Here is a 68,619-nt window from a genome sequence, read left to right as displayed (position 1 = left end):
GTTTCAGAGGAAAAGGACACAAACTGAGCAGCCTGAAAAAGGACGTGCCATGTTGTGGTTAACTGGGACATTTGATTATTAACACCTAAATCTTACGCCAAAGACTGCTATGACGACAGATTGTTATTTTTCCGCACCTCATCATACCAAGACCAACACTCATCCTCCTTTTGGCTCTGTTTCGGACTCCACCATCTCCCAAAAATAAGATGTGGCTCAATTTGCTTAGAAAAAAAACAGGAATAGAAAAACTGTGTCCTGTTAATGATGCAGTCAGTAATCGATGGTGGTGGTGATGTCTATAAAGTGTGTTCCTGTCATCCTGCATCATTCACTTGGAGGGAAGTGGGGGGAAGTTACAGCAAAACCAAAACAGCTCTTTTGGTTTATTTGGTTGTTGTGGTTGTGGTTGTGTTCTACCTCAGTCTGAATCGCCCTGTGAGGAAGCCCATCACCATCTCACCGCCCCCCCGCCCCCACCCTCCTTCCCAAAAGAGGACCCCTGAATGCTTATATGCCTTATTTGAAAGTAAGGAAGAAAAAAAAAAACAGCCAACCTATTTTATCAGCTCAGCCGCATTCTGCTTTTTATTGGCGGCTCTGCGGTCTCTGATGTGTCAGTCTTTGGCAGATCCTCATTCTGGAAGAAGGCACTTTGACGTCTGGCTGAGTGACGCGTCTTTAACTTGTTTTCTCATCATTGAACTGAATATTGAATTTCTTGGTGCATCAAATCTTTGGTGTGGATTGTGATATGAGCCAAAGACGGCGTCAGGTGAGCGTGGCTATTACCACAGCTGAGTGTTGGCTTTGAAAAAAGGAGCCAGGAGCTGCCAGTCTGTGTTGTTCCATGTATTTGACAGTCCTCCCCCATATCTCCCCCTCCCTCCCCCGCAGCCCCTTCTTTGTTATTTATAGCTTGCTCTAATGGTGACGCAACACGGTACAACTGCAAGGGAGCAAAGAACCATGTGATGGTTTTAATGCAACAATCCAGTGGATTAAGAGCGGCCTAAGAGGCTGCTGCTGCAGGCTGTAACATCAAGGCTCCAACGGCCAGCCAACCAGCCAGGGGGGCAGGCAGGAAGGGCTGAAGCCCCCCCGGCTCCCTCCTTCCTCCTTCAGTGGAGAGAGAAGACAGCTGGAGGAAGGCATGGCAAAGGACCAGGTGGCTGAGACGAGGTCGGAGAAGGAGGACTGAAGCCAGGAGATTACGCTACAGTAGCTGTTTGTTATGGGAGTCTTAAACTCCACACAGCTGCCAGTAACCGGCGTCCTCCTCCCGCTGATCCAGAAAATTAAGGTTTATCCTTTAAACTGAACAACCGTCAGACCAAGTTTTTTGTTGGCCACAATGCCACAATTTTAGGTAGCCGATCCACAAAGTGATGCAACGTAGTCAAACACGGAATCAATGTGTGAATTCAAATGTCCAATTCTGTATTTGAAGCAAAGTAAATCCACTTTCTGCCTTAAAGGTTACTGAGGCCATGATCGTGGTTTAGAGTCTCGGTTATTGCACAAAAAACAAAAGTATTTTAGACCCACTATGATAAAACTGAACAAATGAGTTGAGATGCAGCATTTCAGTCCAAAACTATATTAGTTTCAATCGGCTTTACACTTTTATTCGCCCTCCAATCCATTTTATTTTGTTTATATAAGCTCTTTTTTCTTGTGCGGTCTTTCGGATTAGGCAACAACCAGGAACTATCATGTCCCCAATTTTGGACCTTCTCTCGCTCTCTCTCCTCTTTACAAAAGGAGATTTGGAGATTAAATCAATTTCATCTTGCACTTTAAATAGATATTATCTGATCTTTCTACCTGTATATTTTTTATGTTTCTGATATTGAATGGCCTCTGAGTACAATAATGCTTCTGTACAAATAAACTTGCCTTTCCTCTCCTGTTGTTGATTTCTAGAAAAGGAATAAATGACACCAAAAAAAAAAAAAAAAAGCCTTAAATATAAAAAATGGTTTATGGGCTTAATTTTCTGCGAGTGGTTGGGAATTCGTCACAGGGTTCTCATGGTCTCAGTATTTCCAAAGCTCTGGCTATAACTTGTAGCAGAGCTATTCCTTTTATACTCTGTTCTTCTCCAGGAGCTCACTGCACCAACTGGAGGCTCCACCAAGTCAATGTGACATCAGTTTCATTTGTTTCTTATTCAGCTTACTCATAAATGCGCACTTCACTCTTAACATGCAGCTCAAAGTGCAAATGTGGAGAGTGAAGTGAGGAAGAGCACAGAAAGCTCCTCTGGGGCTTCTCTCAGCGTGACAGAAATCAAATTCTCACTAAAATAAAAGCTGCTGTGGAGACGTGGAAACGGCGTCAGTTGTTCAGCTGTAATATGAAGACAGACAGTGATGTTAATGTGTGATGTAAGAGAGCTGCCCGTGGCTTCAACTGTCAACAACGCAAACACACCGAAACACGAGATCACCAGCCTCATCTCTGCGTCCTCTGCTGCTCCTCTCCCCTCTCTGCTCTCTATACAGGAAGGACATCTAGTGGCTGAAGCTGGGAACTCCAGGTGTTGAAGGACAGGTACGGACGTCGGGGAAAATGTCTTCATCTACAGCATCTCATCTTGCAGGGGTCAGTCAACGGGCAGGTTAATGCATGAACAGGGTCCCTCTGTGTTGTCAGAAAGGATATTATTTGAAATGAAGACCGGAGGAGGAGGATGGAGGGGTCCTACCAGGAAAAAAGAAGAAAAAGGTTACAAGTCATTGTGAAACTTCCACACGTATGTAAAATGAGCAATTGTGAGACTGAGCCACCGTGCACAAAATCCATTCATGGCATAGCAGAGCCTTGATCTAGGTCTAATTAAAACACACACACACATACACACACACGTTAAACAGATGTGTATTGAGTGCAAGATTAGCGATCTGAAGTACTTAAGTGTTTAGGTGGAGGTGAAAATTGATGGAGGGGGTTTCTGATGAATTCTATCGCCCAAAACAGATGCAAATGTATGCAGGGATACGCTGTGATCCCCCTCCCGTCTTTGTGGCACATCATTGTGCAGCAGGTCCATGGGGCAGGTTCATAAATGTTTGTCCCACTGTAACACGCCGACTCTCTCTGCAGCTGTTAGCAGCTTATGCCAGTACATTGTTTTGTCTGCGAGGCCTGATGAATATGCATTTTTTCCCTCCCCGACATTTTTGCCTGACTGCTTCCTTTCATTCACACACACACATACACACACAAAATGCTGTTTACATACAGATAATTAGCTAAAAATTGATTGTAGCTACATGTCAGACTTACTTTTAATGATCCACCTTACATTTTTAATGCCTTATTGCAGTGACATCATTATGACTGACACACTAATTAGTTTCTTCATTAAAGTTTACTATCATTACGTAAGATTTTTACTGCTGATGAAACACTGTATTTATAACTGAAATACTGAATATTCTGCTGAAAAATCATACGCTCATATCTATATACAGATATATAAATAAAACAATGAACACTAACTAAGTTATCAAATTGTGGTTTGTTTTTGTTCTTTTTTGGCAATGTTTGTTTTATTTTAGTCAATTGGTAGAATTAAAACATGTAAAATTTGTTATTTTTAGTTCCTGTTGGGATCCACTGATGTCCAGACATCTAATGCTATAGTTCTGGATTTATAAAAAGTCCTTTTATTTAATTTCTAAACAGATTAATGGAGTTTTGTTTGTACTGAAAGTTACCCTAAATCTAACTGATTTGGTCATGTGTGGGTCAAATCATAAGCCACAAACAACTTAGTCTCAAAGGAGCTGGATCAGGTCTCTTAGCGGGCTGACACATGGAACCCAGGCTTGAACCCAGGACCTTCTTGCTGTGCTGTGAGGCTGCAGCATTAACCTCTGCACCACTACGCCACCCCAGACAACATTGTGAAACAAATAATACGGTGTTACAGATGGAAGACTGTGGCAGCAGCTTTGGGATCAGAGTTCTGTACATTCCAGCCTCCTGTAGTAACTGCAGCAGTCAATGCTTTTTCTTTTTATTTACTTTCTCCAGATTTTGATTATGTAATTTTGCAGAAATCACTGTAGGTCTGCCCACAGAAAGCTTGTTCTACTAAATTAAGTAGGAAGTTACAAGATGAACATTATGCCTCATAGCAAGTGGATTGCTGTGTGTCTGTGTGCTGCTTTTCTTTATACTGTTTGCCTAATTCCTCTTCACTCCCCGCGCCACCAACTCCTTTTTTAACAAGGTCCTGGGAAACAGATCTCACTGTTCCTTTTATCAGATCTGACTTTGTGTGTGGAGGAAGTTAAAATCCTGAACACTCCTTTCCAAGGTGAGGGGATGAGAGGGAAGGTGAGTGTGGGACCTTTGGGAATACTAAAGGAACTTGTGGCAGAGCTACAACTTTAAGACACTGCTAATTACAACGATGATGTACAACGTGCTTCACCTGCTGATGAACGCTGTGTGTCTGCGTCAGACAGGAGGTGGAGGAGCGAAGAGGGTATCTGATCTCATCCTCTATCTTTTAGAGGAGAAAAAGTATTGTGAATGCACAAACAGGCCCAGTGATTAGAGCCAATAAACAATAAGCACATCCATGTTGAAGTTGCCCAGAGGCTGAAAACCGAAGCCAACACCAGGTGCCAGGACTGAGCTGGTCTCTGTGGACTCCCACGTCACAACAAAATAAATATGTTAAATAACTTATCCTTTAAAGTTTTTACTAAGCTTAAGGTTTTGTGTAACTGAGGCCGTGGCTGCTTTGACTGAAAGGCGAGTGAACATAACGCTTGCCACCAACTGTCATGGACCAAAGTCCTGGCTCCACTTTGGCAACCTCCCACACTCTGGATTTAAAACGGCCCCCTCCTATTTCAACGTCTGCTTTGGCATTAGCTGGGAGTTTGGTGGAATCACTAACTGGCAACGATGGAGCAGCAGAAACCTGTGGCTGGCGTCACAGACACAAGGTCCGTCTTTATTTACAGTCTATGGTCGGAGAGCCTCGCTCCTGTTCCCTAGCAACCATGGCAAGATGCAAGTGAAACGAACTGAAACTCAGTGCTTACATTAAAAGTCTGACTGGCTGTCTGTAAAAGACGACAAAGACAAACCAGACACTGTTAATAAAAATGGTGATTAAGTGAGTCTGCAGAGTTAAGTCGATGTCGAAGAGGGGCTGTATCTGTCTTCGTCCCTCCACCAGAAGGGGGAGACTGCAGGTCTCACACACATTTATTTCAATCAAAGTCTTCAAGAGTGCCACTTTGACTTACTCCTAATAGTATAAATCTGAGAGCTGATATAAAAGAATTTGGGGATTGCAAATGTGCATATTCCAGCCATAAAAATTGTATATTACCTGGCAGGAAATGTGGATTAACCTGCTCCACTCATCACTTAGAGAAACAGTGGACTCCTTGAGCCATATACTCTCACAGGAGGATGCCGGCTAATAAACAACCCTCTCAATGCATCACACAGGAGACAACACTTCCAAAAGGACAGACAAATGTCCAGCTCTGGTTCTACTCTGTAACAACACTGTCCGGCCCAAACAGGTTAGCCAGCCAGAGACACAGCTGCAGAGTTTTATGTCCAAATACCTGTAAGACTAAGGACTTTCCATCAGCCCCAGTTGTATTTTGTGCCACTGACAGGCTGCTGAACTAATGCAGTAAACACTGTTAGTGTCACTGTGGCTTAAGAAAGTCATCATAAGCCTGATAACTGATATTGTGTTGCACATTTTATTTTACCTGCTTAAAAGTCCCATTTTACAAGAGCATACTAATAATGTGCAGTGGAAAAACTGCAAATTCAATATGAGGTGGGTTTACAGTGAGAGGGGATGTAAAATATACTTCAAAATAAATTACAGGGAGACGCTGACTGTGCAGTCGATCAAAAGATTGAAAAGAAGTCACTGACTCTTCAAGCCTTAAAGAAGATCTCCCACATACTGTGTTAAGAAAAGAAGCATCAGGTTTTCATCTTAAAAAAAATAAAAATAAAAATAAAAAAATGAGTATACAAAGACGAGCAGTCGTACAATAAGATGCCTTGAGATTCTGGCGTCAGGCTCATTCCTGCCAAGTGCTGCTCACTGTAAATGGTTCAGTTGTTCCCGGCAGCAAATAGCTGCGCCGTATTTCCACATTAGAAGCTAATCCGTATGAAGACGGACTATCTGAATGTATCTCTCAGATGGTTACTGTACAATGCCAACAAGGATCAAATACACTGCCTTGTTCTCAAGTAATAAGTCACTGTGGAAAAATACCAGAATATATATGATCACATTAATGCCTGGCTGCTAGAGTAAAATGATTCCCCCCCACCATTATCTCAAGATGCCAGAACACTGCGCAGTCAACAAATAATGGTGGTGGCGGCTGGAGAGGCCTCTCTATCAGGACTCAGCAGCCACCTCCAGGCTCTGCTGGCACCCAGACAGGTTTCCATCATCACTACATCATCTTGTGACACATCATGAGATGGCATTCAAATGGAGTGGGCAGCGAGTGAGTACAAATACCACTGAAGTGTGAGCCGGTCTGCGAGTGCTTGATTGCATTTGTAATAAGAAAGCAGGAAGCAGATCGCATTCCTCCAGGTGAAATGATGCTCACCCTGCAGGTTAGAACTTCTCCAAGCGCCTCAGAATATACATACATCTCATCTCTGTCACCTGCATTTCTCTTATAGCTGCAGGATTTTGGATGGTTTTATTCTCCATGCCTCCGAGCACAGAGTTCATACTCTGAACTACAGCGGAGGACGAGCTGCAGGCAGGCGTTGGTCATACGCCAAATAAATGGGAACACTTCTCTGGGGAGTCTCCATCTTTCTACCAGTCTGGTAACATAAATTAAATGAAAGTTTGGTCTCTCCCAGGCCAGCTGGTTTCTCAATGTGATGGACTTTGCCTCCAAAAGTAGGTCACCAGATATCAGAAGGGAAAAGGCTAAAGTTAATCAACAGGAAATTTAACCAGTCACACACAAAAACACACCATGACAATGAGAGGAAATCAGGAAACAATTTATCTGGATTACAAAATAAATTTCATTACCTTTAATTATATGTAGCCAAACTGAATCACACAATCAGATTCTATTAGTGGCTGATTATATATATATATATTATATGACCACCACATAAGTCACAACATTAGAGATATTACATGTAAATACATTGTCTCTTTATGAAATTATAGTTTTCCAGGGAATGAATGGAAAAGCCAATTAGCTTGTTTTGAGGAGCCAAGCATATTTAAATGGTCTGAGAAAATCTCAATTTAAAAACAGGACTGAGAAAGTTATTCTAATCAATAAAAGCACCGCCAATGAAAGAAGACAAGGAAAAACAGCTCTGTAGACAATCTGTAGTTAGACACACAACTTTTAACACCTTATGTTAAATTTAGAATCACCTCTCGGATTAAAAATAATTACTTTTGGTTTTTGTTTAACTTTTGAAGCTATGCTAGCCATAGGCGATCTCACACTTTTATGATTCAATACCGATTACTTTTTACCGATACTTTGTGTGATTTACATTTTTTCCAGTCAAAATATTACACTGAAAGACATCACACCAAGCAGACATACCTTGCTGTAGTTTTATCTCAGAATTACTCCACTTTCTCCGCTCATCTCCGCCTCTAAGACGCTTGCTAAATTGTTGCTAGCATGCTACAATACAGTCGCAACTAACTAGTCGGCGCTCTTCTGGTCACGTGACATAGATGGACTAGTTCAAATTTATGCTAGCGGGGGGGGGGGGGGGGTGTTTCGGCACAAAATCCTGAAGTAAGTTACAATGAAAGAATCGGAGGTGACACACGCCTTTTTTTTGTCCTCTCTCGTCAAAAAAAAAATCGGCATCGATACTTTACTCGAGTAATCGATACTCAAATGAGTAGCGTCTGAGTATCGATATATTGATCCCCCGCCATTCACTGGGCTATGCTAGTCAAGTGAGGACCTTAGAAGGTTAGCATGTAGCTTCAGCGAACTGTGCTAGCGATGGTAGCTGCTACAAAAACTAGCTTTAGCATTTGCTAACATGCTAACATAGCTACATTAATCTTTGCCGTGCAGATAGATTCTCTGCGGAAAACTGCAGCTCACACTCATCTCTGTGTGAAAGTGTAGTAGTGTAGTAGTCATGACAGCGCCCCCCTCCATCCCCATCCCCTCCTCCCCATGCACGCTGTGGACGCTTCGTTCCGGCGCATTGCCCCCCCACCACCTCCGTTTCGCAGTGACCATCGACGGCGGTGGAGCCCCGTTGCAGCCGGCAGAGCCCCCCTCCCCACCCCTTCTCTCCATCTCTCTAACACACACACCTCCTCCTCCTCCTCCTCCCCTCCACCGATATGCCATCCGTCTCTGATGTCGGGGCCGAAAATCGCTTCACCACTTCGGGGAATCAAAGTTGCTGCAATGGAGACTCCGGAAGGGGACGCTGGACTCAGTCCGCCCGGGAAACCCGAAGACAGAGACGGATACGATGATGTGGAGCACCTGCCCCCGCTGCTGGAGGACGAGGTGGGACAGTATTTATCATTTTATTGATTATTAAAATAATAATTATTATTCTATAATAATGACACTCATACGGAGTTGTCCTGAATGGAGGACTGATGGGGAACTTGCTCCTGAGGTAAACTTTACATGAGGAGAGACTAAAACAGAGTCCAGATCCAGTCCAGCTGCCTGACTGAGCTCAAACTGGGCTGTTGATTTTCATAAATGGGCCATTTTCTTTGGGGCTGACGTTTATTAAACCTGCTGAAGATTTCAGATTATTGGAGCTTTTTCACCTGTATGATGAATTAATTCGCGCTTTATCTGCAAACCTCAGTGAATTCTCAACGGGTAGAAAGTGTTACTGAAGTGAAAGCTGTCTTATCAGGAGAAAAGTTGGCAAGATGCGAATATGTTTCCAACCTTTTGGATCAAAGATTTTAGAGATTATTGAGGTAAGAAAAATGGAAATAAAAGCCTCATACGTTCATTACAGCTTAAATAGAAGATTTATTAAGTTGAAGAGCCCAACTTCAAACTAATTGACCTTTTTTGTGTAATGCCACTTTTTTGTTAGCACATTTATATTCAGTATTTCACAGTTCAGTTTGTATATACCAATACTGAAGTTTTGTACTGGAACAAAACTGTAAAAAAAGAAAAAAGATCTTCTCAAGCTTATCTGATGTGAAATTGAAGCCACAGCCATCTGAGCCGCAGTAACTGTTTTTAATTTTCTGCACAGTTTTCTTGTTGTGCTGCTTTTAGTGACAAAATGTGGAAATTTTGCACCACTTGACCAAGCCTCAGCCCAGCTACGTTTTCCAGAGACTGAATTCTGGAAGTGTAAAAATCTGTTTTGATGATCTCTGATGGTCCTTTGAATGTTCTGTGCAGTTACTGGCGGGCTGTCTCTCTTACCTCAGTCACAGGACCAACACCACCAGGCTCTACTGAGCTGTGGAGCTCAGAGGCAAACTTATGTAGGACAGCGGGTTTACGTTGCAGGGGGGTTGAGAGAGATTTCCAGCTCTCCCCTGCAAAGTCCTCAAGGGAAACTGTCTATTTCTGGGGCTGCTGCTGCTGCCTGAAATGGCACTTTGCTGCCCCGTAGTCGTACTTCTACCCAACTAGCACATTAATGTGCTTTTGCTCACAATCTGCTGCAACTTTGCTGCACCTACGAGGGAGTCATAAAGCCGAGCAGATGGACACTTCCCTTGGCAGTCAGACATAACGCGGGCTTGTGAATTTCAAAGCGTTGTGACTTTGTTACTTTCACAGTAAGAATAAAAATAGGTTTCCACTGAGAGATGCTCTGCTGTCTTAAAAATGTCACGGATGAAGAAATATGTCATGATAATTGCAGTAGTGGAAATAGTGTTGGACAGTCGCTGCTTTGTGAAGACCCCACGCTGCCCACTTCCTCTCATATGTCTGAGCTGAGGCCAGCCTTTGTGCTTGAACAGAAGATCCTGTAAGGATCGGACTCCGGCGTTAAGCAGGACGCCGCACGGACATCTCGGCATCTGCCTGCCAGAAAAATTGGGCCGTTTGGTGATGGTGGATTACAGATGATATATTGTGTTGATGTGGGCTGGAAGGCAGATGTTGTCATATGCTTGGTGTCCTTAATATATCTCAGGATTAGGGCCTGTTCAGGGGTAGTCTGTTTTTCAAAATTAAACGCCCCAAATTTTTGTTTACCAGTCTTTTATGGAAACATCCATGAAAACCAGAAACCATGTTGATGCAGTTTTACTCCTCCTCTGTCTGGCTCATCTCCGGAGCTCTAGTAGTAACAGCTCAGCCTATCAGATTGGACGCTCACTTATCCTGACCTTGGTTAGTCAGCGCTGAAATCATCAGAGGAGGCAAAAAGCATTCAGATTAAAATGCCAAAGTTGGGTTTTGTGTGGCGTTTCTACACCAGAGCTGTAAGGTTGATCTGGTTTCACGGATCATTTTTGTAAATTAATTAAGCTGTTGGATTCTTCCACAACATTTATGATTTAAGTTGAGTGTCATAATTTAATTAAAGGAACTGTGAATCTTTGACTTTTGATAATGAGAAAAATTTTCACTGAAGTTTATTACTAAATGAAGTTTTGTACCATCATTGTCTTGCTAGTGAAAATTTGTCCAAAATCCTCAAAAAACGTCTAAAGTTTCAAGCCTGTGTCACAAATGTAAACATCCTGTTTTTATTTTCTTTATGTTAGGCAACATTAATATATACTGTACACTGGATTACTAACGCTGTTCTACAAAACATTTATACTGTGAGATGATGCAAAATTTTGGAAAATATTTTGTTTATTGTACCTTTTTATGGATGTTTTGGCTTCATTTCACAGAATGATGCTTGCTCAGAGTTTGACGCTAAAGGCTGTTTATACATTCATCTACTGAAGAGCGGAGGTTTCTCTGCACTCCGTTTCTCAGTTTTAAACGCTGAATCCGTCGATAGTTTCCTTTCTCTGATTATATTTTTTTTCCTGCACTTTCATGATAATATTTTCATTTTCCAGATGCCTTTTTCCATCAAACAGGTTGTTTACTTCCTGATGGTGCAGCTTTGACTTTCCTCTGCTTGGCTTACACCTCCCGTCTTTGTGTAAAGCTGAAATAAACATTGATTTATGGAAGAGAGGCAGTTTCAAGGGAAGACAATTCATCATTTTTCTGGGACCTTTGAGGACAAATGCAGCTTCTTCTTTTCTCAGCCACAAGGAGACTGAAGGAAGAAAAATTGCAAACAACATTATGAAACATGCAGAGAAGAAAGGAGGGAAAGTTTCAATATACTGTGGTTCAGATTTATTACATTTTTGGCAGAGATTTATTATAGTATTGTATTTTATGATTCACCTGAGATTTAATTCTGTGGATTAGCCCCAAAGCTATTGACTTGAATGTCTCGTAAGTGCAGTAAGCTGTGAAGTAAAACAAAATTGGATGAATAAACTGGATGTAAGCTGTCCAAATCATTAAAACTTTTTCAGTGAGTTGTTCCCTTTAAGCTGATTTGCTGCTGCTGCTGCTGCTGCTGTTATGTTAACGCCCTTGCCTCCATCACAGCATCCACCTTTAGTGAATAGTTTTTGCACAATTTGATGTAGAACTTCAGTCCCCATCGTTCTGCTGTACTGTGGAGACTGAGAAGGTCAGAGCCTTGTTGCCCAATTTGAACTCTGCGCTGTATTTACATTTTAATAAAGCAGTTCCACATGAGTTGGCTACCTGAAATGAAACTGAGCCCAGGGAGTGTTTCGGAAAGTATGGTGGTGCATTCAGGTGCTCCTGGTGATGTGGGAGAAACTGCAGAGAGTCATCGCTAAACTAAAAGTCCTTCAAAGTCGCTGACTTACTATTTTTGAAGTTTCTGGTTTGTCAGCTACAGGCTACATTAGTTAGGACCTCAGCTCCAGTCTCTCTGAGTTTTAATATGACTGGATGACAAAGCTAAGTTGCTTAATAAAGGAAAGCTTTGACCAAAGGCCAGACGGTAATCATTGCGAAGCAAAGAGTTCCTTCACATCGAGTTTAAGCTAACTTCAAACACCCCGCGCTCTTTTAATCTCCAATTTTTTTGCGTGTCTGTGTGTGTCCAGGAGAACGTGTCCCTGGCAGACATCCTGTCTTTGCGGGACAGCTGTTTGTCTGAGGACGAGGTGTGGGCGGTGTGTGCAGAGTGTGCTCTGGCCCTGCAGAGCATCAGGCCCTCCCACCTCTTCCATACGCTGTGCATCACGCCGGACACGCTGGCTTTCAACGCCCATGGGAATGTTTGCTTCATGGAGCAGCTCAGTGGTGAGTCCACAGCACAGACACGCTCTTTATTTATAGATCTATTCTACTTGTAACATTTAAGCCCATTGAGTTATACTTTACATCTTTTTTTTCTACTGTGTGCATTACATTTTGTACATTGCTGTATTTCTGATATTTGATTTGACTTCCACCTCTGATGTAGCCTGACCTGTTACATCCTACATGCTACTTATCAGGCTGACTGTTGCAGTTTATTTCACCACCAATAGATTTACATAAGGGATTGGATAAAGTTGGACAAAGTTTAAATGTGAGGTTGCACTTTATTTGAATCTCGCTTTTCTCTGCAGAGATTTGTTGTTCTGATCACGTTCATTTGGCTCAGTTGTGCCCTCTCATCGTCGCACTGGAACTGTGAGAGTTATCTGAGTTCCGCTCTGATTTGAGCAAAACATGAAGACAGACATGAGACAGAATTATCCTCTCAGGAGTTATTATCCCTGTTTGTGGTATCCAGTCATTTTGTTATTCTTTCCTCTTCTCAATTTGCGATGTCACGATGCCAAATGTCAGAAATTTATAAGCATTGATTGGACAAGCAGAGTTAGCGTTGCCAGGGGGATTGTTGTTGTAGTAACAGCTTGGTTAGCCTATCAGCCATCAACCTGCGCTGCACGCACACACGCACAGAGAGAAACATACACAATGCACAGTCTGGCACCCTTTTAAGTGTTATATCCATTTTGTATCTGGATACAGATCTTTAGTAACAGAGACACGATGAAGTGATGTTTTGATAACTCTGTCATCTGAAATTCTCCACAGGCTCATTTGTTGCTGAGCTTTATTGGATTGTGTTCAGTCCTCTGGCTATAATTCATGATGTGGATGGAAGAAGGAGCTGTGCTGCTGCCCACACCACCCGTCGTGTGTTGCAGAAACTCATCCTGAACGCAGCTCATCTTTATCATTAATCATACACTATGCTTGCCGCTTTTCTCCCCACACGCTTTCCTGTTAATTCCTTTTAATTGAACTCCTTGTGCGATAGCAGTGAAATTTCAAGCTGACGCACAATTTGACGGCGAATCACATGGCACACCCCCCTGCCACAGACACACACTGATACACTCTGTCCCTGTAAGGCTGCTTAATAGAGTGACCTTGAGGTTCTGCAGTTATGAATCTCTGTGAGAATAGCTGTTTCCACAGTGACTCATCAATAGGTTTCATTTCAGCTAATTAATTGCTGCAGTAATAGCAGGAAGGCAGCTGAATGTGACTGAGAAACAAAATGCCCTGTAATGGTCTTTGTGCGGCGCTGCTGACCAAAAAGACCTGATCAGTTTCCCCGGGGGCTTTGTGGTGCAAACTGTTTCCTTTATGATGAAGTGGGACCGACTGCGCTGCGTAATCAGCCCGAGTGTTGAAACTGTGACATTGCTCGGCTCGTACTACCTGTTGTGCTATGATGCTGTAGGCACACATGACTCACCGAGCTCTCACCATCACCCTGGAGGCAAATGCGTCACTGACAACTGCTGTCTTCTCTTTCTTTCTGTCTTATTCACTGCCTATTTCGCCAGATTACAATTCATCCCGACCTCTAAGAGCTCGAGTGCCTCATCCTCCTTTTCTTCTCCTTTCTGTCCCCTCGCTCCTCCATGTTTGTTTGAACTGTCAACATGTTCGAGAGGACGAAAGAGGAGACGAGATCTAAGGAATATATGAGGAAAGGAGGGAAAATGGGTGAGGAGATGAAAGAATAGAGGAGTAGATAGGAAAGAGAAAAGAAATGGAGGAAAGGAGAAATTACCTCAGGAGAAGTCAATTGAGAGGAGGAAAGATTGGGGCAGTTAAGGGGGAGAAAAAGTCAAGGGAAGGAGAGACAAGGAAGGAAAGGTGAGGAAAAGATGAAAAAAAAAAACCGAAATAAAGAAGATATAATGGAAGAGAGGGAGTTAAACTGTAGGGGAAAGGAAAGGAGATGAACAGAAATGGATGCAAGCCCAAAGCTCTAAACCTGAGATCATGTGATCATGACACCAGCAGGCAAACCCAGATCTGTCATGAACCACTTTGGTTGTTTCGGGGACAACCTCTCTCCCCCCCGTGAGTCCAGCTGAGGGAGCATCCTCTGAGTTTACATGTTTTCATGTGTCTGCGCGTCTCTCCTTTAACCGGTTTGAGTGCTGGCTTCACTTCAGGAAGAGGAGGACGTTTTGCTGCTCCTGTGCGGCCTGTCCTGTTTGTCAGGGATTATCTCTGACACATGAATTATGCAAATAATAGGAAATGGCTGCACTGACGGGACAGTTGTGTTTCTGGGGGGGGGGGGGTGGCTTCATATTCCTCTGATTTGCATCTCATTATGGTGGATGTTCAGCACGTTGGTTACAGTGCGATACATCAGACTGCTAATGCTCTGCCTGTCCCCCCCCCCCTTTTTTTTTTTGATGCCATTATGATGAATGGAGGCTCTTCAGACAAGTTTAATGGCGTAGTTAATTGGTATGAAGTGTCACCCTGCTGTCGCTTTAAAGCCTCTGCTTTGTAATTTGGCTGACAGCCATTTTGTTTGTCTGAAACCAGCAGTTATGCCAGAGGTGGGAAACCCCTGAGAGTCTGATCTGCCTCTCCCTCTCATCTGCAATGTCCTTTCAATGTTTGTCCTATTTGTTTGGTTTATTTTTCCACTCAACACTTTCACTGAATTGTGCGTAATCACACACCTCTGATTTAACATGTCTTTTTGCTTTTACAACTTTCCTTGTCTAAACGCTGTAACAAACGTTTTTGTCCCACAGATGATCCAGAAGGCTCCTTCGTGCCCCCCGAGTTTGACAAGACTGGCAGCACGTTTGAGGTGAGACTCTTTGAATCTTTCTGGAGACATTAATCTCCATCTCCTGTAGGAATCCACAGCATCATCGTGGACACTGTGTCCTTTTCCTGAGAGTTACAAGGTCAACTCTGTGATCACCATGTGACAAAATGACGCAGTTTAATTACACCTGTACACCCTCCATTTTTGATGACATTGTCAAATGTGTAAAAAAAAAAAAAAAGTGTTAATTATATTAAATGCCCTGTTTTTGTTTGGGCGGCATTAAATGGAGAGGTCTCTATTAACATGCAGGGCGAGAGAATGTATTAGAAACACCTCTCAGGATTATACAGTCCAGTCAACAGCGCTTCTAAATGCTAAAACGTGTTTGAATTAACACCTCATAAAGCATCATAAAAGTAGATTTTCTGGCTGAACAGTGTTGGATTGCATTCATTTTTATAAATCTAACCAATGAGCAGACACTGATGGTCCTGAGGCTTAAACTCCTTTTAACAGAAACATAGATCCAAAAAATACACCTCCAGCTGCTGTAGAAGTCTGTTTACTGTCAGTTTAATGACTCTAAAGCTACATTTTTTCAGGCTTAATAAGTGAAACTGAAGCTTTTCTCTCTCTTCTCTGCATTAACGATTGACTGCACTACATTCCTGACAAGAAGAGGAGAAAAAAAAAAAACCTTCTTCACTTTGGGACTCATGGTTTTCTTGTCTGTGGAGATTTAATTTACAGACACAGTTGAAGCTTAAGCCAAACAGGAGTTATAGCCAGATGAGTGTCGACGCTTCTATTTTGGTGACCCACACTGGGATCCGCCTTGCACAAGTGCAACCCACTTCAGTGGCAGGGAGTGAACGTTTGAACCGTACAGCTCCTGGGTTAAATCTGCTGTTGACCATAATGTCTACTGTCGATGCAGTAAAGGAAAACAAAGCTCCATTATAAGTACATGCAACACATGACAATTACTGGCCAGAGTGGTGAGAGGAACCTGTATTTTTTAAGCCTTTTTCTGGACTTCCTGATGATGATGATGATGAGTGTTTTCATCGGCTTCATCCCTCACTGCAGGGCCATGTTTACTCTCTGGGCTCTACGCTCTCTGCCGCACTTAACTTTGTCATTGAGCCGGAGCTGGAGGTGGAGCTGGGAGAGGAAATCCAGAAGCTGTTGGACCAGATGCAGGAGCAGAAGCCTGAGGACCGGCCGCTGCTGCAGGTACAAAACCCCCAATGACTCTTCTTTACTGTTAGATTTATCCAAACCGCTGTGGGACAAGTGAGGAATAATTAGAGATTCCACCCGAGCAACTCCGTTGTTGCGATTTCCAAAGTAAAAGTGAAAAGTCTGAAGCTGCTGTGACTGAAGGAGATGATCGTGTGCTCATAAAACATCTTACAGTCACAAGTCCAATCACATTGGTCCATTAAGTGGCGTGATTAAGTTCCTAACATTTATGACAAACATTAATTAAAGTCCTGTTTCTGTTATGATTCATTGGCAGAGCATTTCCTGTAGGTAGTCTGCTCAAGAGCAGCATCAAGTGGAAATTGTGTGTCAGTGCAAATCACATTCAGCCAGTCATAAGTGTGTCACAATTTAAGCCTCATCAACAGGACAAAACAAAAGTTGTGTATGTAAATAATAAAGTTGTGAGTTAACCATGTTGAAGGATTTTCTGGAGTGTAACTTCAAAAGTAGGTTTCACAAAGTCTTCAATCAATGATCATCGGGGCGAATTGGACAGCTGAACGGTGACGTCATGCACTGAATGACTGCTGCTCTACCATCTCCTGTATCATTTAGCATTTAGCATCTGTTTCAGCTGTCTTTGTTGCATGTTATCCAACTTTATTTTTTTGCTCTCTCCTACAGGACATCGTGTCTCTGTCTGAAGCACGGCTGTCTCATACCTCCTCTGCAGCTGTGTGCCGGAAGCTGTCTTCTGTTGGGCGACGAGTGCTTTCCATTGAGTCAGTCTCAACATTTCAAGGTCAGATTTATCATATCCATTTAGACATGCCGTTCGTTTGTGTCTGCCGGTACTAACTGCGGCCTTCATACGCCCACAGAGGGACAAGAAGGGTCCTGGGAGGCAAGATGGCAGCATCCGAAGCCCAGATGTCTGCTCAGAAGACTGAGCTCAGATGATAATACCAAAGACCTGTGCAGTGATGGCTCTGGGAAGGCAAACAGTCTTTCCAGGCTGCAGGTATGTGACAGACCTGAGCTGCTGCTGTGGAGGAAGGAATGACTGAGGATCTCTGATGCTGTTAGCTTGGCCCCAACTTCAATCCTAAAACATCATAACAGCATACACATGGATATTTTAGTATTAAGAATTAAACCAACTTCATAGAAACAAGGAAAAGTATTTTAAGTAAAAGATAATAAATGTACAACTAGCCTGAAGTTTTTACCACCAAGTTTTTCAAATTTGTGCTTCAGTTTTGTCATCATCTGAAATATAATCTGTTTTATAGATGTGTTATTAAAATGGTTTCTGCCTCCAGAGCAGCTGACTCAAATGAGTAAATGCTAAAGTTGTGATTTTCAGGTGTGCGGCGGCTGGGATTCCTCTCTCTGGGCTGAGGACATGGACGACAGTGAAGGAGGCGGCCTGATCTTGGCAGACGAGATGGACTGCAGGTCCCACAACAGCTCCCCAGTGAGGAGGAGAGCCCAGCAGAGACTGAACAGGGTGAGGGGCGCACTTAACCGCTCCTGCTCTGTCCCGGATTCCAACAACCCCCCCTGTCTTTCCCCTCCACCACACAGCGATATCAGTATACCGGTATCTGACCTCACTGAAATCGGGGCAGATGAACACCTGAGCTGCAAGTCAGAGTGGACTAGCAGGCTTCAAAGACTCAACCGGGGCAGGTCCTGTGACGCTTATCCCCATAGCAGCTCTGAGGACTATCTGACCTCAGCTGCGGACAAGCCACCGTCACAAGGAAGCAAAGATGCTGCAGAGACTTCATGCGGTGGAGAAACAAAAAGTCAGGAATGCTGTGAAAGTGAATCGAACGACTGCATCCAGGATTCAGCCTCTCCCTCTACTCCATCCTGGGACCTGGAACTGGACCAGGACTCTTCTGGGGTTCAGAGCTCATTGAACAACAGCCTGTACATCTCTAATAACCACATGACCAAAAGCATGCTGTGCCTGAATGAAGAATCTCAGGATGAGGTGAGCCAGTCCAGTTGCATTTCAGATTTGATCCCTTATAACTGCGGCAAATAATTGAATGACGAATCGTTATCGTGGGTTGGAACATTTAAAAGTAGAAGTAGTAGTAGAAGAAGAAGTAGTAGAAGACCGATTTAGTTCGAGTTCATTAAGCCTCAGTTGTCTGTTTTTTGTTTTCAATCCAGTGGATCTCTCTGAGGGAGTTGCTGAGTCGATGTGGACGGAGGCTGGCGGTAAATGAGCTGTGGGCTCTGTGTTACACCTGTCTGTCCTCACTGCAGACCTACATCGACTTCCCAGGTGATTCAACTGACTTCATGCCTGAAACCAGTTCTGAAGTCCCTGATCCTTCAAGAATCCCAACATATTGTTGTAGCAGCACTGACTAGTATTTATTTTAATTTGTTTTTTGTTTTTTGTTTTTTTATAATCAGCATTCATTTTTGCGGTACATTTATGAACCAGCTTCTACGGTAATAATGGGAAATCTGAAAGGAGGGGGACAAAAGAGAAGAAGTACAGAGATGCAACACAGCACAGAAAGATGCATATTATACTTCATTCATTTCATTCATATCTGTCATATCTGCTGTTTTCCATCAGCCTATTTATGCCTGGACACAGTGTACGTGGGCTGTGAGGGAGAGGTGCTTTTCTTAAAACCTAAAAACATTGGTAGGTTTACTTCTATCATGCTGCATCTCTTCATCTTTAGTTTATTCTTTACCAAATAGATTCTTGAAATGAGGCACTGTTGACATTAATGACTGACTTTCATCATTCTTTGCAGGGCCCCGAGATGAATTTTATGTTGCTCCTGAATATCAAGAACACGGCATTATGACTGAAAAGGTTTGTCTGTTTGAACTGCTTTCATTAATCGGCTTTAACTGTAAATCATCTTCTTTGGCTGAAGCTTGTTTTCTTCTCTCAGGTTTGTGTATACGGGGTGGCTGCTATTCTCTGGGCCTCGGCCAAGTTCAGTTTATCACCCAATCAAAAACTGGCAATGCCTCGCAAACTGAAGAGACTGCTCCTGGAGATGGCAAAGAGGACGCCCGTTGAGAGACCGAGCATCATTATGGCTAAGAAAGTATTATCACTTTAACATTCTCTTCAAAATAGTGCAGTGCTCCTTTGATTTGAACTCAGTGTTTTGTTTTGTTTTGTTTTTTTGCCCTTTTTTTTCCCCAGCTTTTCTTCTTGGTTTTCATTCCCAAAGCGCACAATCTCTCGGTACATGCTTCATGTGTGGCCTTCGATATTATTCGATTTTCTCCTTCAAATGCAAACACTCCTGTAATTTGCAATTCCCTCCCGCGTCGGCCTGAAATTGATCCTGTGTTATCCTATTACTTTTCTCATTCCAATATTCCAGCTGAACTGTCTGACTTAAGCAGTCCCATTAACAGTGTTTCTGTTTCAGCTGCCTGCTCTTATATATATATAGACATATAACTTGTGAATGGTTTCAATTTGCAGAAAAAGTAATTTTGCAACTTAAATCACTGGAAAAAGGGACAGATTCGTGTTGAAACATGTTTTAAGTGTAATCTTTTCATGACTGATGACTGTAGATGTGAGGTATTAAGTGAGGAAAATCAAGAGCAAACACAATCAAAGCTACAACTGGATGTCTTCACTTTTAGCACAATTATTATGTCAACATTTTTAAAATTGTCCAATAGTTTTTGAAATGACCAAATCCCTGCAAATCAATTAACATTGCCATAACATTGCCTTTAGCTGCACTGGTTTTTAGTGTTTAACATCTCCTTATTTCTGTTCATTAATTTTATAACAATCTGCGATATTTACTGTTTAGTTCATTGTTTTGTCTCTCATGGTACAGTTCTGAATTGCATTCACTTGATTGCAACTTCAAAGACTCTAGTCCAAATAGGCATATCTTTTTAGAAGAAGAAAAGCACTTTGAGTATTTCCATTTTCTGAACAAAAGACTCAGTGTAACAATAAAAGTAAATGATTATGTCTTTGTCAGTCTTTCCATGTTTGCCAAATGAGCTGTTAGTTTTAGAAGCACTTATTTGTTCAGTGAATTTTGTTTTGGCATCATTGGTCTGTGTGTGTAAATTGCCTTGCGTTATCATCACATTGTTTTTATGTGGATCCGCTCCAGTGCTGTCATGACTACTTATCACTTCAAGGAACAAACGCTGAGACTGTGTGGAACAACCTCATTGGCAGAGTTCACCCGGTAAACCTTCCTTTGTTTTCCACCACAGATACATTTACACCTTTCGTTGCTCATCTTCTCTGAAAATCTGTTGTTTCTCTGTTATTATGATTAAGATTGCTAATCTAACAAAGGCCAAAAGCAGTTTTTTCTTACTATAAGGTATCAATCCTATTATCTTTCAGCCAATCTCAAAATGCACTGATGCAGAAGATTTGAGTGCTGCAGAAAGTCATCACGGCTCCTGTGACGAGTCTGAACAGAACAGTGGTAGGACAGCTTTACTTTTATATGGATGACCCTCATGCAATACAGTATACCTTGAAATGTACAATCTATTATTCACTACCTGTCCCAGGTATTAAAAATCAGATGTCCTGCTGTCTGACTGTTAACAGCTGTTCTTAATATTTTGCACATTTTGTTTAATTTACAGACGTGCATCGCATGAGACAATATCACTGATATTGTATTTGGAATTCTTGTAATGTATGTAGGCTTTGTGCCGATGGCCACTGAGAGCCGACTGGCTCCTGTGCCTGGCCCTGTTCCCCACAGCTATCCAGTCAGCAAAGAACTCCAACTCCCAGAAGCCTTCACTTCCACTGCCACACACTTCACCCCCATCGTCCTGACCAACGAGGGGGAGTCAGAGGAGGAGGGTCAAAACCTTGGAGTTGCCATTGAAGGGTGAGAAGATTTTCCAGAAAACACTCTTTATTGTCATTTTACTTTCTTTTTTATTTTTAAGAAACTAGTTTCAAAATAAAAGTCATGAAAAAAAACAGGGAAATGTGAAACAGCAGCCTGGCTTTTTAAGGAAGTAAAAAAAAAAAAAAAAAAAAATCCGCCTTTAAAGCTCACTAATGACACACATTTCATCATTTTCAGATTCTGCTTGTATCCTAACCACTAGACACATGCAGAAATTGCATGAAACTGTTGGCTGCACAGCTCTTCCACATCATTATACATAATCACATAACCGCTTAACAAAAAAAATGTTTGTGAACTTTGTTTATTCTACTTGTTACAAGGTAAACAAATAAAACATCATTTGTCACTTACTGAGCTTTAATTAAGAATTTAGTTTCCTTTGCACGCACCCTGTTTTGTTTTTGTTTTTTGCTTTTTTTGTTAGGTTATTTTGTTATGCCAAGGTAAACTTAATTAGTTTCCATAAATGTGGAACAGGTTCTTTCAGAAAAAAACAGGAGGAACCAGTTCACCTAATGTCTTCAGAAAAAGCTGCTCTGTTTCACAAAGTCAAGGAGAAAATGTTTATTCAGGATTATTTGTTTTGCAGGACAGTGGATGGATTCATAAGAAGTAGTGATCAGATTGAAGAGAGGGTTGATTTCACTTCACACCCAAATCCTGAACAAACTGGCCCTGATCTTCGCACAGAGGAGTCATCTGTCAATCAGGCAGTCGTACCTAAAACTCCTCCAACGTCCAACGACAAGCTCCTGGTCAGCTCGGCCGTGTCCCAGCCGGATGTTTCTTGTCTGGAAGTGTCTCTTCCTCTAACGTTATCCGCTAATCTTAACGGCTGTGGCGTCTTTAACAATTACCTTTTCTGCCAGGATCCCACGACAGGGCGTCTGTCTTTAGTGCCCGTGCAGGTCAGGGCTCCCGAGTCCTTCCTTGGGTTGGATATAAATCTCTCGCTGGTCCCAAAGCCTTTGCGAGGACTAATCACAGTTCCAGAGAAAAGTGACAGTCCCTTTATTAACCGTCTGAATGTGCCTGTGAGCGCCGACGCTCAGGAATATGTCTCACAATCATCTTTCAACGGTAGCGCCATCAGCAGCGCCCTGGAGCCCAGTGTGCCCGGACAAGGCGAGAACCGGTCTCTGTCAGAGTCCAGCACGCCCAAAGTCCACCCTGCTTTACAGGAAGTGATTGATCTGCTCAAAGGAGAGTTTTCACTTCAGGGATATCTGGATAATGGAAAGGAAGACATTGCCATGGGTATGTATCTCTGCATTTTATTTTTGCTTGAATTTCGGCGATTCAATGAGTCGTAGCTGCAGATTTCTCTCACTGGGTCAAAGAGATTTAAGGACAGTATTCCCACAGTTATATCTGTGTTCATCTTAACAGGCCTCGACAGGAGAATAATATTCTGCATATCTGGCTTTGGGCCTTTTACGTGATTTATGTCTAAATAGCCTTGACACACATACACAGTAGAGTTTACAGGTTATTCAGCCCCACCAACATACAATTCTCCTCTCTGAGAGCAGCCTGGGCTGCCGGGATGCCTCCAGGTGGAGAGAGGAAGATAAAGCTCCGTCTTGTCTCACTGTCTCCATTGACGTCAAAATATTCTAGTGGATGGCAGGAGTAAACTAGACCTCTGCAGTAGCACAGAAAACAAACGCCCTTATGTCTATGCGGGTTCTGGGGGTAGCACATTATTCCTTTAATGCCTCTTAACACCTTCAGCGCTCAGACGTTTTCGTTTGAAAGCCAACTCTTTGTCTGTTCCGAGGGGAGTACATCTTCTCTCTCAAGGACCTCCAGTTCCAGACATTCGCCAGTGTGGTGAAGGAGAAGTTCAGTGATCTGTACTGGGAAGAAGATTTACTGGCTGTTCTTCACTGCCTGGTCAACTACGGCTCAGACACGCTGTGAGTCGGACTTATGAACACACGTGACCGTGAATAGTTGGAACACAAATAAACACCAAGTCAGAACAGATTGTTGGTAGACAGCAGAGTGAAATGTCTGATAGAAAATCATTTCATGGATATCTAAGTTATTAAATGTAGGAATGAATGCATCAAGAATTTATGCTGCTCACTATTAAGAAATGGTCACGTTAGGGTCATGTGACTGAGAATGGCTTCAAGGTTTTTAACCTACTAATAAAAGCAGTCGCCTCGACTGAGGTCGCACAACAGTTGTGTAATGTCGAGGCAGGAAGATCGAGCTGTCTTCAGGTTGTTGCACCCGTAAAACTGTTGGTGCTTCTTTGTCAGACGCCACAGATGTCAGGTCTATGTGTGTTTACTCTGAAAGATGTTACAGCAGGAAGTGATTCCTTCAATACTAATCAAGGCCAGAGCAGATAAATACTTCTCAATTGATCTGCGTCTGAATGCTGATAAAAGCCAGGTATCAGAAGGTTGTTTTATTTTATTTTTTATTTTTTTTACAGCGCAAAAGAAGCTTTAGGCACCAAATTATCTTGAATCAAGTAAATTTTTTCACAGGTTTAGAAAAAAGCTCCATCCCTCATCCCCTCCTCAGCTCCACCAACTTGCTCAAATAATTTTTATTTTTACTTTTTTCCTTCCTAATTTAAAAAAAAAAAAAAAAAAAATGGAGTGACCTCCAAATATCAAATGGAAGTCTTCAAAATGGCAGCTCACAAATCGGTTCGAGTGAGTGGTTATTCCATGAATATTCCATGAACCAAATTGGCACAATGAGCTGTCTTTATAAATTAAAGGCCTTATAGGAGGAGTTACATTAACTGCGTGTGAACATGTGTGTTACCCAGATTTTAACTCATTTTCATGACTTCTGCAGAACAAACACGTGGCGTAATCTCGGCCTCACTACACGTTCAGATGAGCATTAATGCAGTGTGTACTTCATAAATAAATGTAAATGGTCCCTATGGTAACAGCTGTGCAGCATGTGTGTTAGTGATGAAGAGAATACCTGGCAACAATGGAGGTGCATGTAAAGCCTCATCTGCTTTGTTACTAATATGCTGACAAGTCCTGGGGGGGCTTGTATGAATTAATACACTAATGAAGGCAGTGAATTCCACGCTTTGCACTTCTGCCTTCGTTAATATGTAGTTTAGTTGTGATCAGACGGTCGTGGCTGTTGGTTTTTCCCCCTCGTAGTATCATCAGGGCATCGTGTGGGAGAGTCATGGAGGTCGGTAGCCTCTCTATTGAGACGAGGTCCTTTTCTACCTCAGACTGGATGTCATTTGTTTTGTTCTTTGCCAGTTTTGCCCAGTGAATGCATGTCATTTTGGTAATTCTTTTATCAACTGCTAATTGACACTACCTTTGAAATCTGTTTGTGTTCCCTCTCTCCCCCGCCTGACAGTGGCTCTGATGAGCAGGCTGTGAAAAGGACACCTCCCACCCCCCCCTCGACAGCAACTGTCTGGAGAGGGAAGGGAGAAGTTTGCCTACATGGACATCTTGATCTGAATGGAAACATTCACAATTCCAGTCCTGCTGCTGTGGATTCCTGGAAAGAACCGGAGGCCCAGCCCTGTCGAAAGAACCTGACTTCACCTGAGGATTTGGAATTGAGATCAGCGCAGTCAGTCAGTAAAGGTAGGGGAGGTAATCTGTTGAATTCTGTGGCTGTTTAGACAAAGATCTTGCTCATGGGAATGGGAGCTCATTAGCTGATTAGATTTTGGATCCATTTCCAAATTTATTAAATACACAAGTTTGTTCCAGTCAGAATTCAACAGCTATCAAAACGCCAATTTGCTTATTTCAGCAAAAGCAAGATAGAACAGACAGTCACAATATCTAGATTCAGATGTAAGCTGTCCAGAAACAGAAATATTGTACTTTTCCAGCATTAAATAAGTGTTGAAGTATTGAAGTGCAGTGTAACATAAATCCTCGAGCAAAGTTCAGATACTTTAAATTCAGAGCAAACTAAATGCGCATCGATATTTCTAGTATTGCCACTGAGCAGAATGAAAACACCAAGAAAGTGTCTCCTCCTTCAGGAAACTACTGAAATTGATCCATTAAAGGGTTTTTGGAGAATTTGCATTTAAGAAATAGATTCAATACGGTTTCTTAAAAAAAAAAAAAAAAAACACTGCTGTGCGAAGCCCGACCCCTCTCTGATGTTTTGATATATTTCTCTTCATTTGGCTGCTGACTGAAGTCATGAGAGCTGTGAGTGGCTGTTGGATGCTGCTCTTAAGACTGCAGCACATTGAGAGGAGTCCAAGGCTGAGGGCGAGCGAACGCTGGAGATTTATGCTTAATCCTGGCCAATGAAACTTACACACACACACACACACACACACACAGACGTCCTTCCATCTGCAGTGGATGTGTTATGAAAATATGCTTGACATGGGCTCTTGATTACAAACAACTTTGATACTGGAGATTAAAAAATAAATAAAATAAAATAGAGATGGAACAAGTTGAGCTTGAACTGCCTGAGAGTTCATCTGTTAACAGTGGCTGCTTTGTGTAGCCATGACAGGGTGAGCAAAAAATACCCCCAGCACCAGCCTTGATCTCTCTCTCTCTCTCTGTTTTCTTCACAAATCCAGTTTGCTTTTTTATTGGGCTTTTTTTTTTTTTTCTTTAGTTTTGCTCTCCATGTGATTCAGTTGCTCTCTCCTTCTCTCCCCCCGCCTTCCTTTCCCTGTTTACTGGTCGAGGTGTGAGCTTGGACTGTTCAGACGCAGGGGTCATGGAGGGAGGAGGTCATTCGGTGGGGGGCAGCGATGAAAGCCCCTCTGAAGCCGAGAGAGTGGAAGGTTCGCCGGCAGCCCATAACGAGCAGATGAGCCCCGACTGCTCGGAGGACATGGAGGACAGCGACTCGGTGGCGTCTGAGCAGCTCGTCTCGCCCGGATCCAGAGCGGAGGGGTCAGGCCTCAGCCTCAGCCCGGTGTGGGCTTCGGCCTTTTATGGAGAAGATTGTTTTAGTGCAGAGGTGATAGAGTACGCTGTGAATCTGGGGCAGCACACAGGATCACCGTGTCTGGATGTGAAAATGCAGGTAGGTGAACCTGTGAAGGCCAAGCGGCTGACTCATATCTGACCTTAACGCTCTGTCTTTGAACGCACCGCACACTGCAGGAAGCAGATTTATGAACCTGATTCTACCTCACTAACAGAATCAAATGTTGTCATGAAGCTTCTCTTATACAGCTCATAGGCTGGTATACAGCCGATACTGAATTGTGTGCTGATGGTTTTTAAACTGAAAGGCAACAGGTTTTCATGTTTTAAAAATTAGATTCTGGATCCTTTCTACTTCTTTTCATTAATTATGTTACAGCCAAGTGTGAGTTTTGTGAGGTTTAGCTTCTTAGTTTCAGTCAGTCCTTCCCTTGGTCGAGATTTAAGAACAAGAACAAGAATTATGTCTAACTGCAATGAAGTGGGGCACGGTCAGGCTTTGGGGTAAATAGAACAACATGTTGGGGACTTCAAGATAATTGGCATATTATTCTCTCCAAACTGGATCTGAATTTTAATACGTTGAACTTGGCCCTTGGCAGAGGAAGTTATTATAATTTGAAAAAGAATATTAATGAATCGTCTTTGTGTTTGCACACTTTGATGGCTCCACTGTTTCTTCAGAGAGTTCGTGCAGCAGCTAATCACACACCTTAAGAGCCGAGCTGCAGCGACTTCTCACTCATTTCACTTCAAAAGCGTTGTTTTGTTCTGTTGCCACAGTGAAGAGGGAGGAGAAATAAAAGACTCTGCTGCGTACACACTGGAAACACCTTCAGGCTCCTATCAGTGAAAGGCATGTGCTCTTATTTTAGGGCATTTGGTTGATTTCGTGTGATTTTTCTCTTTGAACAGGAACTGCAACAGCAGCTGATAATTGAAACAAGGAATCTAAAGAAAACTAGAAATTTCTACCAGAAGCTGATTCAACAAGAGAGAAAAAATAAAGGTTGGCTGCCCGTTTCTCATAACGCTGCTGCTGTATAAAACAGGACACCTCTGACCTGTGAAACTGTGTGTACTGTATTCCCGAAAGGTTCTGAGAGCAAACTGATGCTTTCTAAGCTCAAGTCGCAGCTCGAGGAGCTCAGATCCAAAGTGGTCTTCTTGGATTGTGTGAAGAAATACCTGGAGGTACCGACACAGCACTGCAATTCCCAACACTGTTCTTTCGCATCCATTTCCTTGACATTCTGGCTCTTCCGAGCTTTGGTTTGATTTCACATGTTTCTTCAGATTCTGTGTGTGGATCAGTGGGGGTTGGAGGTCTCATTATTACCCTCTTTGGCTGTGTCTGGACCTGGCTCGCTGAAGCTCCAATCCTCCGAGGACCCCTCCGTTCTGCACTTTTGCACCAGTAAGGGGAAGACCACTCTGCAGACTGGGTCTCCCCTGGGCCTCATGGCTTACCTCTACAAAAGGTATTATTGATCAGGGTTCAGATTTGAAAGGCACAAGCCTTTGCTCTCTTTTAGTCCAGTCATGAGGTTTTAGGACTTGTGACGAAGTTTCAAAGTGTTCGGCAGCCCTTGTGACCTGAGTCGTGTGCTCAAATGTTTCCCCTCCCTGCTGCTGTTGATGTGTCCACTGAACTGATCCCACGAGGACTCGGATTACTGACGACGGTCCAAGTGAGGAATTGCCTTCACCTTTTAGTCCATTTTTATATGAAGACTGTGACCGGCCAGCACTGATGAAAGCTGCGGTCCATTGGTGGGAAAGAAATAGAATTCTAAAAAATTATAATACTATAATATAAATAGGTGAAATAAACGAATTGAAGATGATATGAAATGAATATTTGTTGCTGTGAGTGTGCTGGCATATGGACATCAACAGTCAGCTTTTCAGAGCCGCAGTTTATGATATAAATCCGTTATGTGGCAATATTGAATCTCTCTGTGCTTTCTGACTCCCAAACCTGTAGCTGTCAGATTTATTTCTACAGTAGCTGTGAATCTTTAGAGATGAGTCTTTTTTTTTTTTGCGTGCGTGTGTTATTTCCTAAAACAGCTGAGCCCAGTAGTTTTTGTCAAAGTGCTGTAAACGGGCCGTTTTTTTTTATAAAAAGTGTTATTTTCACCTTTGGGTTTTTGCACATTTGTCCCAGTGAGTGTTTACAGCAGCAAGATGATGTTTGACATTTATGGTCATTCGGAAAGTGTTTTTAATCATTTTTTGGTACAACACGAGTGAGAAGGATCAGGTCGCTGTTGCCTTTAGCCCTTTCATGAGATTTGCTGACTGTAAAAGCGAGCATTAGTTTTTCTCTCGCTCTCCTGCTCGCCCACTGTTCCCATTAGTCATGTTGTTGCATAGATATCGTCAGTAACATTAGAAATGGCCATCCCTGCTTCTAATCTGATCTCTAAACAAAAAGGTAATATCACTGCTGCTTTCAAGTCTGACTTTACAGCCTTCGCTTTGTATCTGTTGCTTTAAGAGCATTAACATTCAACAATACTTTTTCCACATTTAGTTTCAGTGGCCTTGAGCTGAACCTGTTTTTCTCCTCTGAATGCCCCGATAAGACTTGTCTTCAGTTTTTGCCCTCATTTGGGCATCAGCATCTAAATAAATATGGTAAAATATCAGCATCTCACAACCAGATATAGTAAGAACTGAACACACTTCTTTTCCCTCTCACTATTTCAGGCTGAGTTTGAATTATTGGCTGAAGCACCTCTGTTAGGCCACGTCCGTCTTTGAACTCTGCCTTCATTTTGATCTCAACCACTCACCTGTAAATGTTCATGGCTGCATCTGACAGCTTGTGATTCTACCGTGCTGAAAAACTCAGACAGACGTCCTCCAAAGCACCTCTGTGGTAGTTCCTCTCACGCATCTTAGTGATTTATGGACTTTTTTTTGTCCCAGTTTTTGTCTCTCATGCGATCTACAAGCTACCATCCCTTCCTGGGGGTGTGTGTGTGTGTGTATATATAGCTTGTGCCTGAATCAGGACACTCAGCTCCTCAGCAGTAAAGTAAATAAGTAGATTTTATTTTCAGATATGTCTCCTAATAAAGTCATATAGGCGATTTTCATGAATTCCCATTTGTCTGCCGACTCACATGACACACACCACCATGATGTGATCTGAAAAGAGGCATTTTAAGTGAGTTACCTCGGAATGAACTGTTCTGACCTAAACTGGGAGGAAACCTTAATGGTCCTCCAAAACAGAAGTAGGTTAACCAGCATGAGCGACTGGCTTATAAAAAGTAGCCCCGTAGACTGTGATTAAAGATGGACGAAGCTTCAGTGACGTCACCCTCCGGTTTCTGGAGAGCCGACAGCTCGCCAGTGCTGGATTCCATCCACACTCTTGGTTCATCACAGAATTAGAAAAAGTTTATACTTTAGCTGTTCCTGCAAAGTTTTCATGAAGACCAGGCTCCAAATTCATACAGTTCTGCTGTGAAGTGGGACATTTTAAAATGGAAATCTGAGTGAATTAAGTCGTTGTCCACTTTTGGAACGCTTCATCTTGCTTTGTCTCCACATGTTGTCACAGTCATTAATTAACTGTAGTTGGTTTTTCACTGAGAAGTAAATTAAATTAAATCAATGTATTTATTTTTTATTATTATTATTGTTGCAGAAATGCTGCCATGGAGGGTTACATCCAGCAGTTCCTCTACACCTATCGTTTCTTCTGCACTCCTGAACAGTTACTGCAGTTCATAATGGACAAATTCATCAGCGCTGCGAGGTACAGTGAGTCAGGAGAATGCTTTTCAGGACACAGTCTCAAAGAACGACGTCCGTTCATTGCATGAGATTTATATACATAAATGAATATGTCTGTTTTCTATTCCAGAGAAGGTCCAGATATGTCAGGAGACAGTGAGAAGATCTTCCATCGTAGTTTGGACGTGCTCCAGCTCTGGATAACAGACTGTAAACAGGTGGATTTCCCACCAAAGTCCAGCTTTGTGGATAATTTGGAAAACTTCCTTAATACTGAGGTGAGTAAATTTACATGCATACAACCTAAGAGTGTAGGATTAATCATATCGCCTTTCAGGATGTACGAACCAAAATTTGTGATAAAATTGCACCAATTCTAACTCTGTCAGCTCCCTCTGAAAAAATTGGATCATTTCTGTCAATCAGACCTACAAAAAGTTGTACACGCATTAATTTATTTTCTTTTTTCTTTTTTTCTTCATTTATTTCCAAACGCTGCTGCTCGTATTACTGCAGGTTCTTTCACAGGTGCAATCACATGACTGACTTCGTACTGTGGTACCATTTGTTCATGACATGTTATTGATCTGTTTATTAAGGACACTTCGTCTATTTTCTGTCTTTGATTTGCAGGTAATTCCTGTCGACAGTCGGGGGGAGGTCCTTCTCGCTGCACTCCGCAGTTCTCCAACCACAACATGGTGTCACAGACAGGAAAGCTTAATAAGCATTGACGACAAAGATGACTCTTTGAGCTTGCATTCATCTACTGAGGATCTTTGCAGAAAGGTCAGCGGAAGAAAATAATAAGTTGTGGTTTTGTTTCCTGTTGATCGGTTCAAGTGACTCTGGACTGACATCTGTGTCGTAGAGATAACTTTTTTAAAACGCCTGCTTTGTTTTCAATCAAATACCTTCATGAAATTCAGAATGAAATATTATAAGCATTCTTAGCTGTACGTTAAATGAAAGTCTTTTCTGAAATGTGCAGTGGAGGGCCGCACAAATGGCGCCCTCAGCACCCATGCCTAAAGAGAGGGCCTTCTCCATCGCCTCAGCTTTGCCAATGCCTTGCTATCCCTCCCTGATGGACGACCTCTCCAACATCTTCCTGCACGGCGAGGAGCACGTCCCGTTCAGCAAGCACGAATACAGCGCTCAGCACGTAGCCCAGCAGCTCACCCTCCTGCAGCAGGTAACACACCATGCAGAGGGCTTGTTGTTGTGTCTTCAAACCACTAGAGGGAGACATGACTTTGTGAAAGCAGTGTGAAGGGTCGAGCTCATCATGCTTACGATTTACTTTTTGTAATGCAGGAAATGTTCCAAGGATGTCACCCAGTTCATTTCCTCAACTCCAGAGTGCAAGGAGTCAATGATAAAGTCGCCCTCCCAAACAAGTGAGTGTGGCGTATCTCTTTAAACGGTGTCCTGCCTTCAATCATATCCGTCCCTGGTCACATCGGATCATAAATGGAAAGATTTCAGTTCTAGACTGAGGATGCATCCAAGAGCTGATCACTGTCTACATCTGGAGCTGCTTTGTGCCAGTAATTGGAAAGAAAACACACACACATATTGACCACAAACGACAGACCAACTAAAAACTACAACACATTTGTGCTTATTTGCATATAAAGGGAGAAGTGAGATCCGACCACTTGAAATTCAGACTCGTTGCGATGCCAGGTGTGAGCTGATGTACTTATAGCAGCACACTTCAGATCAGATTACCTGAGAGGCCTGTAACTGCAGGTCTGAGGAGGTCTGAACAGGTCTGAGGAGGTCTGAGGAGGTCTGAACAGGTCTGAGCAGGTCTGAGGAGGTCTGAACAGAACTGAGGAAGTCTGAACAGGTCTGAGGAGGTCTGAACAGAACTGAGGGAGTCTGAACAGGTCTGAGGAGGTCTGAGGAGGTCTGAACAGGTCTGAGGGAGTCAGAGCGGGTCTGAGGAGGTCTGAACAGATCTGAGGGAGTCTGAACAGGTCTGAGGAGGTCTGAGAGTCTGAACAGGTCTGAGGAGGTCTGAACAGGTCTGAGCAGGTCTGAGGGAGTCAGAGCAGGTCTGAGGAGGTCTGAACAGAACTGAGGAAGTCTGAACAGGTCTGAGGAGGTCTGAACAGAACTGAGGGAGTCTGAACAGGTCTGAACAGGTCTGTTCAGGTCTGAACAGGTCTGAGGAGGTCTGAACAGAACTGAGGGAGTCTGAACAGGTCTGAGGAGGTCTGTTCAGGTCTGAACAGGTCTGAACAGGCCTGAACAAGTCTGAGGGAGTCTGAGCAGGTCTGAGGAGGTGTGAACAGGCCTGTAGGGTCCTGAGCTCTTGCAGTTTGGACTGCAGCACCATTATTGTGCCTCGTTCAATATGAACACATGGACAGTTCAACATCCGCAGGTATGAAAACGAGAAAAGAATTACAGAAAGCAGTTTCTGTATACTTTAAGGTAACTTGTCAGTCAATTAATTTTTTTTCTGCAGAGCTGTAAATTATAGATGTCGACATCTCCCCCATCAGAGCGCCAGCAGAGGGCAGTGGCCTACTTGCACGTGAGGGGATGGAGTCGGACAACAACCTCCAGCAGCTGCTGTCCTATGCTGACAGTGTTGCTAACTGGATCTCCTCCGAGATAATCATCTGTGAATCCACCAAGGTGAGAGGAGACCGGAGGTCATGAAGGTAAAGAGGGGGCCGCACAGCCTCCCCCATGTCCTTCCTGGTTCTTTTCAGATCTCCGTTTGTGTTCCTAAAATTCTGAAAAACTTGATTTTAAAATAAATGGTCATTTTACAGGCTGTTTCTATTCAACTACTTCTTCTTACTCCAAACCATCAAACGTTCAGCTGCTTCACATTCATCCTGTCTGTCTGATGCCCACCTCGTGCTGAATGTCTTTCTCACTGTGTCTGTCAAATTAAGAGGCAAAGGAAACCCATTAAAATTAATTGCTGACAGGACGACTCACAATGAACTACATCTGCTTTAAATTTCAGCTTCTTTCATTCGCTTTTGCTCATCCTCTTTAAATGACACTTCGGCTGCTGTCATGTTTCAGTTGTCAATTCAACCACTCAGTGCCTGAAATGAAAATGTTCATCTTTGCATCTGCTCTTTGACTCCAATATTCTTTGTAGTATTTAGCCTTCTATAGTCAAACTGTGGGGGGGGGCAATCTGCAGTGGCTGTAATAAGGATGTGGAGCATTCCAGGATGCACTACTACCATTGAATATATGTTGTATTTTTCCAGTGGACTTCATTATGTAGTCTGCTTGGGTCCTAAGAAAAGCATACCAGCGTAAAGAGTCATTGAGTTTTTGCATTTTGCCTTGTGTAGCATTTCTTTCCTCATTGCAACCTCTACTTTTTTTTATTATTATTATTATTTTTTTTTTTTTTTTGCAGACACAAGTTACTTTGCTGACCAAGTATCTGTGGATTGGAAAACACTGCTATGAATCAAAGAACTTCGCCACAGCCATGCAGGTCCTCAGAGGTCTGGAGAACGTGACTGTCAAGCAATTGCCAGTGAGGCTGCATCCCATAAATTACTCTTCAAGCAGATTCGGATTTTGTGTAATAAGTCGGAAACCCTCGAGCTAAATGTTCAGTTGTGGTTGAAGCTGGTTGGAGCTGGTTGGTGTTTAATTAGTTTCCCAAATGAAAAATTAGCATTAATGCAATGAAATGTGGTGTAGAAATTGAGGAGGAATGTGCCCCCGAAAATGAGTAATTAAAAACCTCACAATTTAAAAGACAGCGGCGTTGAGACAATGCGAGACATTTCCATATTTCAGTCTGAAGGAAGGTTCAAATCATTGACTCTGGTGTTGCGCTTTAATTTTCCTCAAACGTCCTCATCTCTCGCCCACAGGCCTGGAAACATCTGTCCTCAAAGGTGGTTGAGATCCTGGAGGAGCTACGAGCAGTGCAGGTGTGTGTCTGCGTCTCCGTGGTTGTGTTTGAGCAGTCGCACACTAATGCTGTTTGTAACTGAAGCCTGGGCTGTCACATGTTGTGAAACTGGGCTGCAGGGCAAACAGATCGATAGAAAAACAGCTTCAAGCAAACCTGCCTGTGTGCTGAGCTCTGCTTCTGAAATTTATCCTCAAAAGAATGTGATGCATCAAAAAGCCGGCGCTGCTCTCTTCCTCTTCAGCTGCTATGAAAGCTCATTTTGGTTTTACAACCTCAAGAATTTATATTTGTTTAAAATCCTCGGTCAGGCAGCATTCTCAACATTATATGTCTGTCAGTAGGAAGCGATTCATCGACTTTATTTAACCGCTCTGCCCTCAGGTGTTCCTGAAGAGTGATGACCTGTGTCTGATGGGGGGGGAGCACTCGAGGAGGCAGCCAACACTACCGTCTGTGCACATCCTGGCCATGCACGTCCAGCAGCTGGAGATCGGAGCATTCACGCTTGCTACGGGAGCCATCAAGTGGAACAAGCTCAAGTGAGAGAAAATCTTTAAACTACCTGGGTTTTAAAAGTCTAATGGTATAAAGTGAGTCATTGATTTTCATTCCCCCCATAGATTACTTCCAAGGTGCATGAAAACGTATTTCCTTCACATAGAAATGTCTGATTTGGTTTTCAACAACAAAAACAATTTAATTTGTAATGAAATTGGAATCAATCAGCTCAATATATATTTAATTCATAATCACTGAAAATTACATGGTTTCTATTCAATTTATTGGAGTTTCTTCAGACATTAGATGGAATGAAAACAAGTGTGTAAAATGTTCTCTTCACAATCCGGTTATAGTTCACAGTAATAAGCTCAAATTTGAATGAGCACGTTCGTCTGTATGTGGACGATTTATCTCCGATGCTGCAGCTCTGTAGGATGTTCCCGCTCCGCAAGGGCCGAATTCCCCAAACCTCAATCCAGCCAAGCATCTGTGCAGCTGAAGGTGTTGCCTCGCAACGTCCGGTAATTGAAGGTCCTGCTGCAAACGTCTTGGTCCAGATCCCTGCACAGTGTTCATAATCTGTTATGGCAATATGCACTAAAAGCTTTTATGAGAGCAGCTCGGAGTAACGTCTTAAAACCTGTAAGAGAGGAGCTGACAGGAGCAAAACCAGCCAAGGAGGATTACCAAGTTGTATTGAACATGTGATACGTCTGACATGCCCCCCCACAGGAAAGAGTCAGTGCCATGGAGGTATAGTGCAGCACGTCTAATGAGGTCTCATTAGCATACTAATATCTTTTAATGGCAACCAACGTGTTTATGAAACTGGCAGAAAATAAGGCTTTTTATCTGCGGTGTGAAGAGCCCCCACCCCCCACCCCGCTGCACAGCCCACTCCTGAATCACTACAACCGTGACATTAGTGAAAGCTGGGATGTTGGTGAAAGTTGTATACAGCCACATATCGTGTGTCCGTCTACGACAAAGTCGGCCAAGTCGCTTCCTGTGTCCTTCTCCTTCGCTCCAATATGGCTGAGGTCACGACGAGTGGCGGTTGGACGGTAATGGCACAGCTGCTGAATTTGGGTTGTTGGTAGGGGAGCCAGTGTTGCACCAGATGGCGCCCGTGGGATGGCGTTTTATTGGAAGAGAGGTTTTGGGCCAGATGCTGAGAGAAGTCTGGGTGTAGCCAGATGCTTGGGTCAGGAGATCTATCAGGGAGCGGCGGAGACACAGCTGTTGAGCGTGGACTCCGGGTCGTCGCCGCTCGCTCCAAATCAGGTCACAGACAGAGCTGGTGATGATGCAAAGAGGAAAAACTGCCGATCAGTTTATGTGCTTTTCCTCTTTCAGCTTTTCATCCTGTCATTCCTCTCAAATTTGGCTCTAGGCAGATTGCAAAGGTTGTGAGTCAGGTCCACGCCTTCCAGGAGGCGGTCTACTCCCACAGTCCGGACCAGGAGCTGCAGGACTACCTTCGGCGTCGCATCGCCCGAGTCGCCGCCTCCGACATCCACCTCTTGGCCTCTGACAACGATCCCAACCTTCAGCATTCCAGCGAGCGACAAACACGGAGAATCCACGACACGCTGAAGAGGGTGAAGGCCAGCTTCCAGTGAGTCCCCGCCAACAGGCCTGACCTCGTATCCCTCCGCTGTCCTGGCTACATAGACTGCTGCCGTATGTTCAGTTGTTAAACGTGCCCTAACGTCAGTCAGTGAAATCCGCTTAGACTCCCATTTATAACCCAGTCACAGGTTTTGCTGCCAGACACTTGTTAGTTTTACATTTTTCCTCACAGAGACAAAAGTAACAGGTGATGTTTGTAATTTATATTATATATATTTGTTAACTTTGTGCGTGTGTGAACTGACCCTGTAATTTAGTTGTTAAGGCCTCCATTTAAACTGAATGTGGCAGGAATACATTTCCAACATGAAGACTGGAAAAGTGAGCAGCAGCCCCCCCCCCCTGAATGTACCTTAGTTTAGGAATATGCACCGCTGGAGCACAACGTGGGAGCGTGAAGGTGGAGTTAGCTACGCTGGTGTGAGTCTGTTGGCCAGTCACTTTGTTCCTCCCTGCGCTGTCAGTCGTTGAGTTTTCTAAGCAGAGAAAACATTTTTGGATACATTTTCTCATTGCAGGTCACCGTTTTCATATTCCCTTTAGACTCTGTCCTCAGTGTTTGGTTTGCAGTCCCTGCAGTGAGGAAAAGGCCACAGAGGGTGAACGCACACTCTCACACCTAATGCACACCTTAAGTCGCTCTGTAGGGAATCGAGCGATGTCGTACACACTCGTTGTGCAGCTGCCCAATGACTGCTGACTCACCTGAATGTCAGGATTTAAATTTTTAGACCTTCCACATTTTAGTTTATGTTGTTCTTACTTGGTGCATATTCCTAAATTACACTATTTCATCGCACATCCATCTGGAAAATGCGTCTCTCCCGCAGAGGAGGACAGCACAGCAACAAAAGTTTGGCTGCGGCCTCCCGGCATGTTTATCCAGCCTAAAATCTATTTGAGGTCATATTGGAGACACTAACACAGATTTGTTTTGTTTTGTTTTTTTTATTCCAATGAGGACTTGTGACTAAATTGATAAATTAATTCGTAATACTAATTCCATTTCAGCGGCACAATGTGAAATAATTGTGTTTATTATCTGTAGTTGTGAGGGGCGACGCAGGCTCACAGTCGTGGCAGCACCTCGCCATCCCAGAGAAGATGAGGGAGCATAATGAGATGTCAGTGTGCCAAATGTAACATGAGGAATGAAGCTGAGTCTGTATCTATTTTTCTATTTTCCCGCCTGCTCGCTCTCCTCCATGTTTGTCTGCCCCCAAACACAAACACACCGTGGAGATGGAATGTGGAAATTTCCTTCATTTAGCCAATAAATGAGATTTTATAAGCCGTCTCTCACCAAGGTGTGTTATTGACAGATAATATCCATGATGGAGCAGCTCCATTGCAGGTGGGAGGGGGGTCATCAATGTGAACTTATTGTGCTTTCAGGCGTTTCTTCCTTTTTACTGAAGGATGTTTTGTGTCTCCAGTATTACAGCAGCCGTTCAGTCTTTATGATCCGGTGACATTTGACCCCCCCCCCCCCTTATTGTTGAAGGCCCCACAATCAGAACTTCATGTTGTCCCAGCTTCTCCTTTTGTCTCAAATAGAGCCTCATTATCACACCGACAGTTCAGTCCAGGTGAATCTAAGAGAGCAGGTCCTCCTCCCGGGAGGGGCCGAGCTGAGGAAACGGGCTCAGTGTGAGGGGGCGTCCCGGGAGCTCCTCATTGTTATCGGCCGGGATCAGGCAGCATCTTCAAAGCTGCAGCGATAAAGAGCTCCAAAGGCCGACCCCCCCCCCAACACACACACACAGATCACGGCCTCTAAGCGATCAGTTTAGCAGGTGAGGGGCCGTCACTGTGCTGCTGTCAGTTTGTTCTTTGTGAGTCGGTGATCCGACCTGTTGTGTTACTTGAGCTCAGCTCCTCCGGGACTCTCCGGGACTCTTCCAGGCTCCTCGGGGATCCTCAGGTCTTCCTCGCAGCTTGTTTTGGCAGATTTCCATTTGAACAACTCGACAATCAGCCGTAATTGTGTTGCTGCTGTAATTCCTTTGATGTGTGTCGTCTGAAACGCCAAACTGTGGCGCCGGCGGCTCTCCGGGCTGGAGCTGTTGGACTCTCCGGGATCTGTTGTCACGTTAGACCGGATCAGGCAGGACCAGTCTCACTGTGATCATCATTTATTTAAGTTCAAGTACAGAAGAAAACTTTGTCAGAGCCCAAGACGACTTTATTTTAAAGTTAAATGGAACAATTAGCAGCAGATTAGAGGAGTATAATCGGGAATTTAACCAAATCTGAAAGGGAAATAAAACAAACAGAGCAATGGAGGGTTGGAGTAAAAGTTACTCTGAGCTGTGCTGGAGGGAGGGGGCAAAACAAAAAGATACATTTAGGCAGCTAAAGCAGAACAAAGTGGTTGGTGATCCTGACAGTACGAGCGTGTTTGCCCCCCCCCTCCTGCCGGTCCAGCTGTTTGTGGGGGGCAGTTTCAGTCAGAGGGCCAAATGTATGAGCTCAGGGGTCCCTCACAGACTCGGCGGCGCCAGCAGCCCCCCTCCTCCTTCACAGGATATGTAAAGACTTCAGTAACGAGCCATTAGGTCCTAATCATCTGGATCGATCGGGCCTTAACACGGATCTCTACATATGCAAATGGAGCTCCGCGTCAGGACTCTATAAAACCTGATCCCGGGCTGGAGCCGGTCCCACACACTCCCCCTGCCATCCGGTGGACTTACAGGACACTGCAGCCATGGTGAAGTACTTCTCAGTGAACTGGCTGGCCCAGAGCCACCACGACGCAGCGCCGACCCGGACCTGCAGACCGCACATCCCCTGCGTGGTGCCGCCGCGGCCCCCCGCCTTCGGCAGCAGCTACCTGCAGCCGAAGCCCAAACCGTCAAAGCCCGCAGAACCGGCAGAGACCAGTCCGGGATCCCCGTCCACAAGCTGCGCCTCTCCAAGTAAGTAAACCCCGAATCCGGACCGTCCGACCCGGTCTTTGCGCACCAGCAGAGCTCCTAACCAGATTTCTGCCTTCTGCAGTTTCCGAGTTCAGCGGATATTCCTCCGGGTATGAGAGCGAGGCCGCCTCCTGTGAGAGTCCGGGCCTGGAGGAGGGAAGAGACGGACCGCAGCGCCGAGTCCGGACCAAGTTCACCCCGGACCAGATCAGCAGGCTGGAGAAGATCTTCAACAAGCACAAATACCTGGACGCCTCCGAGAGGACCAGGACGGCGCAGAAGCTGAACCTCACCGAGACTCAGGCAAGACCCGCTCAAAGCAAGTCTCAGAGCAAACGGAGCCATCACCCACCCGCTCTGCTCCTAACTGGACCTCTCTCTCTCTCTCTCAGGTCCGGACGTGGTTTCAGAACAGGAGGATGAAGCTGAAGCGGGAGGTGCAGGACTTCTTCGCTCCCCAGGTGCCCTCCGTGATGTTCCAGCCTCTGCCCCCGGTTCAGTACCAGAGTCCCCGCTACCCCGCAGCCCCTCCAGGCTTTTACCCGCTCCCGGTCCCGCTCCCGGTCCCGCAGATGGTTCTGCAGCAGCCCCCCCGAGTCATCGTCCACAGTCCTCATTACTACTGACAAGCTGTCAGCCACAGACTCTACCGACCGAGACACTTAGAATCCGAAAAGAAAGTGCAATCCAGAGTTTTATTTAAAAGTTGTTTATGACGCACAGAAATGTCTATTTATCTCCAAATAAAGTTTTATCTTCTATTGTGAATCAACGGACTTTACATTTCATTGCTTCACTCACCGTTTGAGATACAGATGTTATCTTTATTGTGGGATTAGTTCAACATAAACGGATCAGTCTTTCTTTCATCTCCAGATAAAGATGGCGGCGGTCCATTTAGGCTGAACTCTTATCTCCACCCATTGTGTGGATCTGCTGATTTGATTCTCTCATAATATCGCGGAGGCCAAATCAGAGAGCGCCACATAAAGAGATCAAGATAAATGAACTCACTCTGGATGGTGCTTCATCGATTGTTGTGTTGCAGACTGAGAACTTTTAATTTGTATTATTATTACTTTTTTTTTTTTTTTAACTACAGGACCTGGTGAGCATCTTCTTTGGCTTTCTGTGTGTTTTTTTTTTTCTCAGCTGCCAACAAGCTTTGCTTTCATATTCGCTGTTTGTCTCCACCTCTGCACTTCAAACAGCAGCTAACGGGGAGATCATGGTCAACAATTAGTCCTAATTAAGCCTGTCACTGATGAGTTTACAGTTCCAGCAGGAGCCCCGGGGGCCGGCTCCAGAGAGTCTGGGCCTTTGTGTGCCCAACGAATCTGATCTGAGCCCCGGAGTTAAAACCTGAGTGTGTGATGAGCTTTGGAGAAAACAAACCTGAATCACAACAACTCCGTGATAATGAAAAGCTCAAGTGTTTTCATTCTAGATTAGTTGATTTGACCTATTGTTTGGATATTTTCAGTCAGTGGTGGCTTAGTTTTTACAATCTTACTGTAAATGGTGTTTTGTTTGTGTGTTTATATATATTTTTTAAGAAGTTTGGTTTCTTACATGACATATCATCGTGGCTTCCTGATGTATTGGCTTTTAAGGCCCTCCAATTCAGCAGACAGAGATCAAACGGGACTTTCTCACTTTCTGACTGCGGTCACACCCACCCATGCCCCCCCATGACAAAGACTTCACCACCGGGATGCCTGATGGGCAGACAGCTGGACGCTTCTGTCGATTCTCCAGAAACCTGCAGCCTGGAAACATCTCCGGATCACCAACAGCAGCCAGGATGTCACAATACTTCAGACCTAAGACAAAAAAAAAAAAAAAAAACTAACAGCTTTTCATCCTCCCACAAATCACTGCTTAGAAGACAGATGTGTGCTTTTATTATGAGAAGGTTCTCTGCAGGACCAGAGCTTCCACTGATTCTGAGGCGGATATCTCAATCGCTTTATGCAGAAATCTGCCAGCTAACTGATACTCAGACTTACTGGCGCCGGCGAATCTTCAGCCAGCCATGAACGTGAGAAAAACCACAGCCCGAGCTCTATTAACCTCAATTACAACCACCATCAAGTTTCTATCGTTCCGCTGAGAAGCCTTTGCATATGCAAATAAAGAAGTGTGCCCCTCCTATGAAGGCCCAGAAGCTGCGACACCTCCAGAGCCCAGAGACAGAAGTTAGCAGGAGGAGCTTCATTCAGGTGAGGAATGTTCAAAAGGATCAAGAAACCAGTCCGTTGAAAAGTCAGCAAGCAGAAAGTTAACTGAGAGATCAGCCGATCAGATCAACCCCACACACACACACACACACACGAGCTCTGCTTGTGGTTCAGGTTGTTGAAACTAAGCTGCTTTGCTCTTCCTGCCAGGCGGCCTCTGAGACCGAGGAGCACCAAGTTCACCTCCGAGCAGACCGGGAAGCTGGAGAGCACCTTCAGGAGGCACCGGTACCTGGGCCGAGGGGGAGAAGCTGGCTGCGGAGCTGGAGCAAACTCAGGTATTATCCGAGAAGACCCCCCCAGAGTCCTGGTCCTGGTTCTGGTCCTGGTCGTCCTTAGTCCTGGTCCTTTTCCTGGTCTTGGTTCTGGACCTGGTCCTGGTCCATGTCCATGTCGTAGTTGCCCTGACCCTGGTCCATGTACTGGTACTGGCCCTGTTCCTGGTCCTGGTCCTGGTCCTTCCTGGATGAAGTAGAAACGGGATCTTCAGGATCTTCTGCCGGACTTCCTGTCTTCCCGCCGCGCTGCTGTTTCAGCACCACGCCCTGAGCGGACAGCTCCGCGCCGGCAGCGGCTTCTCCCCGGAGCTGCAGCCGCTCCACAGGGCGCCTCGGCCGGCTCCGACGGCCCGGCAGGCCCCCGGGTGACCCCCCCCCCCCTAACCCTAACCCCCCCACCACCACCACCACACACACACACACCACACACATTAGCCTACAAACTGCTTCAATCAACGTCTCTCAGGCAGACATGTTTGGAATGTTTGGGGAAAATGACAAAATAAGAAAAATAAGACGAGACACAACAGAAGCTAATGATGAGAGTTTAGGCCAATGTTCAACAACACACAGCAGAGTTCAAAGACAAGTAATGACAGGAACTGAACTGGAACTGTTTTGTTTGCCAAGTGTGATGCAGATCAGCTTTATATTTCTGTGTGATCCAGATGAAAGTTAAACAGAGTTCAGTTCAGCTTTCACCAAACCAGGAGGACCAGTGAGAAGCCATCTGCTGCAACGAGATGTTACTTTAAACAAAAGGAACAAATGGAGCAGCTTCTCTTCACGACATGGTGATTGTGTTGTCTTTTATCAACCCCATCTTTTTTTTTTTTTAAACCAAAGATAAAGAACCTGATCCGGACCGGGACCGGGATCAGGATCAGGATCAGGTCCAGGCCAACTTCTGTCTTTTGGTCAAAAAGATGCTGCGAGCAAATATTTTCCTTTGGCGTCCCTGGTGGGGGCTGAGGGGGGCTCGGGGGGGGCTCGGGGGGGGCTCCTAGCTGTGATGGCTCTCTGCTGGTTGTAGTGATGTGTCTTCAAAGGGACATCAAAGCGGAGGTAACAGCCAGATCATTGAGATCCATTCAGCTCTTTTGTCTCTCAGATCGAACAATTCGCACTCCCCTGAAAGGCGCGCAGAGACGGCGCCCCCGAGTCTGCCCGCCTCCCTCCGCGTCATTAGCTGACTTACACTGAGTCTCTGTTGTCATTAAGTGGCTCAACCTTGTTCACTTTTGATTTGCAGGTGGGGCCGAGGAAGAGAAGAGCCCGCTGGTGGAGTGATTGCTTTCGCTGCAGGCTGCTGCGTTGCATCCAGAACTGGCTCCTCAGCAGCTAGAGACCTGATTCTGCTGCTGTTAGGGAGGAGGAGTCTCGTTCTTCAGCAGTTACCCACACCCAGAATTTACAGGTACATTTAAGAAGAAAATAAATACTGACACCCCCCACCAGGAGGTACAATCATAGAAGGAGACTTCTGCAATGAGAGGAATATGAATTCTTTAAAGGCGACAGCAGCAGACAGTGCAGGCCTCAGTCTGCAGCAGCAACGGGGACGGTTCCTGCCACTAATGGCAGCCTGAGCATCAGCTGCATGGCAATGAGCTCCTCGCTGATCCCTTTGAATCAGGTGAGTGGGCAGGTGAAGAGGTGCTAACAGCCCTGGCTTGTAGCGGCAGACGAGCTGGAGCCGAGGAAGGTTGTTGGGGAAAGGCCAAAGGTCGTTTCCAAGTACAGTGGAGGAGCAGCTAATGAGCGCGGCGGTGATGGAAACAGACTGCAGCAGGTGTGACTCATCAAGTGTGTGCTCAATTAGACAATCCTTTGAGTTAAACCCAAAAAAACTCATGTTATTAAGTAGAATGATTCAAGTATGATTTTAAGGCCTTGTTATCTGCTTCATATTTGCTTCAGGGGTGGAAATCTGTATTTTTTTTACTTCAGTGCTTTAATTATGGAGCCGCCGTTACTGACTGCTGGGTAATTAAAGCACATTAAGATGATACATAAAGAATAAAATGAAATGCTGATGATATATAAAGCATTACTAAAGATTAAACCCAGCCTTTACGGCGCCGTGTGAAAAAGTAGCATCAGTTTGTCTTTCTGTCTTCTCTGCCCCTTTAATCAGCTCCCAAGCCCAGATTTATTTCCTGACCTTCTCTGGTGAGTCTGACCTCCAAGCAAACAATTTGTTCTTTACTTGAGTGAGTTATTTTCTACTTTGACTGGAGTGTGCATGCTGTGTGGGGGGTCTGACATATAGAGACAACAGCCGTTCAACTCATATCCACGGCAGCCTGATGTCCCCCAGTTTGAACCCAGAACTGTCTTGTTGTGAGTGCTAACCGCTGCGTCACCATGCCGCCATCTTTCTCCTCACATTTCAAAAGTCCAGTTTAAAATGGAGCGTTTCTGATCTTAACAACTCATATAGTTCCTCTTTAATAACTCCCTGAGAGCCAAAGATTAAGTAAGATTTTTCAATTAATTGAATTTTTGTGTTGTGTTTAAAAGTGTCTCTGCTCTGAGCATCAAGAGTATCATAGTGTAATCTCTGATAAAAGTCAGTCTCAAAGGCCGTTTTCCTCCACAACCACTTCTTTACTTTATTCACCTACTCGCTGGCTGTGAAGTATTTTTGGATTCATTGCGCTTTTAATTACCAACCAATAGATATGAATACTTCTAACATTGACTTCTTTTTGATGATTTAATTTCACTTTGTAATTTAGTTTCAGCCTCAATGTCGAAGCTTGATAAAGAATGCAAAATGAAAAGATGGCGGTGACACAATGGACACTCTTGGTACAACAACAACACTTCCACCGACAAACAAAGAGCTGAAAAACACAGTTAAATCTGCCTGGTTTATGGGATTAAAGCAGCGATACTGAGGCAGTTCCTTGGGCACTGTTGTCCATCAGAGTTGCCCAAAAAATTGCCTAGTGTATCACCGCCCTAAGATATTTCTGTGCAGGTAAACCTTAACAGTGTAATATGTCTTTGGTGTATGTTTCAGCCTCCTGAAGACGCCACACACTTTAAAAAGTCAGAGCGTGATCCAGTACTTAAAGCCAACATGTCTTTATTTAAAAAAAAAAAAAAAAAAGCAGCAAACATGTTTTCAATCAATAAATATGCAGCATATATGTGAAAATAGCTCAATCCACATTAAATCCAACTGTGAATGAACAAAATGAAATATAAAAAAAATGAATCACAGAGGCAGGAAAATCACCTGTGGTCAGTGTGTCAGAGTCTGCAGTCTCCCTCCATGAGTCCATGACAGTGTGTGTGTGTTTGTGTGTCCACGCTTCGAGGTCAGCCGTCATGCAGAGAAGATGATGAAATGGCTGTCTGTCTGGTGGAATACCTCTGCAGCCCCATTTTCCCATGCCCTATGCCTCTTTAAAGTTAGATCTCAAAGAGGTATATGCATAGGAAAAAGGAACAGCGAGTGCGAAGAGCCCTGCTGCCCCGGCGGCTGCTCGCCAGACGCCTGGAGGGCAGGGATGTAAAACACCCAGTCGGTTACATGACTGCACACATTTCTCAGTCTGCAGAGGCAGAAAGCTTTGAATGTAAAATTCAACCAAAATGTAATTTCTAACCTGAAAAAACAAAACAACAACAACACAGAAGTAAGAACTCCCAGTTTAGAAATCGAGCAGATGTGAAAAAGACTTACCTCGTAAAGCAGCAGATGAGTCTCTCCCTGGAAAGCACCTCCTGTTGGCCATTTATCCCTCTGAGGGACCTTGAAGATGTTTGAGAAAGACAGTAGCTGTTGTGTTTGCTCACTCAGCACTTCTCCTCCCTCCCGCAGACACCTGTGGAGGGGAAAAAAAAGAAAACTGCTACAGCACATCGATGCACACATAGTTCACATGCCGATGCAAAGTTCATTGTCTGCCCAAATTGCTCCAGTTACCAAGTTATTATCTGCAACATTTGTCCCACACAGATATCTGGCACAAGCTGCCGACGCGGAGCAGAGCACGAAGAAGGCAGACGCTGAGGACGCCTCGTTCCTGACGGTGGAGAAGCTTCTTATCAGGTTTTTTTTTTTTTTTTTAAACTCCCCTTCTCTCTCCCAGAAGAGAGGCCGCCGTGCTTTTTAACACTCAAGGTCCCCACACAAGGACTCTCAGGGTGCACAGAAGTGAGACGCACAACACTCACACAAGCACAGTGTGTGGTGCTGGGAGTGTTGTGGCATGTCAAGGCCAGTGCAGCCAGCTGAAGATGAAACTCTTTTCTCTGGATCTCTGCGTTTGCAGCATTAAGAGCAGCAGCCCTGTATCACAGAGTTCAGCGGAGGGGTGACGCATGCTGGCCAGCTACAAGAACAAGTGCGTCGTATTAAAATCTGAGCAAGGATTTTCTCTATCAGAGGTGTTAGCTTTGTTTCCGCAACACAGACGCGTTTCCTGTTTGAGGAGACGGCCGTGCTCTCTCTCTGTCGCAGCGAGCTTCTCTTCAAGGTTGGAGAGAAATAGGAAGAAAGCAACCAAACTGAAGTAAACACCGCGGATGCATATTTAATGAAAAAAGTCTGACCCTGAATCTTCTTGTAATAACACAGAGGAGGGTTTAAGAAATATTCTGAACTATTTAAAGTGGGAGGCGAGATTGAAAATATTGAAATATTCTGCTGTGCTGATGATTAGAAGATAAAATATTTAGATTTTTCGATGCTCTGGAGCGCTAACTGGTTTGTGGACTCTTTCATTCACTCGAATTCCTCCCCTGTTCTAATTCACTGCACACATGAAGGTCTGAAAATATACTTTTCTGGAAAACAAAATGAAGGCCCCCACGACGGCCCTGAGAGGCCGACATACTCCAACTTATCACAGTTTGAAAGCACACATAATGGCTCACCTGGTCACCACAGCAGGAAGCTCTGGGATGGAATACTTTAGAATATATTCAGGTGCACTTCTGTTCTCTTTTTACCTTCAAAACTCACTAAACACTCAACAAAAGTCTGGTTCGTCACGTTTTAATGTCCTCGGTGTCAACACATCTGTTGCTTTTGAGTGTTGTCAGTGTGTCTGTGTATCTTATGTGGTTGTGTTGTGAGTATCTGGAGAATGCATTGTCGTATTCGTGTGTTTTTGTAGATTTTCTTTACGTTGGGGTGTGTTCAGGCTGCCGCTTGGATCTAACTGGGGGTGCCTTTTGTTGACTGATTGGTTCAAAAGTGAGATCAGCAGCTGATGGAGGATCAGCTGACGAAGAATCAGCTGCTCTCTGTGTCTCCTGCTCAGTCACTCACTTTATGAATCCGCCACTCGGTGGCAGCAGTTCCCAGCGCTGACTTCCGTCAGGCTGAGGTCAAGCAGTGTGTGAATATTGTGCTATTTCAGATATTTGTTCTAACTTTTAGGTTCGCAGTCAAGTGAGGTCATCTCGGCAGACTGACAGCGTGTCAGCTCCGAGCTTTTGGGAAAGGTCTGATGGTGGAGTGCGTAGTTTCACAGAAAGCTCAGCCTTCTTCTCTGTTATCAACATGCTCCGTCTTTGCACAATAAATCCAAGACTCAGCTTCCTCCCCACCGTCTTCATCTTTAAAGGCTTATCTAAAAAAAATGGCAGGAGAAAAAACAATGGCTCACAAGTGCACTCTGCTGCAGCAGCCCCCACTACATCAAAATGACATAATCATTCCCTCTCTGTCTCACGAGGGCCTGCTTTTAATTGGGTACATTTTAACATGCAGCTTTTAAAACAGCGTTTTATGTGAACGGGGCCAAATTTGCAGAGTTAAGCAGAAATGTCTCACTCCACAAAGAAAGAAAAAAAAAAAGAGGCAACAAAAGCTGCTTGTTCATCTAAACACATCTCCGAGGGAGCAGGAGCGAGTTCACAGCAGCTAATATTTCAGAGGCAGAACGGCGGTTTAAGGATTTGACACTTTGACAGGATGAGGACATAATATTTCCTGAATCCCAACATAACAAACACCTGTATTTGTCCTCGGGTATGAATTAGCAATTAGCAGGATCTGTCACAGTCATTAACAACAAATGCAGGTTTAGGGCGACTCAAAGGAACCTGCTGCGCATCTGCAGGAGAGAACGAGCTGCAAATTACTTTCTAAATTTAGTTTTACAATTAAGTCAGAGAAGATGATATCACTCTCCCCACTAGCAGCTTAGCTCCGGTGACACTGCTGGTTGGTCTGCCGTTATGGAACATAACATGACATCCATCCAGGTAGCAAAATGAATGCTTCCACATCTGGGTGGATTCCTGTCGCTGTTTCAGGATATTCAGTGTGTGAGCCAGAGCTGGACCAGGACGGTCAGCTACCAGCTCATGGTGCCCAGAAGATAAAGCTTCTCCGATAGCTAGATTTTGGCAGGCCGGGGGGAGAGAACACACAGAAACATTCTTATTGTGACCAAAAGCCGTCTGCTTCAACTCTCCGCACAAAGAAATGACGTCACTTTCTGTATTTCTCGGTCGTCTCTTGAGAGACACTCAGAAGCACACAAACAGTTTTTATGGGAAGAGAAGCATTTGTCGTTGTTACATGTGAAACTGTAAAAGAAAACAAAAAACATAAAACATATAAAAAAGCTTTTATTGACCCCACAGTTTGGCTTCCTTTGTGAACATCAGTCTCCAAAAGCCTCATGCACACGCGGATGTTGACACTTTGTCTGGTTTTTGGTTAAAGCTGTTCGGGAGCTGCGGTTTAAAATGTTACAGTTGTGAAATATTGATTTCTTTTTTGCTGTTATCATTAAGAAAACAAAGAGCCACATTCACTACAATGTTACCTGCCGAATAGTGAAAAATAGGTTTATCTCTTCCACCCGTCCAAGGTCATTTAGATACATAAAAACATGACAGCCTCCCTCTGAGGTCAGATTCCTGCGTCACTCCCATTTCTTTCTCCCACCAGTTAGTCAACCCCCCTTTTGCCTTGTTGTGTTGTTGTGTTTTGGTGCAGGATGCCGGAGATGTTAAACAGATGGGGAGGGAGAGGGGGGGGGCTGACAGATTAAGGCCACAGAGCGGTGAGACGAGCACCTCCACCAGGTGGGTCCTCTGGGGAGCCACCTGGTTCCCATCAGGAGGCTCCCAAGTTCAGAGTCCCCAACACCTCCGAGCGAAACCGACGCTGAGAGAGAGAAGAAGAGGGTGATGAGGGGGGAGGAAGAGAACCCCGGAGCGTGATGAAGAGCCCCGACTCACATAAAAGCAACCGGAGCCGATGTGGCCTCAGCACTTTTCAGTGCAGCGTGAACATTTAGAGTGCATAACCTCATTTTACAGTTAAATGGATGTCTTTGGATTCATTTTACTGCTCGGATGTTTGTAAATTCTCTTTCTCTCTCTGCTCTGTGCTTCACGAGCAGCTGAAAGGGAAACCAGTGTTTGACCTCCTGCTCTCTCAGGACTCTAATTCATATCATTTCTTTGTCTTCTGCGTTGCTAACGAACAGTAACTCTCTTTCGTGACTCACCTGCTCCGTTCCAGTCATCTCCAGAACTTTCTTTCTACTCAGCTCAGCCGTTCCGGTCCAAATCCTCCATCTCCAGATCTGGATCTCTCCCACGGCCAACTGTTCTCCTGCAACACACTGGAGGAAATAAATTGGTCAAAGTGCCTCGGAGCTTCTGTCCGATTGAATCCGTTCCAGAACTTTCCAAGACAGTATTGTGTTACACTTCTCATCTTTTATTGATGTATTTTCCTGTTAATTTTGATTCACAGTTTAGTCTTGATGGTGATGATGCCTTCACAGCTTGCTGTAGGTCTCACAGTCGTGCATCAGAAAAAACAACTTCACAATAAAATGGGTTCATATTGACTTTCTGTGGCAGTTTTGTGATTTTTGGTTGACACCCCATAAACTTTTTACCGTCTGGGTTAATTCTGTTGTTTCTTGCAGCCTTGGGCTCGCCGCAGTCAGAATTTCAGTGAAAAATAAAAAATAAAGAAATAAATGAAAAGCCAGCAGCAAAATCACTCTTCTTCTGCCGTTTGTTTTTGAAAGGAGATGCCACCACGATGATGTGAAGATGACCCGTGATGGCTGACACGAACCATGTGAGCGGCGTTGGCGTCATTCTGTTTATGACGAGGCGCCATCTTCGTTCCTCACACAGCTTTTATACGACAGGTTAGTTTCTCGTCTTCCTTTCACCAGCAGTTGCTGTCTGTCGTTGTCAAAAGACATTTCAACATTACCACTTCAAAAGGCTGAGAGTCCCCCAGGTTCTTCCCTGTAGGGTTGCCCAGTATGCCCCCCCCACCACTTCCAGTTTCCCTCGATTTCTCTCTTACTTTGCTGTTCAGCATTGCTGATAAGGGCCGGGGCCCCCATGAGCACACTGGAGCCTGCATACGAAATAAAACTCTGCAGTAGAATAGAAACGTCCTGCTTGAATACAGTTATGTCTTCAATTCATGATAGTTAGAAAAAGTGGAAACAGACAGAGGACAGTCAAACCACAGAAAACTCACATTCCTTACCTTGACCTCATGACGCTGTTCAGATGAAACGTGGTCAGGATGCAGGTTATTTCGATTATGTTTATTTTTATGTCCTTTTATTATTAAGACATGTTTGCCGACGCTGGAATCTTTTTCGTTGAACTCTTTATTCCTTTTCAGTAAAAGAACGAAGGAACAGCAGCCTGAAAGGAGTGAAGTGGAGACACCTACGCGATTGGTGGAGTTGATGCGCCGTTTTCTCTCCCAGCTAGTATTAAACAACATGAGAAGAAAAGCTGAAGCCAAAAGGAACGTGAATAATGAAGGGGGTCTGATTTCAGGGACACTTTGCAGGTAGGGAGCCGCCATCAGGCCGTCCTGCTGCTTTACAACGCTGATGAATCTGAGTGAAGCTCATTCTTTCTAGTAAACGGTCGTTTAACCACTTCTCCCTCTGTTTAAGGTTCATGTTGTAGCCAAGTCAGGCTTCAGGTTTAGTTTCAGTTTAACACTAAACACGGTCTTCTTCTACGTTTGCATTTGTAGCATATGTGACACTAAACGAAGCTAGCAAGCAATTAGCTCGACACACACTGTTTCAACAAGACCTTTTCCGTTGTTTGGCCAAAGCTACATTAAGCTAGCACACAGTTAGCTCCCTCTAATTTACTGTTTGTGCTAAGATAAGCTAAGCTAACTGAAGTTTCCTTTTACTAAGCTAAGCTAACAGCCCCCAGCTTTGGAATGAAGTTACAGAGATTCAGTGTTAAAATCCTCTTTTTTTCTGAAATTCTCAGCAATAAAGTAAAAAAAAAAAAGAGTCCAGCTGGAGTAAAAATAATCAGCGACTGTGAATTTGCAGCCCTGATTCTTTCCTCTTTCCTCTTTGTCAGTTCAGGTCGTGTCGTACTTTCAGGTGCTCTTATTTGAATTTGCAAAATAAATGCACCTTTCGTTTGGATCGTGGTCATTATGCTTCAAAGTCATAACCCTAACCCTAACCCTAACCCTGAGTTTCAAACCTCTTTTATTAGCTGACAAAAGCAAATAACTGGCATTCATACCAACAACACCCGCAACAGATCAAGTTCACGTTGGCCGTTACTTCACATATTCAGTTAGACGGCGAAGTGAGAGTCATTTTTCATCAAGTGTTTATGTTGTAAAGCCCGTTTATTGGCCCAGAGACATTTCACGCACTTTAAACAATGGCAGTTATGTACTTTTTCATGTTGTTGTTTATTTGTTAGGAGAGAGACAGCAGAGATTTAAGAGCAATAGAAGTCAATTTTAAAATATTCCTGTCTGTCTCTTTCGTCATGATTCTGAATCGGTGAAATCACACTCAGGTGTGCTGTTGGCTGTATGAGGCCCGAGGTAATGATACTCTCCGGCTGAGTGTGCAAAGGAGGTAGAAGACATTACAATCCTGCCTGCATCTCTCATTGAAAGTCACAATGTGGATAGTCCCAATAGCTCCGACCCTAAAATATAAAATATAAATGACTTGCAGCCCAAAGACACAAATTGAAGAACCTGCTTCCTTAATGCAGCGCGAAGATCGATTTGTGTTAACAAAGACGTGCCCAATGCTTCAGTTGTTCCACTCTGTGAGTTTTTGTTTTGTTGGGTAAATGAATGATGACGTTCCCGTCTCCAGCATGCGTGCAGCTCCTCGTGTGTTACTGGAGAGACTGTAATAAGCGTTAGCTGACAGATCCTGAAGCCGAGCTGCTGTCTGAGATGACTGACGCTCCCGTTTTGCTGTGCTTCACCACAGCTTTAATGTGACGCGACGCAGCTGAATGACTCAGTTCGGTTTGATCAGGCCTAATGGTGCTCTAATATGCCAATTAAAGATCAGATGCTGTGCAATGAAATATTTAATGTTTGCAGATTGTTCAGGCCCGGCCTCCCCGGGCCGTGTCTCTGGGTCTTTGACTCAGCGGCAGTACAAAGGTTCACAAGTCTTTAAACTCAGAGGCTGAGTTGCGTCTGTATTGTCAGGATCATCCAGCACTGAGAGACTGAAACAGAAGAGGCTGATTAATATTTTGGATCCTAATAAATGAATGAAATGAAAATTATTGTCAAATTAACGTAAACATGGATCTCAACCTCTCAGGCAAATTTGCTCAGTCGAAGTAGATTTCTTTGAAGGATTTCAAATTGTAATGTAAAGCACCTGAAAAAGAGATCAGATCATTCAGTGGAATCAGCTGGGAGATGTATTTTAATGGTGTTCCGTACTTCTTTAGACACACGTGCAGATGTCTGCTGCAAATTTCACCGATTAAAACTGAGACAAGAGACCAAAATGCCCTCCAGTCGTTATTTTAATGACTTTAATTACTCCAGAAAAGGATTTTATTGTGTTCACCCAAACCAACGTTATCTTGTTTTGGAGGATTATTTAACTGTAATACACCACCCGGGACGCTCCCAAGTCCCCTTACATGCTGACTACACACACAGCGCTGCTTTAGGTGTGTGTAAGAACAGAGAGACAGAAGCACATCAGAGCTGCTGATGGAAACGGAAATGTGCTCTGCCGCTCCGTGCTGTGTTGGCTGTGTTTGTGTGTGTGAAGGTTGTCGTATTTGTTTCTAGTTTCTGACATTTCTCCCGCTTAATCTCCCGAGCGAGCTGGGATCCGTCTCTCTCTCAGTATGCCCCGGCGAGACAGATGATCAGAGATGGGCATGGGAAAACGCGGCTGTGGCCTTGTATCGGCGGAGGCTCTCCTCCCTTATCCTCCTTCTCTCCCTTCTCACCGAGCGATAAGAGCTCTATGAAAGGCCTTCCTTTGCCCCAGTTGTGGGAATGCCGAGATAAGGTGGGCGATATGGCGTCTGTTTGCCCTCAGCGTGGAACAAGGAGTTCTCAGACTCCTCTGGTACTGATGCACAGAGGGGATGAAGGTTGGGCAGTGGGCATCCTTGAATTCTTGTGGCAAGTTTTCAGAAGTCCCAAAATATATTTTATTTACTCCAGCAGCCTCAAACTGTCTGCTGAATCATGCAGAGGAACAACAACAGCTGATATCCAATGAGGGTTAACCAGAGCTCAGGTCAGGTCGACCCCGCTCCGGGCTAAATGCCTTGTTGAACCATCCAAAGCGCTAAAATGTGCCGCGGAGAACGAGCTGCTTCTGCTTCACGCACATTTTTCTCAAGTTTTATGAAGAGTCAAAGTAATTACTCAGGTCAGTGTGAGTGATAAATGATCAAGATGTTAAAAGATGCTCCTTCAAAGATTTGTCCTTGAATGATGGTCTGCCACGGGGGGCAACTCGTTAATCTGATCTCTACGGAAAAATAAAGTTACAGAACACAAAAGTCGCCTGAGAAGTAAAAACGCTGAGATAGTTTCCACCTCTGTGCCCACGTCGCTCCTTGTTTCAGCCCAGCTAGCGTAAAAAACAAAACAAAACACCAGCTTGGCCGTCATTTTTCCAAGGTTGTTGTCTGTGCTAAGAGGAGGGTAATGAGCTGCCGATCAAATGGCCGGGGTTTGATTCATGGACGGCTCCCAGGGATGACAGAGTTATTGCTCCGGTGAAAGCTGAGCAGCGCTGACAGCTGATGGCTGCAGAAAAAGAAACAAACAGCCACATTTGCATCGCTGTGGTTTTTTTCTGAACTGACATCATCAATTCAGTTTGACAGGAATCGTGATTATCTCTCTACCTCTCATGTGGTTTACAAAGGAAGAGGTGTGTGTGTGTGTGTGTGTGTGTGTGTGTGTGTGTAACAACTTGAGGAGGGACTTTGTGGTGGTCTTCATACACGCCGCTCTGCTGGATACACTTTGTGTGTCTCTCTCATTATTAGATACATCGCTTCCTGCTGGGGAGGCCAGATGTTGTCGCGGCTGTCACACACACACACACACACACACACACACACACACACACACACACACACACTGAAGGCAGTTTAGGGAGAGGACATGTGATATATTTATCAGCCCATCAGGACCACACATAAGAGGTCTGGAGAGCTGCAGCTCAAACTTCAGGAGCCAGATTTCAGCTAATAGCTGTGGGGGGGTCAAATCCAATAAATAATCCTGTTGAGACCAAAAACATTTGGGAGCATTTTAAAAGCATTAAATTGTTGAGCGCAAACAAAATGTTATTTTATTTGGTACAAAGAGACATTATGATAAAAAACAGACAGCAGGATGGAACATCAGATAAATTTTTTAATTCACTCAGCTTTGATCAGCTCCGCCTCTATAAAAAGAAACACCAAACATCCAAACTGAAACGTTAACGTCCAGAATGAGCAGAGTAACGGCTCCGGTTAATAACCTGTCAGTTCAGCCCTTATCTAACCTTTCCTCCTCAGTTCCATGTCAAATTTAATGGAAGCTATAAAACACAGTTTCTGGAAAATGTTTACTCAACAAATGTATACGCATCATGTCGAATGTTCAACCGTTCAACAGCATTCAGATTTACCTGCAGGTGGTGTCAACCCGCCGCGTCGCCATCTTGGTTTGTGAAACTGAGGAGGGCTGAAGGCTGGATCTGATGCAGACCTGCTTTCTGCTCTATTTTCCTCTAACATGAGTTTAAAATGAAGTACGAGATAAAAACAAGAAGTGCAGACATGAATGATTAAATATATAAATGATAAAAGATCATATTTGATTATTTATTTGTCTGTTTTGATATTTAGGTTTTTCTGTGTCCTTCCTCAGGACAAAACCACGACTTCCTGACCTGCTGCAGAAGACACTTTCATTCACTGATGTTTTCTTGAAGCGTTCTGCCCTGTGAGAGAAACCTCTTCCAGCATCTGCTGTGGCGAGCGCAGCGCCGTAGACTCAGAGACAGGCAGCCACGACGGGGTGATGTGGTCACGGGAGTCAGTGAGAAGGTGAGCAGCTTCGTTCTGGATGTACTGGAGTTTATTTAGTTCTTTATCACATGCTGCTCTCACACACGACCTGCAGGGTGAGCTTTTCAGCAGGGTGGTCCTCGGGAAGAGTATTTTCTGTGATTGAATAGAAAGTTTGATTCTAACAACCAGCCTGCTGAAATGGAAGTTCAGATGCCACTTGATCTAAGAACGTCTTCCAAAGCCCATCAAAGTTCGCTGTGTTCATGATTCCATGTGATCCCACATACATCACACTGTTTCTGTCAAACTCAAAGAGGTCGCACCACATTGAAGGAGCTCTCTGGGTCCATATCAGTATTTCAATTACGACGGCCATATTCTCATCTTCAGCTCTGATACATATCTATAAATCTAATTCTTACTTTTTTCAACTCTCTTCATTAACTTTCTTTTCAAGTGATTTCCCACAAAGGTTGGGGTTAATTCTTAATCTATTCAATTAATTCAAATGGTGGGACAAAATCTGAGTTTGTAATTATAGGGCATTAATTATCTTGTTCGTTAATAGACCGCAGCGTCCCCGTGCCTTCATAATATTGAACATTTTTTAAGTAAATCCACTTCACAGGGTAGCTCTAATTAAAAAAGGCCGTTAAAAAAGTTTTGAAGTTTTGTCCACTGAGGTGCTTTTTGAGGTGACTTTCAAAATCTCTCTGATTTTAAGAGAAGACTTAACATGCACAGGCACACAAGCTCAGATTTTCATTTTAATAAGGAGCAAACTGACCAAACTGTGAGAAAACAGACATGACAGATTAGTGGAGGGCTTGTCTCGTACAGCCTCTCAGAATTTCATCTGGTGGCTGAACACAGCGTCCCCTTTGCTTTGTTACATCCTGTACCCCCCAATTTGAGGCTGAATGCTGCATGAAGGTAAAAGTCAACCTAAAAGGCTTAACTCCACATTTTGGCCCACTAACAGCATCACAAAATGAGGCTGAAGTCTGCGGACTGCTTCGAATTGGTTTCATTTTTACATTAGCTCACATGTATGATGTTCGCAAAGCCATTTTCATTTAAATGTTACCTTCACCACAACACTACCTGGGAACTAAAGAAGACAACACAGAAGGGCTTCTCAGTAAATCTTTGGCAGGATGTGGGTGCCAGAGGTGGAGATCTCAGCCCCCGGCAGGATAAATCTGGGTGGAAACAGCAAAAGAGTAAGAGCTGGTCCTTAACCCCACTTAACTCCGGCTGGCCGGTGCCTGACGGGTCAGGCTGTGCTTGTATTTGTCCAGATGCTGCAAACTTTCATAACTGCAGCAACAACAACAACAAAAAAAGAAAAAAGTTGGCGTCCTCAGATCACCTTCTGTTTTTGTTGTCAACAGTTCGGCAGGAGAATTAAGGTCGGCTTTGAGAGTTCGACCACATCTTTATCCGCCATTGTTTACGGTCTGCTAAATTAAAAGTGGGTCAGCATTAGATCAGAGGCCTCGGACTGTCCCTTCCAGTCAAACATCAAAGCTGAACAAGTTAGAGGCCCTCATTGTGGATGCGGCGCTGAGCGGCGGTGTGATAAACAAAAGTGTCTTGGCAGTGCCCTCTAAGCCCATAAAGAGAGGAGAGGCCAGCAATTACAGCTGCCGCTTCCTTCTCTGCTGCAGCCACGTCAGTGTGGACGATGAGAGAACAGGCAGTGGACAGCTGGCAGAGCGACGTGAGACATTTTATATATATATATATATATATACTTTCCCCTGCACTTTAAATATTGATCTGTTCTTTCTTTTTTTTTTTTTTTGGAGGCCGACTCACAGCCAGCGAGACAGTTAACAGTCAAGCTGCTGTTCACTGACTCACCTGGAATAAAGTGGTCAGGCTCCTTCACACGCTGCTGATTTCTACATTTTAAATCAAATCTACAGAAAATCAGTCTCACATTGCAGCTTGATCACAAATAAAGGCTAGGCTCTTTGTTGCAAAGAGTCAAACTGAGCTACTTTAGTGAGGTAGATCGCATTCTCAAGGATTCTCAGAATCAACAATTATCGCAATAATAGAAATTCACCATGGCCAGCTCATTGTGTGTGTGTGTGCAGTTGTTTTTGTGATAAACAAAAATATCGTTGCAGCCTTAACCTCTGATTAATTATATTTAAAGTGCAGTACCCAAACGTTAGGAGCTGAAGTGTATGTTTACTCAGATTATCTCCGCAGCCACGCAGCGTAAAAAAAACCTGCCACACTTGATTCGTTTTGAGACACTTAGACACTCTGTCCTCATGAAGACTGGAGAATAATGGTGAGCAAGTATGAAATTGTAAACTGCGACAGTTGGGTTTGATGCCAAATCCCACAGAAAAAAAAAAAAAAACCTCATAATCTTGGACCTCTCACTCTTCAGAGAGCCGAGCTCTGCCAATAAATAATCCATGAACTCAATCGCCGAGCTGCTCGCTGCCTTGCAAGCGAAGAAGGCTGCGAGGAGAAACAATTCTTTCCTCCCTTTCCATCTTTGTTTCTTTTTAATTGACTTTATAACAAGGCTGTGTTCAAGTTGACCAGCCACAGCCACCACTCACACACAGATACACTACTTTTATTGGCTGACGGGGGCAAACTCATTAAAACTGTGTGTGTGTGAGAAAAATGCTCCAAATTTTTCAATCAATGAGCTACGAGCAGAGGAGCATAAACGAACAACATGTTTATATGCATGATAATGCCGACCCCTCTGTTTCTGTCATGAGGGAGGTCAAACTAAATAATCCATTCTGATTCACATGAAAACATCCTCTCGAGCAGATTTGGAGCAAATTATTCCGAACCATTGTCAGAAGGTTTTGCACCAGGAGATTAATTTAGTCGTCACAACAGTAAATATGAAGGAGCTGCACGTGTCTCGTGGGCGGCAGATTAGCTGCACAGTATGAAAATGGTGCTTCTCCAAACATTTCAAAAATGTTGCAGACCAGATCACCAGAGCTCCGTGTGCCAACAGTGTCGGGGCAATCCTGCACTGTTGCATCAGTGCGGTCAGTTTGTGTTATTATTTTTAGCATTAAATTGACGGTTGTGGTACACATTCACTGAACCCTTAGATTTAAAACTGCTCCAATTTGCAGTATTAGTAATGAAAGTTATAATCTGCAGCTTTTGAACACGAGCGACTTCGAAGGGAAGAGACAAGAAAAAATATGAAACCTGTTCGAACTTCACTTCCCTAACATCCTGAAGCGGAACATCAGAAAAACGCGGCCGGCCGGTCTGTGGCTCTCTTCCTGCAGGCGGGTTGTTTAGGAGGCTGTTTGAATATCACTGTGAAGTTTTAGTGCTTCTTTTCCAGCAGGCGTTCCAGATTCAGCACGTAGTCAGTCGCCACACCTGACGGCAGAATTTCATTTTGCCAAATACCGTAAACACACGCCGACCGGTTTCTTCTCTGCCGCTTCTCCACTTTGTGCTGCAGTCTGATAAGACAGGCTAAGTATCTTCCCTCTTGCAGGTTTCATTAAGTGATTAAATGTGAATTCCAATAATTTGTGAGCTTTTATGAAACCAAATGTGCAAGGCATTTTAGTGGGTGTTAAATTTATCTGCGACAACACAGCAGAGTTAAACTTTCTGACCACTCTGGCTGTCTTAACAGGGTTGTTGCTTTTTAGACAATAAAAAAGCCCTACATAAACCCTACAGTTACATATATCACAGATATATATTATACAGATCTGACATAATACGATACATCTCAACAGGCTAAAAGAGTTGAAGCTTCAGGCCCAGCTGATGTCTTCCTGCTGTTTCCCTCTAAACGGAGCATCGTTTAAAAAATGAACACCATGTTGTATTTCAGACTGAGACCGTAAACCATTTACTGAGGAGGAGGAGGGACATCATCCCAATTTGGCTTGCTTTTAAAAGAAATGGTGTCGCCCCCTGATGGGCGTGAACAGCCACTGTTTTGTTTTTGTTTGTTTGCTAAGTAAAAAGACCAGAATCACATTATTAATGAAAACATGATTTGGGTATTAGGAGCGGAGTGTGGCGGCGGCGGCGGCGGCGGCGGCGGGGGAGGGTGTGTTATTTCCCTTCTGCCTTCCTTTCCTTCCATTTTGCTTATTTACCTGTTTGAGCTGGTATAGATTAGCAGCTAGCCCGAGGGGCAGGTTGTTCACTTTGCAGAGGACTTCGGGGGGACTGAAGTGATGTTATCGTGTCCTCTGAAGTCTGCTCTCTCCCTTTGAACACACTTTATCTCCACATCTCTGCACTCGCCCGCAAATAGAGCAACACACAGAGGGTGCTTTGAAATGAATTAGCAATAGCAAGGTGTCTGAGCTGCTTGTAAAGCATACTTAATTTGGAGAACGTAGATTAATGTTCTAAAAATAAAGAACCTCATCCGGCCTTCTGAGCGTGCTCGCAGAGGAACAATGAGATCCAGACAGTGATGAGGGACGACAATAAAAAATTAACAGAGTCAAAATGTCACCTTCACCCCTGAAGTGCTGCAGCCAAGCAGCCATGAAAAAATAAAAAAGAAAGAAGAAGGAGATGAATGAATGAAAGAAGTGCTAAAGCATCTGACACCGGGGTCCCCCGAGAAAGCCAGACAAAAAAGACTGGCAGACTTCAGGGGAGTTCAGACCTTTCTGTAACGTCTGCAAAAAGCAATTGTGTGGCACTTGCTTCCTGCGAGCCCCGGCTGCTATAAGTCAGCAGAGAAATGCGATTCTTTCTGTCACGGCTGTGAATTCAGACTTTTGTTGTTGTTGTTTGGCTGTGCAGGAATCAGAACGGGGACTCTACTGTACACCCAGAGGAGAGCGGATTTCATATTCCAGAGTGAAATGCCTTCTGGCACTGTTCCACCAGCCCTTGATTTGAATAGACAAGAGCTGCTGGGGAGGATTGAGGGATATAAAAGGCTGAGGGAGGGAAGTGACTGGAGCCTGAAGAACAGACACAAGGTCTCTCTGCTGTATCAGCACTCAGACATATGGAGGAACGGAGTGCTGAATGTGAGGAGACAATGAAAAGAGACGACGCACGTCTTGTTAGGTTTTAACCAAAAACCACCACAAACAGATCAAATCAGGTCAGAGGAGTTCGTTTGAGCAGCAGTTTCTCACCTCTCTGGTCATTAAATCCAAACTTTGGCCCCCAACTCGAAGGCCAAAATTTGGATTTAATGACACAAAACTAGAAATAATGCAATATTTATGAAATAATAATCAAACTTTATCTCGGAGGCACTGAATGCGTCATGCATTAAAGGCATTTGTGGAACGTTGTGGTTTTTATTTTGGCATCCACGTTGTTGCTAAAGAGAAAGCTGAAGAGGTTTTCTGTTCTCAGGACTGTTAAGCTGTTCAACCCCACAGAAACGTGAACGATACGATCGTGGCATCAGGAAAATGTTTACGGCACGTTCGGACCAAAATCACCACAAATTCAGAGGATTCTCATGATGTGAGGAAAACAAATCAAATCAAAATTACATCAAAGTAACCGCAATAAACCACCAGCCCAGCAGGAGGCGGTATGAAGAAAACAACGGTTATAAGACAACAGTTTGTATCCTAGCAAAGTGGAACCAGCGGCCATCTTTTCTTTTTCCACGCTGAAGGAAAAATTCTCCATTCCACTGATTAAAGATGGCAAAACACCGCAGGTACTCAACCAATCAGAAATGTTCAGCCCTGCAGGCCACGCCCCCAAAGTTCCTTTTCTTTTTGATTGCACATCTTCACAGTGGTGAGAGGGGATTTTTTTTGGGGGGGGTCTGTATATGTGATCGTGCAACAACGGCTTCATTTCTGGATAAATAAAGTATCACGTCACTTTTCTATCTAGTTTTTAGTGCTTCCATCATGGACACGGAATGCTTCTTCAGGCGACCAGCCCAGCGTGACTTTTCTAGCTTTCACTTTCTTACCAGGTCATTTGTTGCTGACTGAAAGAAAACTGTAAACTAAAGTCAAACCACATCGGGTCACATCTGGACACTCCATCACCCTGTTAGCCTCGGTGTGATCCAGAGTCCCGTGGAGATTGTGTTGTCATGACATTCATCAACACTCTGTTCCCATATCTCACCAACACAAGCCTGTGGAAGCTGCCAGGACATTGCATCTTTATCCTCCATCACTTCTGTTTTTGTTTTTTTTTTATAGGTCTGCGACTTGTTACTGCACAACTCTACCGTAAATTCAAGTGTCAGCTGTTTTCGTTTGTGTTCACAGTTTTCACTTCCAATTTACTTCAAGCTCCCTCACAATAAATCAGCAGGTTTTCATAACAACTACTCACAATAATCACAACATTCCGTGCAAATCTGTTAATATTCATCATTTTCAGATGGAAATGGGAAAAAAATGTCAGTTTTAATGTTGAAATTTGAATGGGAAACAAAACACCTGTCCTCATTGTGACTCATGAAACAGAATTCAAATCCTTCTCACCATAATGAATCTTGGATTTGATAGTAAACTCACACTTTAATCAGTCTTGTATCTTTTTACCAAGTTATTTTTAAAAATCAAAGAACCAGATTTTTTCCACATCGTCCCGGGAGTTTCTGTCTATGAACAAAATCAAAGAGAGTTTAATATTTGAAAGCAGCAAATTGAGTTGGTAACCATTCGGAAAATTTGTTCTTTCCTTGTTTCCCTCCTCTCGCAGTTATGCCTTCCTCCTGCTTATTTCCAATCCTGCGTCCACAAATGTCCAGAACCTGGCCAATGTCCATCCCCCACCATGAATGCAGAGCAGATTTAGATGCCAGCAGAAGTCATATCTAAAGAAAGAAGCTGCTCACAGACTTGAGTTCTCCTGCCAACAGCCTCATGGAGACTGTTTCAAAGAATGAGGTCTGGTTCTAAAGGGGATTTGTTAAGAGGGGCTCTAAAACGCTGCACCAGTGACTCTTTATTGACAGCCAGTCTGGCTCAGCGGTGAGAGCACTTCTGTTGAGCGCTGCCGCCACTCACACATAAAAAAAAAATAAAAACCTCAGCATCTCACCTCGGTTTATTTATTTATTTTAATTTCATTTTTCTTTCCCTGGCCTCTAAGGATTAATCAGGAGCTTTTATAATGCAGCCGCGAATAAGCAGACATGTTTATTTCTCCTCCCTTTGACCTGAATGCAGCAGCAGCCTTCCTTCCCCTTTAGTAAAGACTGCCATGGGAGCACATCAAACACATGCCCTCTGCACCTGAAGCAATGAAAAATGAATCAACAAACAAATGAATAAGTAATCACAAAGGGGAAAAAACACCAGGATTCCTTTAAAACGTGAGAAAAACACATTTATCTCCACACTTCTCATGTTCCTGAGCCTTTTGTGCTTGTGATAATCCAAAATGTATTTTGGGAAACATGTCAGTTTCTGGGTCCCTGATCTCATTAGATTTATGTTCATTGTTCCTTTTCTGATCAAGCAAGCTGTAAAAGGTTTCAGTGGGTTGGTTTTGTGTACAGCATTGTTGGATGTATAGTATGCATCAATCCCCACAGGCTCCGTGAATAAAAACACTCTGCTGCAGCCGGCCGACGTCTCGGCTGGAAGAAGCGAACGGAAGGATTTCCTTTTTTACTTTTTTTTTTTTTTTTTAATTCTGCGAAGGACCGCTTCAAGATAAAGCTTCATGGTGATGAGGGCTCAGCAGCGTCATCCAAATGGTCAGCTATCTAATCGAGGAGAAAGAAACACAAAGAGGAACTCTTCAACTTTTGAAATCTTACAAAAGGAGAGCACCACCTGTACAACGTAACACCGTCCACTGACCCATGTCAGTCCACTTCCAACGTGCACGTGGTTCTGCTTCTAATGTTGACACCAAGCACACCTCTGTAATAGACTTGTATGATGCCAATACAGTGGCTGTTAGTTTGCAAACAGCTTAGCAAGCAGCGAGCGTTCCTCGGGCTTTGATTCGATGCTAAGTGCTTCATCAATCACAGTTGCAGGCAAATCATTAGAGGCTTCTAGGATGACAAGACCAGCCAAAACATCTACAGCAGATTACTTCAGACCACCCCTCAAACCTTTAATTACGCCCGAGGTTGGCAGTTATCAGAGACATGTAGTGATAAGTGACTCACTCGATAGTAGCCATTAGTTAAAGCAACTTGTTGGTGTCAAGGGTTTTAAATAACTTTCCTTCCGTTGCAATATGTCAGACCCAGAGCTACATTTGCTTAAAAGAAACAGTTCTCAAAATAGCCCATTAAGCAGATAACTTCCTGTGACACATTGGAGGTTTTTTTTTTTTTTAATTACAGAGCTGTACTTCAGTCAGGTTTTAGTTTCAGATTTAAGTGGCACACTTTGTAACCAGATGTTTGCTCCCATCAATCTCCTGTCAAAACACGCTCTTCACCAACAGCATTATAAAGATAATACCGGCTTAGTTTTTATTTTTTTCCCCAGTTCGGTGGGATGTTTGGAATACGCTGGTAGAAATCAAGCGGCGGCCTGACGTGACGTGGTCATTAGACAGCCTGCGGCTTTACTGCACCTCAGCGTTGGCTTCTTTTGGATTTGGATGGCTGCCACAAGACTTTCTACAGACAGCTGCAGTTGGCAGAAGATGGAGCTGAGTGACCTTTGTAACCCGCGGACTTTTCCCCCCACTATGAGGGGGACTTCTGTAGCAACGGCTCTCTGGGTGCAGAAATTTATAGCCCTGACATTTAATCGCTTTGGTGATCCCTAAAATATACACCCCCCTCATCGGGTCAAAATTTCATCTTTTCTCAGTCTCTGGTTTTTTAAATTAAAGACATTCCCATCAGCCCCGGGTGGGTGATTTTAATTGTTAATTGCCAAAGCTTAGGATAAGCCAAAGCAACACTAAAAGGATGTTAGGATACCGACATCAGCATTCTGCTCGTTTGAAAATAACGCAGTAATAAAATCATTTCCGTTGTGATCTTGATACATTAACTGTAATAATACCACTTGGATGCATTTGGCAGGGCAATATTATTCTATCTTTTTATTGCCATCTTTAAATGTCACAAACAAACTAAAAGCAATGCTAGATTATGATCCTGTGCTGTCACAGCTTGAGTAATGTATAAAAGCCTCTGTCAATGGCAGCCATGAAAGATCCTATCTTTGCATTTGTTGTGATGATGGAAACTTTTGGGGATTTGCTGATAAAAATATCCTTATCCTTAAACAACCCATCCCCGGACTGCAGCTCCTCAGATTCAAACATTCGACAGCTACAGTTGTGCAGCGCGGCTCCTCACGTCTCTGCAAACAGCAAACCCGGTCAGTCAACTTGGCTTCAAATAAATACCGGCTGTAAATGGGAATTTGTTCAGCGTGTACTTTCATATTGTAAGCAAAACACGGCCTTTTGTCCTTCCTGCCCACCTGCTTAATGAAAACACTGCTGCACCGGTGTAACACCTTGGGAATGATTGGTAATGTGTGTGTTGTGGTGGTGGAGCGAGGCTGTTTGTGCCCCGAGGACAGTTCGTTCTCTTCCAGATGAGCGGCTGGGTGATACGTACCGGAGCAGACAGGCGTCGGCCGGGGTCAGGAGGTGACTGTCACAGGCCCTTCACCTGCGTGCACTCCGACGGAGGGGGGACCCTGGAGAGAGCACATCTACACGCACTCACAGCGGCCCCTCGTGAGCTACTTTGGGCTCCAAGTGCCCCCTGGTGAACGCGAGGGGAAAGGAGTCCCTGAGCAACACCAACACACACAATTTTCCAATCTAATCCCAATTTAAAACCCAAGATCACACATGAACTCCACTATTCATATAAATATTCAGCATATTTCTGCCCCCCCACCCATATTCTGTTCCAACGTAGCTTCAATGACTACTTGCCTCAGGAGAGTTAGAGTGCTTATTCCAGCAGACAGAGAGGAGAGATCACATGAACATCAGCTCCCAGAGGAGCTGTAGCTTTGGCTGCTGTTTAAAGCCTGATCAATGAAAGAAACACGACCCATGACCGTCTGTTGTGTATTAGACAACAACAAAATGTTTCTGGGAAAAACTGCGAGCTCGAGATGATTCAGAAAAGGTATATTATGTCGGGGGAAAAAAAAAGAATCTATGCAGAAAATGGAGTGTTTGTAAATGATTTACTGAGCTGTTGTGCAGATACTTTTAAAATGTGACTACATTTAACACCTGAACAAATTGTTAGCAAAATGTAACAAGCTCTGTGGATTTGAGCCTGCTGACTACAGAGCTTTGACTGATTTAGCTCCAGGCGTAGGCTACCTTCGATGTCCAAAGCCATTAGTGATTCCTGTACTATTAAAGCGCTGCTCCAGGGTACCCATTTCCTTGCATTAATGTCTAACTTCCACCACAGCAAATCAAAGGCTTATTCCAACGCCGCTGCCTACCTTAGTACGCTCCGCAAATAATACAGGTTAGAGAGCTCGGGGGGCTTTCGATGGCCAGAGTGAAATGGAGAGAGACAGAAACATGCCACTTTTTTCTCGTTACATTTGAAAGCAGAACAATTTATTATCAAGAACAAGAATATCAAACAAGAGAGAGGAAAAAAAGTTCCATCGGTTTCATAAACTTGTTTTCACTGCAATTTGATCACTTAAACGCTTCCAGCACAGAGAGAATGATTCATTAAGCTCGGCGACTCTTCCATTTAATTTTACACCTCTAGGTACAGTTTCTCTTTTTCTTGTTTCTGCCTTATTGTGTAAATATAACTGCTCCGTGGACACCAGAGATCACAATAGTAGTTATAAAGAGGCTATTCAAAGGGGTTCGGAGTGTCAGTTTCGTAAAGTGCTTTATGGCCCCTTGTTGTCCTCATCGGGGCTCCTTTGTGTCCCATCAGAAATCAGGGTTTCTTATTGCCAGTCGAAGGTGCGCTTCACCAGCCTGAAGAAGGTTCGGTTGTGTTCCTGCAGGTAGGAGCGGAGCTGTTGGAGGACGGTGCTGTTGACGGCAGGGTGAGGACGTCCTTTAGACTCGTGGAGACATCGCTCTCGACCGTCACTTCGGATGCAGTAAAAGCCCTTGGTCTGGTTGAAGTAGAAGTTGGAGGACACTATCCTGGGGGGCAAGTTCAGGAAGCGCTCCACCTTCTGAAGCTCCGGCAGGGGGTCGTGGATCAGGGCGTCCCCATCTACGATGTGTATTTGCTCCAGGGGGAAGTGACGCAGCCAGTTGCGCATGTGGATGTCGTAGAGGCTCCTCTGGATGGCCTTGTACCGGACGTTTAGCGCGCCGTTGCGCACCAGCAGGTTTTCGATGGCCTGAACCGGCTTGTGGTTCTCCAGCCGGTTGAAGTACACCTGGGTGTAGTCAGAGATGACGCGCTCAGCCGGGTCTCGTAAGATCAGCAGCAGCTTTATGGAGGAGTTCATGGCACAAATGCGTTCCGGCGCGAGGGCTGACGTGAAGTAACCCGGAGTTTTCTCCACCGTGATCTGGTGGGGATACGAATAGGGCATCAGGTCACGGTACCACTCGAAGCCCTTGGCATAGTTCTCATCCCAGTCAAAGAAGTGCACCTCAGTGGCAGCGGCGGCGACCTCGGGGTGTATGTCCAGCATCTCCAAAAGTGCCCTTGTCCCCCCTTTGCGTACCCCGATAATGATACTATGTGGGGCTCTTTTACTTGTTCCCGGTGGTGGCGAGGAGGGCACATCTCCAGAGACATTAACTGCTAGTCCAGAATCGAGGTCCATGGGGTCCAGTGTTATCCCAAATCCTGTCTGGAGGAACTCAGGAGGGGCAGCGTATGTCTGGAGGACCAGAAGAAAGGCTGAGGTCAGAAAACAAGCCATGCTGAGGAGCCGAGCAGTTGGACAGAATCTGATACGGCGGACAGTCGTTTAGGTGTGGACCAGATCCGTCTCGGGAATCTCGGGCGTGAGAGTGGCAGGAAGTGCAGTCTTTGTCTGCACTTGGATTTGAACTGGAGGAGGTGGTGAAATCATCGGCAGTCCACAGCACATCTGCGGGGAGGAACAAAGAAAGAAAAGAAAGGTTTTCAGATTTCAGCTACACGGAGCAGAATGAAAGAACTGCAGTAAAACGGCTCTTTCCTCTTTCCCCTGAAAAAGGCAATGGAGCCATAAATACAAACTATGTCTGTTATAATTGTATCAGCTCAAAAGAATAATCTCGGTTCATCTTCCTTTCGAGTTTCTTTTCATCTTCCCTCTCCCCATCTGTTTCCTCCTCTCACTGTATAGACTCACTTCCAATTGATACTGTAATTTCCCTGGCTGAGAAACATTTAACCCGACAGCTCGTTAGAAAACGTGCCTGAGATATGCAAGTGTGCCTGAAGGCCAGAAGACGAGGCCAGAGCGCTTTGTGCTTCCTCACCCGGTCAAAACCCAAAGCCAGAGTCAATAAACTGGACGTGCACCGAAACGACGGCACCCGCAGGCGAACAAAGACAAATTTATTGCAGGAAATCAAATGAGTTCCCACTTCGAGGTGACTTTGATTTTCTATACATGGCAGGAAAGATCAATGTGAAATTCAGCAAACACAAGGAGGAGGATTTACAGCATTAGAGCAGATTTATAATATTGCTGAAGAGCCCTTCAGAAACCATGGGAAAATTCAGACCTGGATTTTTTCAGCCTTATTTTTTTTTGTCAAATAGTTTGCCTTCACCTAACCAAGAAAAACATGTTGAAAATGTCCCGGCGCTCCAAAGCAAACAGCAACGAGTTCAAACAGCTTTTCTTTTTTTTTAAATGTCATGGAATTAATTTAAAAAATAAAAGTCTTAGGATACTTTCAGGAGGAAAACAATCTGAGAAAGATGGTGCTTGTACTGTGTTAGTCAAAACAACAGGGCTGGGCTATGCAAACACTCGGCTTCAGCAGCAAAGGTCACGGTAAGGTAATCCAAACAAACAGAAATATTCCTGCCCTGCAACACACAGACACACACAGACACACACAGACACAGCAACATTCTGGATTCATACAGGAAATACTTGATGCTATTAGTTACAGATCTTCTCATACCTTTTCAAAAACTACAACACAATTGGGCTTGTAGCTCGAAGGGGATAAACTCAGCATCACTGTCTGGAGATGCCATTTATTATATCACATCTTTCCCGCTTTAAAGGTCAAATTTTTGCATAAATTTCATACCACATGACGAGGTGAAATTGTTCCACAAAACACCAAGTTAGTGGTTAAACTGTAGTCAAAAATAAAAACAGAAATATAATAAAATAAAAACAAAGCCTGTTTGTGAGACTTGTGATTATTAATTCTGTTATAAATCAATGTGAAAGAGATGAATCATTTTGAATGGACTGCTCTGCTTTTCGTTTCGTCGCTTTTAAGGGCTATAAACATTTCACACTCATGGGGGTTCAGTATCTGGAGGAGTTGGGTATCAAACTGTTCTATCTCCTGAGTCAGACTTCTGTTTTTGGTGGCCAGCGTTTATTATAAAGTCTCCTCCTGTACAAACACTGAACCTCAGGCACAGTAAATCATTAGAGTTAACTCTCTAATGAGGAACATAATTACCGATGTGCATTGCACGATCCTACGATGCCACCGCCGGCCTCGTCGTTCAACCGTATAAACCAAGCTGACGACACACGGTCAGGCTCTGGCGCTCCGATCTGTGGACTCCAGTTTTGGGGGCCGACCTGCACCGCGGGGCCCAGGGTTGCACAAGGAGGCACTTATGTGCTGTGACAGCAGTGCCTGCCTGTCAGCATGTCCCCAGCAGAGAGCTGCCAAGTCCAATGCTAACAGCCAGGCCGCCAGACGAGCTTTCTGTCTCATTCAATTCCCCGCACTCCTCTCAGAGCACACCGCCACCTGGAAGGAGTCATTGTTTCACATTCCACTGGGCCTTATTGCT

The 68,619-nt window shown here is 44.1% G+C and overlaps 3 protein-coding genes across 3 annotated transcripts in view; 2 read left to right on the top strand and 1 right to left on the bottom strand.

Annotated features, from left to right (window-relative positions):
• Positions 1-8,449: 8,449 nt before the first annotated feature.
• kndc1 (kinase non-catalytic C-lobe domain containing 1) lies at positions 8,450-37,383 on the top strand. Its single transcript, XM_029521765.1, has 31 exons — positions 8,450-8,555; positions 12,149-12,347; positions 15,116-15,174; positions 16,228-16,374; positions 17,032-17,149; positions 17,229-17,368; positions 17,714-18,349; positions 18,535-18,649; positions 18,953-19,024; positions 19,140-19,201; positions 19,284-19,442; positions 20,490-20,567; positions 20,732-20,816; positions 21,044-21,236; positions 21,853-22,520; positions 23,044-23,182; positions 24,624-24,859; positions 25,945-26,288; positions 27,107-27,200; positions 27,288-27,385; positions 27,488-27,672; positions 29,856-29,971; positions 30,080-30,222; positions 30,578-30,733; positions 30,936-31,139; positions 31,262-31,344; positions 32,461-32,596; positions 33,348-33,470; positions 33,817-33,876; positions 34,242-34,399; positions 35,755-37,383. Exons 1-31 carry the CDS (start codon positions 8,451-8,453, stop codon positions 35,981-35,983), a joined length of 5,340 nt encoding a protein of 1,779 aa, XP_029377625.1. The 5' UTR covers position 8,450; the 3' UTR covers positions 35,984-37,383.
• Positions 37,384-38,265: 882 nt separating this feature from the next.
• On the top strand, positions 38,266-39,582 carry vox (ventral homeobox). Its single transcript, XM_029521664.1, has 3 exons — positions 38,266-38,914; positions 38,997-39,217; positions 39,307-39,582. The coding sequence occupies exons 1-3, from the start codon at positions 38,704-38,706 to the stop codon at positions 39,538-39,540; spliced, it is 666 nt and encodes a 221-aa protein (XP_029377524.1). The 5' UTR covers positions 38,266-38,703; the 3' UTR covers positions 39,541-39,582.
• A 25,722-nt stretch (positions 39,583-65,304) lies between these two features.
• The window catches only part of hs3st1l1 (heparan sulfate (glucosamine) 3-O-sulfotransferase 1-like1), a 24,446-nt gene continuing 21,131 nt past the window's right edge, over positions 65,305-68,619 (bottom strand). Inside the window, exon 2 of the mRNA XM_029521523.1 lies at positions 65,305-66,724. Within this exon, the coding sequence (XP_029377383.1) occupies positions 65,612-66,553 (942 nt within the window). The 5' untranslated portion in view covers positions 66,554-66,724 and the 3' untranslated portion in view covers positions 65,305-65,611. The remainder of the gene's footprint in view (positions 66,725-68,619) is intronic.

Source organism: Echeneis naucrates, chromosome 15, assembly GCF_900963305.1.
Source record: "Echeneis naucrates chromosome 15, fEcheNa1.1, whole genome shotgun sequence".
NCBI lineage: Eukaryota > Metazoa > Chordata > Actinopteri > Carangiformes > Echeneidae > Echeneis > Echeneis naucrates.
This window is presented reverse-complemented; position numbering and strand designations above follow the sequence as displayed.

Excerpts from the sequence above, each read along its gene's own strand:
- vox (XM_029521664.1), top strand. The coding sequence starts at position 38,704 with ATGGTGAAGTACTTCTCAGTGAACTGGCTGGCCCAGAGCCACCACGAC. Across the intron at positions 38,915-38,996 it reads CACAAGCTGCGCCTCTCCAA|TTTCCGAGTTCAGCGGATAT; the intron begins GTAAGTAAACCC and ends TGCCTTCTGCAG. Across the intron at positions 39,218-39,306 it reads TGAACCTCACCGAGACTCAG|GTCCGGACGTGGTTTCAGAA; the intron begins GCAAGACCCGCT and ends TCTCTCTCTCAG.
- kndc1 (XM_029521765.1), top strand. The coding sequence starts at position 8,451 with ATGGAGACTCCGGAAGGGGACGCTGGACTCAGTCCGCCCGGGAAACCC. Across the intron at positions 20,568-20,731 it reads TCATTGGCAGAGTTCACCCG|CCAATCTCAAAATGCACTGA; the intron begins GTAAACCTTCCT and ends ATTATCTTTCAG. Across the intron at positions 24,860-25,944 it reads AGCGCAGTCAGTCAGTAAAG|GTGTGAGCTTGGACTGTTCA; the intron begins GTAGGGGAGGTA and ends TTACTGGTCGAG.